Source organism: Cervus canadensis, chromosome X, assembly GCF_019320065.1.
Source record: "Cervus canadensis isolate Bull #8, Minnesota chromosome X, ASM1932006v1, whole genome shotgun sequence".
Classification (NCBI taxonomy): Eukaryota; Metazoa; Chordata; class Mammalia; order Artiodactyla; family Cervidae; genus Cervus; species Cervus canadensis.
Window position 1 is genome coordinate 34,864,831 of NC_057419.1, and position 63,784 is coordinate 34,928,614.

The 63,784-nt window shown below is 35.6% G+C and overlaps 1 protein-coding gene across 1 annotated transcript; it reads left to right on the plus strand.

Annotated features, from left to right (window-relative positions):
• Positions 1 to 8,859: 8,859 nt before the first annotated feature.
• ABCB7 (ATP binding cassette subfamily B member 7) lies at positions 8,860 to 56,383 on the plus strand (the record flags this gene model as incomplete). The annotated part of the gene is made up of 14 exons (XM_043459715.1): positions 8,860 to 8,946; positions 10,976 to 11,062; positions 21,945 to 22,064; positions 36,790 to 36,922; positions 37,997 to 38,265; positions 38,833 to 38,921; positions 39,014 to 39,101; positions 39,945 to 40,119; positions 41,040 to 41,197; positions 41,759 to 41,922; positions 42,077 to 42,206; positions 45,022 to 45,193; positions 47,324 to 47,427; positions 56,215 to 56,383. Coding segments are annotated over 14 exons (1,917 nt in total), but the record flags the coding sequence as incomplete, so codon positions are not given.
• Between the last annotated feature and the right edge of the window lie 7,401 nt (positions 56,384 to 63,784).

Consider the following 63,784-nt stretch of genomic DNA (forward strand, 5'->3'; position numbering starts at 1 on the left):
GACACCATGAACTGCAGCACGCCAGGCTTCCCTGTCCATCACCAACTCCCGGAGCTTACTCAAACTCATGTCCAGTGAGTCAGTGGTGCTATCCAACCATCTCATCCTGTGTCGTCCCCTTCTCTTCCTGCCTTTGGTCTTTCCCAGCCTCAGGGTCTTTTCCAGTGAGTCAGTTTTTTGCATCAGGTGGCCAAAGTATTGGAGCTTCAGCTTCTGCGTCCATCCTTTCAATGAATATTCAGGACTGATTTCCTTTAGGATGGTCTGGTTGAATCTCCTTGCAGTCCAAGGTACTCTCAAGAGTCTTCTCCAACACCACAGTTCAAAAGCATCAGTTCTTCAGCTCTCAGCTTTCTTTATAGTCCAACTCTCACATCCATACATGACTACTGGAAAAACCATAGCTTTGACCAGACAGACCTTTGTCAGGAAAGTAATATGTCTGCTTTTTAATATGCTGTCTAGGTTGGTCATAACTTTTCTTCCAAGGAGTAAGTGTCTTTTAATTTCATGACTGCAATCACCATCTGCAGTGATTTTGGAGCCCAAGTAAATAAAGTCTGTCATTGTTTCCATTGTTTCCCCATCTATTTGCCATGAAGTGATGGGACTGAATGCCATGATCTTTGTTTTTTGAATGTTGAGTTTTAAGCCAGCTTTTTCACACTCCTCTTTCACTTTCTTCAAGAGGCTCTTTAGTTCTTCCTCATTTTCTGCCATAAGGCTGGTGGTTATTGATATCTCTCCCGGCAGTCTTGATTCCAGCTTGTGCTTCATCCAGCCTGGCATTTCACATGATGTACTCTTCATATAAGTTAAATATGCAGGGTGACAATATATAGCCTTGATGTACTCCTTTCCCAGTTTGAAACCATTCTGTAGTTCCATGTTCAGTTCTAACTGTTGCTTCTTGACCTGCGTACAGATTTGTCAGGATGCAGGTAAGATGGTCTGGTATGTCCATCTATCTAAGAATTTCCCACAGTTTGTTGTGATTCACACAGACTTTGGTGTAGTCAATAAAGTAAAAGTAGTTTACAATTCTAGCTTTTCTGGAATTATCTTGCTTTTTCAATGATCTAAAGTAAACTCACTAGATCCAATGACAATGTTGATAATTGTTAGTATTGATAATGTTAGAAATGTCCATCTCCATTCCACCACTTACTAGCTATATGAATTTGAGCATGGTAGTCTTTCAGAGCCTCAGTGTCTAGTTTGTATAATGGGAATAGTAATAATAGTAGATACCCTGTAGGATTATAGTGAAAATTAAATGAGATAATGTAGTATTAGACAAAAGGCCAGCCAAATAATGATTGTTTAGTGAATGGTAGCTGCTGTGGTTCTTATTAAAAATTATTATAGTAAAGCTGCTTCTCCCGTCCAAGTACTATCCAGGCAGACCCTGCTTAGCTTCCAATATCAGACAAGATCAGGTGCTGTCAGGGTGGTATGTCTGTAGATAGTATAGCTGCTTCTAATCCATGTTGCTTCATAATGAAAAAGTATCTCAGCAAACAAATCCAAATTAAAATACAAAAATAGGATAAAATGCTAACTACTCTGGCCTTCAGCTAATCTGTTGTTCTGTTCTGGCTAAGGATCTCAAGGAATGAACTAAAATTTAAGGGTATTTTTGGGTGGATGATGGTGGAAGGGTGATCAAGATATATTCTACCTTTGCATTGGTCTTTCTGTGATATTTTTGCCCATATCTGTTAGCTTTAGCTTATAAACTTTGAAAACATAATGAACACTTATTTAAATTTGTTGTGTACAGTGTGTAAGATAAAAACCTTTTTGTATTGCAACTGTGTATCCAATTTAAAAACGTTAATATGGCAATTTGCAGCAAGGTTTGTTTACTCTTGAAACAGTTTTAGAATGACTTTAAGGCTCTAGGTTGCTTCTCTTGAAGACATTTGGAAAAATATGCAGCTCATAAAATACTTGTAAGAGAGCTGTTAGTTTTCTTCCTGACATTGTATGAAAATAAGTGTTCTAGCCGTTGTATGAATTATGGTCACCTTATGAATTTTCAAAGTGCAATTGAGAAGAAGAATGGATAGTTTTAGAAAAAAAACTCTTAACAGTTTTCAGGGCTCAAAGAGAGAAATGAAAGACAGAAAAATTAAGAAATTTTTGTGTATATATTTTTGAAGGGGTGCAGTATCTTTTGAAAAGGTTCCTTTTTTTTTTTCTTTTGTGAAAGTAAGTCAGTTGTTTTGGACAATAATTGTGTTATGAGAAATATTACAGTTGTGTTCTCCATCTTGTCTGTGTTAAATAAGACCATGAGGAGATAACGGAGTAGAGGCTGGCAACCTTCTCAGGTTTGAGTGCGATGAGAAGAACTAAACTAACAGTTAAAAAAATAAGCAGATAAAAAAAATAGGCAGATAGAAGAGAAAGAAAAATCTACTAGCACATTATTAGAGAGAAAAAGGAGGTAGCAAAACGATAAAGAGGAGACACCCATGTTGAAGAGAATAGCAGATTGCTGTCAGCTCTAACTGTGCATGTTTACCAACCTCTATAAAAGAACTTAACTTTTAGCATGCTGGAAAGAAACTAAATATGAATAAGTCTAAAGGGATTTAAAATTCACGAAACCAAATACCTTCCTTAAAATGCCTTTTTCATCTAATGCTCATCTGAAGCCTTTTAGGTATCATTTATAAGTCCTGGAGTTGGTTTTATGTTTATATCAATATTTTAAATCTTTACCTATGTTATAAGTGAAGATTATGTCTTTTCTACCAAAGGACTGCCTGTTATTAGATTTTGTTGGAATGCATATAAAGAAAACAAAAGTATTTTGGATACGACCTGCATAAGTGAGCCTTGCAGAGTGACGCAAGTAAATGAAAACCCTATCCTGTATGAGTTTAGGGTAGTTATCCCAGGTAATTTGCTCACCAGTGGCAATCTGATATATCAGTAAAAAGCAGCAAACATAATGAGAGCATTTATAGAAAAATATTACTAAACAAAAGTGTCAGATTTGCTACTGATTCAGATTGTCCACAATGAAACTTAGAGTTAAGAAATGTACTTCAGAATTTTCTCCAAAGTCCATATTAATAAATATACAAAATGGAAGTTGAAACTGTAAAGTAGCAAAAAATAGGTCCAATTCTACTTTCTCAACTTCTTTCATATTATCTCAGCATTCCAACTGCACTCTGTATAGTAATGTCTCCATTCTGTGCACAAACACAATAGGGCTAGGAATCTTAGAAGCACAGAGATTTATACCAGTTTCCTAAAGTTCTTGGAAGTCAGCCCAGAGAAATAATCCACTAATTAAATGTCTCTAAAATATGCCCTTGGTGAATTACTTTTAATATGATGAGGTTCTCTTCATGTATTTTCTCCCTAATTTCATAATTTAAAATGAACTGGTTCTGAAGTTTTGTGTGTTTTTTTTTTGTTTGTTTGTTTGTTTACCTTTTAACATTGAGTCATTAGTTTTTATTGCCCTGAATTTGGCAAATGCCTTGTAATTCTTTATTACTTTATTAGCAAACAGCATGGAATTTCCCAACACTTAGATGAAACATATGAAACAGTTAACAGGTTTCATGATGACAAAAATGTGATGACAAAGAGTTTCTTATATGAATGGGAAATGAAGTCTAAACTTTCTTCACAGAAGTTGCCTAAACAAACATATGAAGAGTTTTTGTGCAAACTACTAAATAGGCCTGCTGCTGATGTTATGCCCTCAGAGATGTAAAAATTGATAGATAAAAAGGAAAATTGGTTGAGGAAAAGGGGAATTCTGTGGATAATTTTTGTTCGTGAGTTTATTTTTTGTGATAGTGATTTTTTTTTGTGGAAGTGTTTTGTTTTGCTGTGTCATTATGAGAATCCTTAGAAGCTGCAGGGATTTTAGAAATCATCCAGAGCAGGAGGCAGCTGAAGGGAATTTTAGAAATCATCAAGAGCAGGTTACCAGCAGTTACTGGCCATTGGGCCAACTCCAGTATGCCATCTATGTTTGCAGGGCCTCTGTGCTAAGAAATTTTTTTAACATTTGTTAGTGGTTGGGAAAACAATTTGGATGCATGAGACAAGTGCTCGGGGCTTGTGCACTGAGATGACCCAGAGGGATGGGATGGGGAGGGAGGTGGGAGGAGGGTTCAGGATGGGGAACACATGTAAATCCATGGCTGATTCATGTCAATGTATGGCAAAAACCACTACAATATTGTAAAGTAATTGGCCTCCAACTAATAAAAATAAATGAAATAAAGAATTTTTTTGACAGATGACAATGATTTGAAATTCACATTTCAGTGTTCATAAGTAAAGTCTTATTTGAACATAGCCACACGTTTATTTGTGTATTATCTGTGGCTGTCTTTATGCTACAGTGACAGAGTTGAGTAGTTGTGACACAGGTGGTATGCCTGCAAACCCCAAAATATTTGCTCTCTGACCCTTGAGAGAGAAAAAAAATATTTGATAACCCCTATTCTAGAGTCATCAAATTTTATGGTGATGTAGTTCGATGATTTTGTGGTTTAATGAATGAATACTTAGGTGATGTGAGCTGCCCATGATCCTTGAGCTATGTTGCCATTTATTCATTCATTTAACACACGTTTATTGAATATCTAACATAATGAAGGAAATTCTTTATCCGTCAACTTACAATTGAGAAATACAATTACAAAATCTAAAAAGTCACATTTTCTTTCCTCTTCTTCTTCCATTCTTACCCCTCAAGTCCTCCACCCACCTCTCTTACTTCCTTCTCTCCTTTTCTTCATCCACCCCTGCCCCCTGCCACTCCCAACTAGTTTTGAAGAAATTGGGAAGAAAATCAAGTTCAAAAAGCATTTATCTCAGACTTTTAAACTTTTAAAGTGAGATAAATGTAATTTTAAATATGATAGTTTCTCCTTAAAATACATTGAGAGCTTAATTTTAAATGTTTGATGTTTTTTAATGATCAAATGATAACAGTATTCATGCATGACTATTTGATATTGTTAAGCAGTACATGCATCATGGATGGATAGTTGTAAACTTAGTTTTGTTTCCAATTGACAATTTATATATTGCTCTCTAACCTATTATTAGGTATTTCTTCAGGTGTCATAAACACTGAACATAACTTGTATTATGAAAAATAACTATTCTAAAAAGGATACATTTGGGCTTCCCTGGGGACTCATTGGTAAAGAATCCGCCTGTCAATGCAGGAGACATAGGTATGATCCCTGATTGGGATAGATATCGCCTGTTGTGGAGCAACTTAGCCTGTGCACCACAACTATTGAACCTGTGCTCTAGAACTCATGAGCCACAACTGCTGAGCCTATATTCTGCAGCTACTGAAGCCTGAGCACTCTAGAGCCCATGCTCTGCAACAAAAAAAGCCACTGTAACTAAAGACTGTGCAGCAAATGAATAAAAAGGATACAGTCATATTTAATAATCACTAAAGCATTATATAATAGGATTATTTTTAAATTGAATTAGTTTATTTTTTCACTGTGGTGGGTCTCCATTGCTGCACTGGCTTTTCTCTAGTTGCAGTGAGCAGGGGATACTCTCTAGTTGTGGTGCGCAAGCTTCTCATTGAAGTGGCTTTTCTCGTGCACAGCTTGGCTTGGTCTCTAGGGCGAGTGGGTTTCAGTAGTTGTGGCACGATGACCTCTAGAGCAGGGGCTCAGTAGTTGTGGCTCCCAGGCTCTAGAGCACAGGCTCAGTAGTTGTGGAGCATGGGCTTAGATGCTCCACTGCTGTGGTATCTTTCCAGATCAGGGATTGAACCTGCGTCTCCTGCATTGGTAGGGGAATTCTTTACCACTGAGCCACCAGGGAAGCCCAATGGATTATTTTTTAGTAAAATGTAGTTTTTATCTTAAAGGAAAAATGTAATTGGGATAGGTTTGCTTGCTTGAGTCTTAGTCTCATTACGTGGAGTAGTTCTGTCTGCTAGATTGATGGTTTTAGTGTTGATAATATTTTTGTAAGTAATAATTGAATGTCTACACATAGTAAAATATTGTGCCTATGCAACTGTCTATCAAAGATTAATATTTATATTAATTAGTGGACAGATGTTGCTGATCAGAATGAGAGCATACATTATTATGCTTGGATGCCACAGAATCTTTGACTTTTAGGCTCTGCTAGAATTTCTTCTTTTTAGGTAAAATAAACATGACTCTCCAGTGTTTTAATCTGTCTCCCTCTTCAAACAGACTGGCAGATTGTTACTTCCAGTATATTCCATTTGTATAGTAGCTGTGTACATTGGTTGTGCCTATTATTTTCAATAATATATGGTTTACTTCTGTGTGTGTCTTTTGAGGGGTGGGGTTATTAACAAAATCAGATGCTAGATTTGTTGAAGAAAGAAGTATAATCCAAGTTAAGAGTTTTAAAATCCAGTTAATAACTGCAGCATTATCATTTTATTCCATAAAAATCACAGAATTTTAGAGTTAAAAGGGACCTTAGAGCATCTAGTTCAACCCTCTTAATTTTCTAATCAAATTTTAAAGGATTAATCATCTTGTTTTCTCTTGTTGCCCTCCTTCATTTTTTGACTTTTTAAAAAATTTATTTATTTTTTAATTGAAGGATAATTGCTTTACAGAATTGTGTTGGTTTCTGCCAAACATCAACCTGAATCAGACATAGGTATATATATATATATCCCCTCTCTCGCCTTCTCCATTTTTAAGTAATTTTTTTTTTTTGCTATAAACTCCTTCCTCCAGCGTTTTAATAGTAGAGGTAATCCCTAACTTACAAATACATTGTGTTTCAGAAGTGTTTGTAAGTCTGTTGTTTAGAAGTCAGAGCATTTTTTTGGTAGAAATTATATTTTAAGTAGTGATGGGACTAGCCCTCAAAAGGAGTTAACACATTATGTGACTGTCGTTTTTGCTTTTGCAATGAAAGATGTTTTAAATGATTTTCTCTGGGGATCAGGAAAGAGATGACATTGTAGAGGAGCATGTCAAGGTCTTTCTTTTTATGTGTTATTTCTTAGGTGGGGTAGTGAATACATATTGTATTCATTATTTTCTGACCTTTTTATATGCCTGAAACAGCTCATAATTGTACAATGCTATCTTAGTATGAAGTTCTTTGTGAATATGAATATTTTAAAATTATTTACATTGAATCCTGATGCATAAGGGAAATATGGTTTGATTAGAGAAGGATAAAGAGATAGCTAGAAAATTGAAGGGATTTTATGGGTACTTTCAGGGGCTTACTTAGATTTTATGGTAAATTTTCTTTATTTTGACTAATGTCACTTTAAAAAGTATGTTTTTGTTGTTAATTTGAGTGTATCACCAACATTTATCTTTTACCTATTGGCAGTATAGAGGCAGTGTTTTGAGAGAGAATAAAGAAGATAGATAGTCATCATGAGATAACGGGGCAAATTTTGAAAGGCAAAGAAGATTAAATTGTATATGCATGTGTAAACATGTGCGATATCTTACTTGATTTATAGTTACTTGAACTAGGGGGTTATGAAAAATAGGAAAATGAGGGAGTAAAGTTTGTTCGAGGTCTTAGCATGGTGAAAAGCTCTAAGGAGAACAATTGACATAAGCACCAGAAAGGCATCATTGACAATAGAAGTCTTGTAGAGATTTGAGGGTACATCACATGTTGTAGGAGCTTGGGCTTGGCAAGACAGTGCAAATAGCTATTAGTATTTTTGAATTTTTTGTAATTTAGGGAATGCCTATATATTGAGAAGTATGTGCTCAGTTGTGTCCAGCTCTTTTCGACCCCCTGGACTGTAGACTGCCAGGCTGCTCTGTCTGGAATTTTCCAGGCAAGAATACTGGAGTGGGTAGCCATGCCCTCCTCCAGGGGATCTTCCTGACCCAGGGGTTGAACCTTTTCTCTTGCATCTCCTGCATTGGCAGGCAGATTCTTTACCACTGCACCACCTGGGAAGCCCCTGTTTACAAGTATACATAAACAGAAACTGCTCCCACTGGTTACATTCTAGAAAGCAACTGAGTTAATTTTCTCAATAATTTGGTTAGCTTTTTTGTGTGTATATGGAGATTGTTTTCTTGGTTGGTTTAATGTTTGCTCTTTTGCAGTGTACAGCATTGACTTTTATATGAAAACATGAATCATTTCTACAACTCATTTGTAGCTTAGGGAAAGCCCACGTATTACCTGCTTTTTGGGAGACTCTTAACCTAATATGCAAATTTTTCTTCACTAATATGATGGTGCATTTTAGAAGGATGTATGTCCATTTTAGAGATGTCTATTTTTTTCTTCTTTCTTTCAACTCCATTTTTGGAATATTATCAACACAATAGATTAGCCCAAGAGTCCATCACCTGGTTATAAACCTTGACAAAACTGATCTTATGACCATTATCTAAATTTAGCATTCAGAATTAAGACTAAAGAAGGAGCGCATAATAAAGTGCAGTAAAGGGAGGAGTGTTTGAAAAGAGCAGAGAAACCATTTAAGAAAGAAATGGATTTGAAGACTTCAGAGGCTTTCAGAAACAAAGAGAATCCTAGGGAGAAAGAGGGTAAATGGAAAGTGCAATTTGATACTTCTAATGGGCAATATAATTTATTTTATATCTGGACCACACATTTTTTGCCATTTTAGATATGTGTTAGAAGCATCTTTCTCATATTGGCTATGGTTTTAGCTTATGCATGTTCATGAACAGTAATCCTCATGGACAGAGGAGCCTGGTAGGCTACAGTCCTTGGGGTCGTAAAGAGTTGGACATGACTGAGCGACTAAGCACAGCACAGCACCTGGACTACAAAAGAAATATTTGAATATTAACTGTCCACTCTGAAATTTCTGACCTCTTTTTTTATTCTCTTCTGCAGATCTCAGAGTTATTAAGACATACTACATGGCAGAGACTAGGAAAAGGCAATTCAAGAGAGTTATTAGATGCTACAAGGGTAAGATGAAGCATATATTTCTTCTGCATATAGCTAGGAAAAATGTGTTAGCCCTTTGAGCATTTTCTAATTTATATTACATATTTTCCAAATAGTTTTAATTTTTATTTTTTTCTAAATACTGGCAAGATGAATAACAAGATATATTTCTGCTACTGGAAATGGAGAAAGAAATCTTGATGTTTTTCTACACCTGGAGAGATATATTTGAATCTTTTGAGATCAATGCCAACAAGAGTAATGCTTTTAGAAAACTTTTATAAATGTAATGGCAGCTTGTTGATGCTTAAATTTATCCTGTAATTTGTATGTGATGTATGGAATACTGTACATTTTTTAAGTGAGTAAAGTTTCTTTTTACCTTAGAAGATGTTCACATAGCAGAATATCAAGGGACTCTAAGCTTATTAGAGTCCATGGAGTAGGTAATGCTGAGTTTACCTATTAATGAGGGTTGATTTTCATTGCTAATGTAAGTGAAAGACACCTTTAAAAATTCTCAGTGCTTTAAAAGAAACAAATAAATCTCTTAAGATAGAAAGACAAGAAAATTAGAAGACAGTCTAGCTCCTGAGTAGTAAGTACTTCCTTTATTTTTTCTTTCTGTTTAACAGTTATTTCCCATTAAGGTACAAGGCACTGTTCTAATTTATGCAGAAGCTGTAGAAACGAATTAGGTTTTCCATTATTAAAGTTTTAAGGGAGAATGTGCTCCATCTTCTCATTATTTATGACACCACTGTTTATGTATATTTTATAAATATATAAAATATTTTGCTTTGTTGATGACCTCATTATCTTGTGAGTTATTTACCAGACCCTTTGATATAACTTATCAGTTTTTTAAAGGGAAAAAAATGTCACAAAATGACATTGTCACAGTAAATATTACTTTTTGATATTTTTTCCTTTAACAGTGCTTTACGATTGTTGATCCAAAAATCAATGACCCATTTATGGCAATTACTTTTTGGGTCTCAACTGATGAGAACAAGAAGGTACTTTTGATTTCTGTAGTTCCACTTTCATAGCTTGACCCTGAGCTGATACTCTTAGGATTCAGTATTGATACACAGTTGTGATTGTAAAGAACTATGCCCTTGTTCACTAATTATTATTATGGCTACTGGAGAAGCATTATTATATCCATGTACTTTATTAAGTATTTTTTTGAGGAGACACTTTCAAATTAGCAAGACTAAAATTTTAAAAAGCTTAATCTTTACTATCTTTTCAACTATTATATATTTTCCAAAAGATTTAATTTTTGTTTTTTTAAACTGATCAGTAATATAGGGCCTTTTAAAAAATTATAAAAGGCAAGATGTTTGGATATTTTCAAGACTAGTTGAGAAATTTGTAGATAGCTTTGTTTTATAAACTAATTCAACAAGCCCATCTGCAAGACACGGTGGTATGGGCCATAGGAGATACAAGGATTTGAGAGACTGTCCCTAATCTTAAGAAATTTACCATGTAGGAGTAAAAACAAAAGATTTATACAAATTGCTGTAGCATAAGATAGACTGTGATGTAGTTAAAGATACTTTGTTTCTATATATATATGCAAGTCAGAATAATAAGAATGAGTTATATAAAATCAACTATATTGAATTATAAAACAAGAATGTTATACACATGGAAAGCAAGTGGGATACAGTTAATTAACTGTATTATATATTTGCCAGTAATAAGAGTTAAGGATTACACAGTACTTAGTAGCAAATGACAATAAGAAAGCTGGTATAAATCAAATAGAAGTACATTACAAGTTAAATCTTTTAAATACTAATTTCGAAAACTAGAGGAAGTAACTTCTGTATGAGTAATTTGTTATATCTCAATATTCTTTGTATAAGTGTATCTGTAAGCTTATTATGAAGGTATTTTACTTAGCTACGCTAGGCTCAAAGCTATGCCTCTGAATTTGTTGGGGCGACATTCATCAGATTAGACTGCCTAAGTCAAATTTTTAAAGATCTGAGATTCTTTAATAGCTAATGGATGGCTTGGTATTATCTTCAACTAGGCTCTCCAGGCATGGCCACTGATAGAAAAGAGGACATGTTGGCATGGTCATGCAGGAGGAGGACTCCACACAGACCCGAAAGAAGGGGTAAGAGACAATAACAAGTACCTGAAAATTCTTATAGCTGATTGGAAGATAGCTATAATTATATATGTGTGTGTATATATATATATATAGTTATTATATTCCAGAATATTTTGATTGACTCATGTAACTGCAGATTTTCTAATACAAAACCATCTGGTTATGTAGATGAGTTTTTCTCAGGCTTAAGACAAAAAATGTCATGATTGACTAAAAAATAAAAAAGTAAGTTGCCGACCTAAACATTATTTTAAGTAGTATTTGTTGAGGTTATGTGTTATTATCATCTATCCTTATGAGATAAATTACATATTACATTTAGCTCTTACAAGTAGTGTGTGTGTGTGTGTGTGTGTGTTAATGATAACATTTTCCCTTCTATATTCTTGGTTTAGAAAGATTCTAGAATGTCCCCTAGCTTCATGGTAAATACTCCATTTACCAGATCCATTTATTTAATTATCCATATTCTTTATCATCATCATTATACAGACAAGATTAAACATTATACAGACAAGATTAAACAGTAGGGTCACTGAAATCAAAAGATTGAAATTGCACTACACTTTTTTCTAAGTGAGTGGAACTGTCATTGGAATACTGTTATACAATTCTCCATCTGGCCCTGTTTCTCTAAGTTTGCCTTTATTTTCTTCCTCTAACTTCACCCAACCAGTATATACATGGTATCTCTAAGTAGAAATGATATTTTCAGGGTTAGTGGCAAGTGAACAAATTTTATGTAAAAGCACTCTCTAAATTTCAGAGAGGTAAATAAATTTACTATTTTATTGGTGGGAGGTGATTGCTAAGAAAACCTTTCCAGTGCTTTTCTCCCTGTTTCTTTAATCCCCCATGTAACTTCTCTCACAGAATTTAAAACACATCACATTCATGTTTCTGTCCCATTTTTGCATATTAACATTTGTCCTGGTTGTCTTTAGAAACAGTGCATTATAAAATAGAATTTTAAAAAATAATATAAATACTGACATTTATCATATATTATTGATATATGGATATGGCATGACACCATGTTGTTTGCATCAGTCTGTCAGCTTTCAGGATTGTCAGCAAGGCCTCTTAAGGATAGTTTATAAGTAATGCTCTAAACATATCAAAAATATGTTGAATAATGCAGGAAAAGCAGTCATGTCTCTTAGACTCAAGCAATGTAGACTTTAAGATAGATTCTTTATTCTCCAATAAAATAAAAGCAAAGCAAAACTCATTGTAAATCTTTATATTTGGTCTCTTTTTCCTTTGTTCCCTGCCATCTTTGTGTTACTTTAGCCTCATTAGCTAAAAGTAATCATAGAACAATAAAGCATGAAGGCACACCAGAAAAGAGGCAGTGTTATTGTTGTTGATCAGTCACTAGGTTGTGTCTGATTCTTTGCAACCCCATAGACTGCAGCTTGCCAGGCTCCCCTGTCCTTCACTATCTCCCAGAGCTTGTTCAGACTCATTTCAGAAGAGGTGGTATGGAGTTTTACTTAAGAGCTTGAGCTGTGGAGACTGACTGCCTAGATTTGAATCTTGGTTCCATCACTTGCTACTGGAAAGACTTTGAGCAAGTTACTTAACCTCTGTATGTATCAGTTTCTTCATCTTTAAAATGGGGATGATAAACACAGCAAAGGGAATTTGAATGATTCACCCCATTCAAAGCTTGAATAGTGCCTGTCACAGGAAATGTTCAGTAAATATCTGCTGTTACTACTATGTGAGATTATTATAAGTCCTATACTCTACTATGATCCATTCATTTTAGATGTATGTATTATTGAATACCTGCCTTGTACAAAACTATGTTAAGTAACTGGAGATACAATAATGAACAAGCCATAGTCCCTGCTATTGAGAAACTTAACAGTTTATTTTTTAATTTATTATTTATTTATTTTTGGCTGTGCTGGGTCTTCATTGTGGTGCATGGGCTCTTCGTTGCTGCTTGCTGGCTTTCTCTGGTTCCAGTGAGCGGTGGCTACTTTCTAGTTGTGCATAGGCTTCTCATTGCAATGGCTTCTCTTGTTGTGGAGCATGGGCTGTAGGGTGTGTGGGCTTCAGTAGTTGCTGCACACGGGCTCAGTTACGCCATAGCATGTGGAGCCAGGGATTGAACCTGTATCTCCTGCATTGGCAGATGGATTCTTAACCACTGGACCACCAGGGAAGTCCCCAGAAACTTAACAGTTTAGATGGCAGAATATCTACAGTACCATATAGAAATGTTATCACTCTACAAACTATAGATTTTAACTTATAACCAACTGAAATTCTTATCGCTTTACTTTCTGTGCATTTGTACTTGTATGTTCCAAACTTTTAATAAGCATTAATATTTCTGCTCAGAAGGCATATAAATCATTCCTTTACCCATTGTGGCTATAGTAAAGGGGTTGTGAAAAAAAGAGTGGCAGTTTCACCATTTGGAAGTTCCTCTTTTTGAAATAGATGAATTAAAGAATTGCTTGTTTTATAATAGAATCTTCAAATTTTTGAAGGATTTTGGGACTTTATCTCTGCATTTAAACTTTTTTATGTCCTGCTTTTAACAAAGCATCTTTTAGTATATTTAGATAAACTTATTAGTATATTTAGATAATTAGTATATTTAGGTAGTATTTAGATAATATTAGTATATTTAGATAATCCTATACTGATGTAGGGGCTTCCCTCATAGCTCAGTTGGTAAAGAATCTGCCTGCAATGCAGGAGACCTGGGTTCAATTGCTGGGTCGGGAAGATTCCCTGGAGAAGGAAATGGCAATCCACTCTAGTATTCTTGCCTGGAAAATCCCATGGACAGAGGATCCTGGTGAGCTACAGTCCATGGGGTCTTAAGAGTTGGACACGACTTAGCAACTAAACCACCATACTAATTTAAATACCTAAATTAGTATATTTTGATAGATACTAGATATTAGTATATTTAGATAAAGAAGCATCTATTAGTATATTTATTTTTATAATCTTGTACATGCATGCTCAGTCATGTACTACTCTTTGTGACCCTGTGGACCATAACTAGTAAAGTAATGCTCAAAATTCTCCAAGCCAGGCTTCAGCAATATGTGAACTGTGAACTTGCAGATGTTCAAGCTGTATTTAGAAAAGGCAGAGGAACCAGAGATCAAATTGCCAACATCTGCTGGATCATCGAAAAAGCAAGAGAGTTCCAGAAAAACATCTATTTCTGCTTTATTGACTTATGCCAAAGCCTTTGACTGTGTAGATCACAATAAACTATGGAAAATTCTGAAAGAGATGGGATTACCAGACCACCTGACCTGCCTCTTAAGAAACCTGTATGCCAGTCAGGAACGAACAGTTAGAGCTAGATGTGGAACAACAGACTGGTTCCAAATAGGTAAAGGAGTACACCAAGGCTGTACATTGTCACCCTGCTTATTTAAATTACATGCAGAGTACATCATGAGAAAGTGTGGGCTGGATGAAGCACAAGCTGGAATCAAGATTGCCAGGAGAAATATCAATAATCTCAGATATGCAGATGACACCACTCTTATGGCAGAAAGTGAAGAAGAACTAAAGAGCTTCTTGATGAAAGTAAAAGAGGAGAGTGAAAAAGTTGGCTTAAAACTCAACATTCAGAAAATTAAGATCATGGCATCCGGCCACTTCATGGCAAATAGATGGGGAAACAGTGGAAACACTGGCTGACTTCTTTTTTGGGGCTCCAAAATCACTGCAGATGGTGATTGCAGCCATGAAATTAAAAGACGCTTACTCCTTGCAAGGAAAGTTATGACCAACCTAGATTGCATTTTAAAAAGCAGAGAGATTTCTTTGCCAACAAAGGTCATCTATTCAAGGCTATGGTTTTTCCAGTGGTCATGTATTGATGTGACAGTTGGACTATAAAAAAAGCTGAGCGTCAAAGAATTGATGCTTTTGAGCTGTGGTGTTGGAGAAGACTCTTGAGAGTTCCTTGGACTGCAAGGAGATCCAACCAGTTCATCCTAAAGGGGATCAGTGCTGGGTGTTCATTGGAAGGACTGATGTTGAAGCTGAAACTCCAATACTTTGGCCACCTAATGCGAAGAGCTGACTCATTTGAAAAGACCCTGATGCCGGAAAAGATTGAGGGCAGGAGGAGACGGGGACAACAGAGGATGAGATGGTTGGATGGCATCACCAGCTCAATGGACGTGAGTCTGACTGGATTCTGGGAATTGGTGATGGACAGGGAGGCCTGGCATGCTGCGGTTCATGGGGTCACAAAGGTCGGACACAACTGATCAACTAAACTGAACTGAACTGAATAAATACATGAATAATGCAGAACTTAATATAAGGACTACTTCCCAGATTTTCCTTGACATTTTATCCCCAATAATGTGGGGAAAGTCTTCCAATTACTTTGTAAATTTTTCCATTAGATATCTACTCAGCTTTTTCTTATCTTTTGACCTAGCTTTTTATCAAGCTACTGTTATCCCTAACAGTGAAAGCATTAGCTCATTTTTAAGTGTAAAGATATCTTCATTGATTGAATGCTGTCAGAAGCTAGTAGTATTAAAAGAGAGATGAGCATTTACTAGAGCAGTCAGAGTCTTTGATATAAATATTGGCATAATCAAGTGAAGTAGCAACTTAGGATATTAAAAATTTGGAGATTGGGGAGAGAATGGAATAGTAAGCCCTCAAACTTGTTAAAATGAGTTGACACACAGACCAGTGTACAGGAATACCTGGATGACATGGAGAGGCTGTTTTGCAGCTCTGATAACATCCATCATCAAGCAGCCTTGTGATCTTTATTTGATTTCTCAAATTTACCTCCTTTGGGATAGAGTTTTCACTTACTGGCCATTGCGAATATAATTCAACTTCCTAGTTTTTTTTTTAAATTATAACTATTAAATTGACTTGGGTACAACTCCATCTCATAGAATAAGCCATTTTTTTCCTAGGGCCTTTTCACTGCCAGATGAGTTCTTCATTGCAGCTTCAGACCAACAGAGCCTAGAAAACAAACCTTGAGGTATAGAGAAAGTAACAGTAATTGCAAAGCTTTTCCTGACAATTAATATATCTTTCCCCCTCTACCTGTAAATTCATTATACTTATATCTCCAATAATGTGGGGAAAGTTTTCCATGTACTTTCTAGATTTTTCTGTTAAATATCTACTCAAGTTTCTTATCTTTTGCCTGGCTTTTATCAAGCTACTGTTATCCCTGAGATTATTGAAGTAGTGGTTAAAATTATTCCTTTAATTGCAGTTAGTTATCTTTAGCTTGGATTGAAAAGACAGTTCTTTGGACAGTTTGCTTCTCCTCAAAATTGTGGGCATTTCCAAATTCTCTGCTTAATTAGTTTTTAGGGAGAAAACATTCAGCCTATGACCCACATTTATACAAAACAAGTAGCATCCAAAAATTTTTGGTATATTTTTCTTCCTTTCCATACGTTTTACCCTAACTCGTTTCCTTCTAAACAAATTCCCTTGATTATGTAAGAACATTTCTTGCTATTGAAATTTAAGAATGTCTCTAAAACTAGAATTCATATATAAATTCATCAACTAAAGAAAAAGTGATTCTGTTGTCTTTATCAACAGATCATTTTCTCTTTTCTTACTCTTTCATTTTCCTATCAGAGACTAGATTGCTCTGCTCCCTTTAAACAAATGGACTTTTGGTAGAAAAAAAATGCTCTTGCTTCAGTGCTGGACAGCCTTTTCTGGTGAGAAATAAGAAGTTACTGACTTGAGAAGCAAAATGTGTTCAATTTATCAATATACGGTTATCTTTAATATCTGAAATTCTACCAGGTGAGCTACTCCAGGTGTGTTTTAATTTTTTTTAATTGTCCTTTTTGTGTTCTGTCTACATGGGTGTTAGCTGTAGGTATTCACTTACAAGAGCTTCCCTGATAGCCCAGTTGGTAAAGAATCCGCCTGCAATACAGGAGACCCCGGTTCAGTTCCTGGGTCAGGAAGATCTGCTGGAGAAGGGATAGTCTACCCACTGTAGTATTCTTGGGCTTCCCTTGTGGCTCAGGTGGTAAAGAATCTTCCTGCAATGCAGGAGACCTGGGTTTGATCCCTGGGTTGGGAAGATTCCCTAGAGAAGGGAAAGGCTACCCACTCCAGTATTCTGGCCTGGAGATTTCCATGGACTGTGTAGTCCATGGAGTCGCAAAGAGTTGGACACTACTGAGCGACTTTCACACATAAACATTCACTGACAACACTTATGACTGTGAGCAACTGTATCTTTCCCTCAGGTCATCCTGTTGAATTGAGCACTGCTGCATATAAGCAGTACAATTTGTGGCTTTCTAGTTATACCCTATTGGGTCAGGTGCTTCCGATGTTTCGTTCATGTTTGTTTTTGGCATACTGTGCTACGATTGCAGTTTCAGCTCCCCCTGTACAAGTAGATATTCCTTTTATTATTTTTCTTATCTGCCCAGACTCATAAAGCTTATTAAACTGTATATTAATACCAAATAAGTAAATATTTATAAATCTGTGCAAAGTTGTGATAACTTAATAAATCAAGCATTTATGTATTCAGAATTTTCAGATATTAAAGATAACTGTATATTGGTAAATTGAATACATTTAGGTATTCTTCTTGGAACTTGTCCTTATGTGTCTAAGAACAGTTAATTCATTAGTTAAATAAATATTTATGGACATTGTGTCTGTTATGAATTAAGCTTCTTTCTCTGACACCTGCTGTTTTGTTTTTGTCCACCTTGTTTTCACTTACTTTCATCTTTTCTTTGACAGCTTTTTGATGTCTCCAACCTTTTCTTCCAAAAATGCTTTCTAGGGAAAAAGAATAGGTACAATTTTGTTACCATTCCAAGATCTTACTGAGCCAGTTTGAGTTCTTTCTTTTGTTACTCTTGTGGTTTTATTCTGAATCTAATTGTTTCTCTCTATTATGGCTAGCTAATGCCAGTATATAGTTGAGACCTTTCTGAAAACTTTTATTCCTCATACTAATATAGTAGTAGTTTTCTAGTTTAATGGGGCTTAAAATATCAGGTTTGTGTTTTAAATTTGAGGCTATCTAGCTATGGCAGGAAGGCCACATTGCATATGTTAGCAGGGTAGGAAAGCAGATTGACTGCTACTTTTACAGGCCTTTTTAATGGTATTTCTATAGCATTCATTTTAGAGAATTTTGTTGTCATGATACATAATTATCATGGTTATTTTTTTAAATGACTTTTAAATTGTATTTATTGTAAAAATTATAAACAGAAAAGTTAAAGAATTTCATAACTAAACAAGGTTTAAAGAAAAACTACATTGATTACTTCAGGAATTTTGACCCTTGAGAAAGAATTTTCTTTTCTTAAGAAAATTGGAGTTTTTCCCCCATACTGTAATTACTCCTCACATGGTGTGTTTTCAGATAATTCAATTTCTTATCATTCTTCTTGACCATTTCCTACATTTTCACCTTTCTTTAATAATATGATCTTAAAATGGTGTATATGCTATTTGTGTTGCTCAGTCTGAAATGAAAAGTTTAGTTGATGTGAAGATTATATCTGATTCAGTCTCTAAGCTGTGACTAGTCTTTTTTTAGCTTAGATAATCTTTTGTCTTTCAAGATTACCATTGGGTGTCCAGTATGAATTAACTGTGGTAATTTTGAACGGTGGTGTATTTCAGGATCCATATTGAAGCCTTCAGTTTTATTTTACTCTTGTGCAGCAGTAATAAGTTGGTTTAAAATACTTTAAAATATGCCTCAGCCTCTGAAATGGTTGTTTGAATTGGCCTGTCCTTAAAAAAAGACATTATTTTCCAAACTTTATAGTTGATTATCTACACTGCAACTGAAAGGCATGTACTTATAGCCTAATGGACTCATAATGCATGATGACACAACTTCAGAACCCATTTTGTTGAATGAAGTGGTGACATTTTATGCACTATTAAGCCAATTAGGATAATTTTCTTGCTCTTGGCCATAACTTCTCTGTGTCCTTATTGAAGAAATTTTTGGGTGTGTTGTAGACGGTTTTTGACAGGAAAGAGTGTTTCTAAAGATATATGGAAACAAGGCCTTTTTTCCATTATTCCACCAAGAAAAATACGACAGATGAAACTTATGAAATGGGAGAGTGATTGAAATGTCCCAGTTTGTGCTATAACACATTAAATTATTTTTATTTAGTAGTAGTTCAATTAGAAACATGAATTTTGAAATTACAGCCTTATTCCATTTTTAAAAATACCCTACCAGTTATGAAAGCTCATATGTGTGATTATATATGTGTATAAAATAAAGCATTAATAATTATACTCTCAGCATTTCCTGTCTTTGTAACACAGTTTATTTAAACCAGCTTAAGAAGGTAGTCTTGTTTTCAATAAATATGGACAGTTTTGCTTCTTTTACTATTTACTCCATAAACTGAATAAAAGAGACTAGAAAAATAGTATACTGAGCCTTGGATAAAATAACTATAATATAAAAACTGCCCTGTATAATATGTTGTCCTGGGTTTATGTTGACAGTTTCCCCTGATTCTTTGCTGTGCAGATCTACTTGAAATTATCTAACTCTTCACTCTCAAAATGAATTACATTTTCTTCTTATTGTATGTGAACTACAGAAAATAAGAAAGCAAAAAGGAATATAAAAAATCATCAATGATTCCATCTACTCAAGCTTCTAATGTTAACACTTTAAGGGTATTGCTTTCCAGACCCACTTGTATGCATGTGTAAAACTCATACACATATAACATTTTTTCCACTGAACATACATTTCATACTACGTTTTTTCACTTAACATGTTTCTATTTCACTGTATATATTTCTGAATGGCTATATTTTGCTGTATGCATTCACTGTGACTTATTTACATAATTCCCCATTGTGCTCATTTAGTTTAAACCCAGTTTTTTCCCTATCAAAGCAGCATGCAAATAAACATCCTTATAGCTAAATTTTCATGTCTTTGTTCAATAAATATTCACTGACTGCCTACTGTGTGTCAGCCATTGTATATAGTATTGAGTTACAACACTGAGCAGGAGGAGAAGAGGGTGACAGATGATGAGATGGTTGGGTGGCATCATCGAGTCAATGGACATGAGTATGAGCAAACTCTGGGAGATAGTGAAGGACAGGGAAGCCTGGTATGCTGCAGTCCATGGGGTCACAAAAAGTCGGACCCAACTGAGTGACTGAACAACAACAGTGAGCACAAAACACAAAGTTACTACCCATGTGGAATTTACATTCTAGCAGGAGAGCAGTTAATCAGGTAATCACATTGCTGTATATATAGTTTATAACTGAAATGGATTCTCTGAAAGAAAAGGAATACTGTTCTGTGAGAGAATAGAGCCAAGGATCCTGACTGGGATTAAGGAAGAAGACCTCTGAGGAAGTGCTGCGTGAGCTGGCAGTTTTAACTAGTTGGAAGGAGTTGAGGGCGAGTTGGTATTACAAAGAGAGAGAGATTATTCCAGACAAAGTGAAAGGTATTGTGCAAAGGCCCCATGGCAGGACAGATTATAGTCTATTTTGGGAGCTTGAAGAAAGGTATAATGTGGCATGAACAATGATATCAGTTGTATAAGATATGACTAAAGAGGTAGCTAGGGGCCGGGCCAAGCAGAGCCTTATAAGCCATGTTATGGACTTTGATCTTAATCCTAAGATTGATAGGATGCCATTGAAGAGTTTTAAACTGAGAACAATATTTCTTTGCAGGCTGAACTAATTGGACAAGGAGCAGAGTGGATGGGAGGAGATCAGTTAGGAGATTGTTGCAGTGGTTTGTGTGAGAAATGGTGATAGATTACATTTGTGGTGGAAATAGAAAGAACAAGACAAATTCAAGAGATTTTCAGGAAGTAAGATTGATTCAACTTGGAGAATATTCGTATGTTTTTAAAGCATTAAGTTCCCAGAAGTGGAATTCTTGACATAAAGGGCAGAATTATTTTCAAAGCTTAATGGCAGATATCAAATTACTTTGCAGAAAGATTATTTCAGTGCACTCTCCCATTAACAGTTATTAGAGTACCTATTTCTGTACACTTTCACCAACAATGAACATTAACTTACTTTTCTTTTTTAATATGTTTTCAAGAAATTGAGTAGATACTTCAAGTTTTAAAATGGGGATTATTTCATCAACTAAAATAATATAGTAGTTTGAGAGTGTACACACACTGATCTTATTTTGGCTTTGAAAAGTGTGATTTTGATTCTTAATATTCTGTTTCCAAATGCTGAAACTAAAATAAAAAGATTTATTAATGGGAATGTTGCCTTGGGAACTTGGGAAAAAGAAAAATGTACAGTAGATTTAAGTCAGATTAAGTATGACTTGAAACATATGGTTTTGTTGAATTTTTTAAATAATCCTAACCCAACTTCTGTTCTATATAGTCAATCCCAAGACTCGTACTTTACTAAACACTGTATTGTAACTTTGCTCTATCATGAGTTTGGACTTGGGGTTCCAAAATATTTTATATAAACATACAGATAAAGAGTGTGTGTATGTATGTATGTGTGTGTGTGTATAAGATTTTGACCACGAAGATGAAAATATAGAAATGTTTCTTAAATTTTATATATTTTGATAGCTTAGTAGATAAGAAGTAAATGTATAGTACATGAATAACTTTTTGGCAATATGAGGATGGCTATAGCTGAAAGTAAGAAATAAAGAGAAATAAGTAACTTTTGAAAATCTGTTGAATTAGTTTCAGTTTAAAGGATATTGACCTTAGATTCAGAATAAAAGTTATGTTTGTGATGTTTTTTGTATTTTCCTCAAATATTTATATAATTCTACATTACTAAACTATACTTATATTTGAATGACATGTTATACTCTCTGCTTTGTTCTCTCTTCCAACAGTTAAAAGATGTTGATACTCGGAAAATCATAAAAGCAATGCTGTCTTATGTATGGCCCAAAGACAGACCAGATCTACGAGCTAGAGTTGCCATTTCCTTGGGATTTTTAGGTGGAGCAAAGGTAAGAATAAGAAGAATTATGTTTTGTTTATTGCTATAGCTATGAAATACCATGACATTTTCTAATAATGAAGCTCAGACTGAATAAGCCACATTTGGAGTAGTATTTTCAACATTTAGGACCCTAATTTATGTAACTCTTCTGTGCAGTCAGCAGAAAATTATATGCTAATGTCTGATTTATCTGTGGATCAGACTTGTAACAGCCTCATTTTAATGGAATTCACTCCTGAAACCACTGTAATATGCAAGATCATTGGATGTAACAAAGCAAAAGAAACTATAAAAGAAGCTCATCAGAGTCCTTTGGCTCTTATTGATACATATTTCTGGTAAGCTTAGTTCTCAGTTCCTAGTAAATTGAGAAGAGGATGAAGACATTTTAGGTACATTGATAGTCATAAGTGATAAACAGCAGTGTGACATGAAGGGGGGAAAAGGAAAAAAATAGAAAAACTTTAAAAAAAAGGCCAAAAAGCCGGGCATTTTGGTACAAGACCTTGATGCAAGGAATGATCGAGGGCAGGAGGAGAAGGGGAAAATAGGATGAGATGGTTGCATGGCATCACCAACTCAGTGGACATAAGTTTGAGCAAACTCCAGGAGATGTTGAAGGACAGGGAAGCCTGGCATGCTACAGTCCATGGGGTCACAAAGAGTTGGACAAGACTTAGCGAATAAACAACAAAAAGACACCTCAATTCATCACTGTGCAGTAACACATTTTAATAAGGCAAAGTTAAGATAATGACTGGGTTTTTAAGAAAAACTCTCAATTAATTCAGATTTTAAACTCAGTGAAGTCTATTATCTTTAGGTACAATAATAGTCATTTGTTGTTCAGTCTCTGATTCATATCTGAGTCTTTATGACCCCATAACTGCAGCATGCCAGGCTTCCACGTCCTTCCACTGAGTCGGTGATGCCATCCAACCATCTCATCCTCTGTGGTCCCCTTCTCCTCCTGCCTTCAATCTTTTCCAACTTCAGGGTCTTTTCTAATGAGTCAGCTCTTCGCAGCAGATGGTCAAAGTATTGGAGCTTCAGCATCAGTTCTTTCAATGAATATTCAAGGTTCATTTCCTTTAGGATAGACTGGTTTGATCTCCCTGCAGTCCATGGAATCCAAGTCTTCTCTAGCACAATAGTTTAAAAGCATCAGTTCTTTGGCCTCCGGCCTTCTTTATGGTTCAGCTCTCACAACCATACATGACTACTGGAAAAACCATAGCTTTGACTAGACGGACCTATGTCAGCGAAGTAATGTCTCTGCTATTTAATACGCTGTCTAGGTTTCTCATAGCTTTTCTTCCAGGGAGCAAGTGTCTTTTAATTTCATGGCTGCAGTCACCATCTGCAGTGATTTTGGATCCCCCCCAAAATAAAGTGTCTCACTGTTTCCATTGTTTCCCCATCTATTTGCCATGAAGTGGTAGGACCAGAGGCCGTAATCTTAGTTGTTGTTTTTTTTTTTTTATAATGTTAGTTTTTTGAGTGTTGAGTTTTAAGCCAACTTCTTCACTCTCCTCTATTACTTTTATCAAGAGGCTCTTTAGTTCTTCTTCACTTTCTGCCATAAGGGTGGTGTCATCTGCATTTCTGAAGTTATTGATATTTCTCTCAGCAATCTTGATTCCAGCTTGTGCTTCATCCAGCCTGGCATTTTGCATGATGTGCTCTGCATATAAGTTAAATAAGCAGGGTGACAATATACAGCCTTGACGTACCCCTTTCCCAATTTTGAACCAGTCTGTTGTTCCAGGTCTGGTTCTAACTGTTGCATCTTGACCTGCATACCAGTTTCTCAGGAGGCAGTTAAGGTGGTCTGGTATTCCCATCTCTTTAAGAATTTTCCACCATTTGTTCTGATCCACAGAGTCAAAGGCTTTAGTGTAGTCAGTGAAGCAGAAGTAGATGTTTTTCTAGAATTCCCCTGCTTTTTCTATAATCCAGTGGATGTTGGCAATTTGAACTCTGGTTCCTCTGCCGTTTATAAATCTACCTTGAACATATGGGAGTTCTCGGTTCAGGTACTGTTGAAGCCTCACTTGGAGAGTTTTGAGCATTACTTTGCTAGCATGTGAAATTACTGCAGTTGTGTGGTAGTTTGAACATTCTTTGACATTGCCTCTCTTTGGGATTGGGATGAATACTGACTTCTTCTAGTCCTATGGCTGCTGCTGCTGCATTTTCCAGATTTGCTGGCGTATTGAGTGTAGCACTTTCACAGCATCATCTGGATTTTGGATTTTAAATAGCTCAGCTTGAATTCCATCACCTCCACTAGCTTTGTTCATAGTGATGCTTCCTAAGGCCCACTTGATTTTGTACTCCAGGATATCTGGCTCTAGGTGAGTGATCACACCATCATGGTTATCTGGGTCAACAAGATCTTTTTTGTATAGTTCTTCTATGTAATCTTGCCACCTCTTAATATCTTCTGCTTCTGTTAGGTTCATACTATTTCTGTCCTTTATTGTGCCCATCTTTGCATGAAATGTTCTCTTGGTATCTCTAATTTTCTTGAAGAGATCTCTAGTCTTTCCCATTCTATTGTTTTCCTCTATTTCTTTGCATTGATCACTTAAGAAGACTTTCTCATTCCTCCTTGCTATTCTTTGGAAGTCTGCATTCAGATGGGTATATCTTTCCTTTCTCCTTTGCCTTTTGCTTGTCTTCTTTTCTCAGCTATTTTGTAGGGCCTCCTCAGACAACCATTTTGCCTATTTGCATTTTTTTTCTTGGGAATGGTTTTGATAAGCGCCTCCTGTGCAATGCCATGAATCTCCATCCATAGTTCTTCAGGCACTCCGAATATCAGATCTAATCCCTTGAATCTATTTGTCACTTCTACTATATAATTGTAAGGGATTTGATTTAGGTCATACCTGAATGGCCTGGTGGTTTTCCCTACTTTCTTCAATTTAGGTCTGAATTTGGCAATAAGGAGTTCATGATCTGAGCCACAGTCAGCTCTTGGTCTTGTTTTTGCTGACTGTATAGAGCTTCTCCATCTTTGGCTGCAAAGAATATAATCAATCTGATTTTGGTATTCACCATCTGATGATGCCCATGTGTAGAGTCGTCTCTTGTGTTGTTAGAAGAGGTTGTTTGCAGTGACCAGTGCGTTCTCTTGGCAAAACTCTGTTAGCTTTTGCCCTGCTTCGTTTTGTACTCCAAGGCCAAGTTTGCCTGTTACTCCAGGTATCTCTTGACTTCCTGCTTTTGCATTCCAGTCCCCTATGATGAAAAGGACATCTTTTTTGGGTGTTAGTTCTAGAAAGTCTTGTAGGTCTTCATAGAACTGTTCAAGTTCAGCTTCTTCGGCATTAGTAGTTTGGGCATAGACTTGAATTACCGTGATATTGAATGGTTTTCCTTGAAAATGAACAGAGATCATTCTGTCATCTTTGACATTGCACCTTTGACCATTGTTTATGGTGATTTTACTTTTTCCTTAACTTTGTTCTTCCATGTCCCAAATTGTACCTTTGGATGTTAAAATTAAATGATTTCAATTCCCTAATGATATACAAGTCTCTGTGAAAATTCAGGAGTTAAACAGATTATTTATATATATAACTTCAAGTTTTTCATCTAGTTAAGAAAAAAGTTTTGTGAGAATAAGTTCCTTTATTTCTCTTGAACTTAAATTCATGGATACTTTGTGGTTATTTCATATTCATTTGTCATATGGTTATAATTTAGTAAAAATAACTAGTTTCTTAATATGAAAGTTCATATTGAGTCACTTTTTATGAAATACAATATCATCTAGCTTTATTTTTAGATAATTCCAGCCCCTAAGGGAGCTGGATGTAGTGTGACCTGTGATACTGGCTTTATTTTTAGTATACATGCAATAAAATATACTCTGTTTGATTTATAGATCTATGGTTTTTACCAGGTATATATTTGTATAATTACTGTCACAGCATGGCCCAGAAAAGTGTTATCATTCCAAAAATTCTCCTTTTTGCAACCCATTTGTAGATATATCCTCTTTAGACCCCTAACTGCCAGTTATCACTCATTTGTTCTCTATCACTGTAGTTTTGTCATTTTGAGAATACCATATAAATAGAAAGATAAAATATATAAGCTTTTGAGTTGGCTTCTCTAATTCAATGTAATGTCTTTGTCATTCATGCAAGTTGCTGATTCTATCACTAGTTTATTCTCTTTTATTAATGAACAGTATCCCATAGTTTGGATATACTTGAGTTTATTGATCCATTTACCTGCTGACGGACATTTTGTTTCTTTCCACACTCTTGGCAATTATAACTAGAATTGCTGTAAACACTCAAGTACAGGTGTTTGTGTGAATCTGAGTTTTCATTTCTCCAGTATAAATACTTAGGAGTGGAATTGCTGGGTTATGGTAAGTGTATTTTTAACTCTATAAGAAACTGCCAGGTTAATTTCTAAAGTGGCTGTTTGTCTTTCCATTAGCAATATATGAGAGTTTCAGTTGCTTCACTTCTTTTTATTGTGCATGCATGCTAAGTTGCTTCAGTCGTGTTCGACTCTTTGCAACCCTTTGGACTGTAGCCCCCCAGGCTGTTCTGTCCCTTGGGTTCTCTAAGCAAGAAAACTGGATTTGGTTGCCATGCCCTCCTCCAGGGCATCCTCCAGACCCAGGGATTGAAAGACTCATGTCTCCTGCATTGGCAGGGGGTTTGTTACCACTGGCACCACCTGGGATGTTGTTCCTTAGGTTGGTGCAAAAGTAACTGTGGTTTTTGCATTGTTGAAATTTACCTTTGATATTGGAATACATTCTTAAATAAATGTGGTTATGTTATACATCATATTAATGCACATCTCTCACTTTATGTTTTTTGCTGATAACTTATTACTTGCTGTTTATTTTATATTTACTTTAAACTATGGAAATGATGTTAGACAAAAATCAAATTCAAGTGATTTTCTTATTCAAGTTCAAAATGGGTTGTAAAGCAGTGGAGAGAACTCAAAACATCAGCAATGCATTTGGCCCAGGAACACCTAATGAATGTACAGTACAGTGGTGGTTCAAGATGTTTTTGCAAAGGAAACAAGAGCCTTGAAGATGAGGAGCATAGTGGCCGGCCATTGAAAATTGACAGTGACCAGTTGAAAGCAGTCATTGAAGCTGATCCTCTTACAACTACATGAGAAGTTGCTGAAGAACTCAGTGTCAACCATTCTGCGGTCGTTTGGCATTTGAAGCAAATTGGAAAGGTGAAAAAGCTCAATAAGTGGATGCTTCATGAGCTGATCAAAAAAAAAAAGTTGTCATTTTGCGTGTCGTATTCTCTTATTCTGTGTAACAACAATGAACCATATCTTGATCAGATTGTGACACGTGATGAAAAGTGAATTTTATATGACAACTGATGATGACCAGCTCAGCGGTTGAACCAAGAAACAGCTCCAAAGCATTTCCCAATGCCAAACTTGCACCAAAATGAGGTCATGGACATTGTTTGGTGTTCTGCTGCTAGTCTGATCCACTACAGCTTTCTGAATTCTGACAAAACTATTACATCTGAGAAGTATGCTCAGCAAATCAGTGAGATGCACCAAAAACTGCAATGCCTGCAGCCAGCATTGGTCAACAGAAAGAGCCCAGGTCTTCTCCATGACAATGTCTGGCTGCACGTTGCACAACCAGTGCTTCAGAGTTTGAATGAATTTGGTTATGAAGTTTTGCCTCATCCATCATATTCACCTGACCTCTCATCAACTGATTACCACTTTTTCAAGTATCTTGACACCATTTTTGCAGGGAAAATGATTCCACAACCAGCAGGCGCAGAAAATACTTTCCAAAAAGTTTGTTGAAACCTGAAGCACAGATTTTTATGGTATAAGAATAAACAAACTAACTCCTCATTGGCAAAAATGTATTGATTGTAATGGTTCTTATTTTGATTAATAAAGATGTATTTGAGCCTAGTTATAATGATTTAAAGTTCATGGTCTAAAACCACAATTACGTTTGCACAAACCTAGTACTACCCTTTGTATCATCAGGCATAGTGCTTTCTTGTGGCTTTAATATACATTTCCCTAATGGCTAATGATGTTGAATATCTTTGCTTGTGCTTTGTTGCCATCCATATGTCCACTTTGATGAAGTGTCTGTGCAAATGTTTTGTCCATTTTTATTTGGACTGTTGTTTCTACTGTTGAGTTTAGTGAATTATTTATATATTCTGTATGAGACCTTTCTCAGATATATAATTTGCAAATATTTTCTCCCAGTGTATAGCTTGTTTTTCAGTTCCCTTAATAGTATCTTATATAGAATAAATGTTTTAAATTTTAATAGGTTTCAGTTCATCATTTTTTTCTTTATGGATTATGCTTTGGTGGTTATGTCTAAGAACTATTTGCCTAACTTAAGGTCATTAAGATTTTTCCCTGTGTTTTCATCTAAAAGTTATATTTACATTTAGATCTATGTTCCATTTTGCATTAATTATTGTTTTGCTTTTAAATGAAGTTTCATGGTTTTGTCTGGTTGTTCCTACATGAAGGCTCTCCTCTCCCCACTGAATTTTCTTTGTTTCCTATTGCTGCTATAACAACTTTTCAAAAATTTAATACTTAGACAACACAAATTTATTGTCTTATGTTTCTAAAGGTCAGGAGTCCAAAATTAGATTTCACTGGATCAAAATAAAGACATTTAGCAGGATTGTGCTCCCTCCGAGTCTCTTGGGAGAGGATCAGTTTCCTTGCCTTTTCCAGCTTCTGGGCTTCCCTGATAGCTCAGTTGGTAAAGAATCCACCTGCAATGCAGAAGACCCCCATTCAATTCCTGGGTTGGGAAGATCTGCTGGAGAAGGAATAAGCTACCCACTTGAGTATTCTTGGGGCTTCCTTGTGGCTCAGCTGGTAAAGAATCTGCTGCAGTGTGGGAGACCTGGTTTTGATCCCTGGGTTGGGAAGATCCCCTGGAGAAGGGAAAGGCTATCCACTCCAGTATTCTGACCTGGAGAATTCCTTGAACTGTATAGTCCATGGTGTCCCAGAATTGGACATGACTGAGCGACTTTCACTTTCACTTCCAGCATCTAGAAGTCACCTGCATCGTTTGGCTTGAGGCCCCTTCCTCCATCTTAAAGCTAGCAGCATCTTCAGTCTTCTTGACTCTTAACTCTTGGATTCTATAGTCATATCGTTTTTTTCTTTACTTTGGCCCTCCTACTTCCCACTTGTAAGGACCTTTTTGATTATATTTGGCCCACCTAGATAATCCAGAATACTCTCCCCAGCTCATATTCTTTAGTTTAATCACATCTGCAAAGTCCATTTTACCATGTAAGGTAGCATCTTCTAGTTTCTGGATATTAGTACATGGAGATATTTAGGGAGCCATTATTCTTTCTCAGATAGATAGATAGTTGTATGTCATCATTTTCTGAATTCTGTTTCTTTGATCTATGTGTCTCTCCATTCATCACCACCACAATGCCTTCCATATTGTAGTTTTATAGTTCATCTTAAAGAGAGGTAGTATGGTTCTTCTGATTTTTTCCCCAAAATTATTTTGACTTTTCTAGTTTCTTTTCTTCAATCATTGCTACAAACAAGCTGGATGGGACTTTTAAATGGATTTTTAATAAATCTCTAGAGCAATTGGGGAAAATTGATGCCCCCTACTATGTTGATTCTTACAGTTGATGAACACAGTATGTCTCCCCATTTATTTAGATCTTCTGTAATTTATTTCATATGCATTTGTAGCTTTCAACATATAGATACTGTACATATTTTAATAGATCAGTGGTTCCAATTGGGGTGATTTTGTCCTTCAGGGTACATTTGGCAGTATCTAGGGCTTCCCTGGTAGCTCAGACAATAAAGAATCTGCCTGCAGTGCAGGAGACCCAGGTTCAGTCCTGGGTCAGGAAGATCCCCTGGAGAAGGGAATGGCAACCCACACCAGTGTTCTTGCCTGGAGAATTCCATGAACAGAGGGGCCTGGCAGGCTACAGTCCATGGGTCACAAAGAGTTGGACACAATGACTGAAACTTTAACACTTTAGAGGCATTTTATTGGTCACATTTGCACAGTGCTGGGGAGTGCTACTAGCTTGTGGTCAGTAGAGGTTAGACACTAAACATCCTGAAGTACACAGAACAGCCCCTCCCATAAGAAAAAATTATCTATCGAAACATCCCACCCTCGGCTTCTCCCACAGAGTCCAAAAGTCTGTTCTGTACATCTGTGTCTCTTTTTCTGTTTTGCATATAGGGTTATCATTATTATCTTTCTAAAGTATGACAAAACCCACTACAATATTATAAAGTAATTAGCCTCCAACTAATAAAAATAAATGAAAAAAAATAAAAACCAAAAAAAAAAAAAAGAAAAAATTATCTAAATGTCAGTAGTGCTGAAGGTTGAGAACCCCTGGGTTTATACTTAAGAATTTGTTTTTGTGGCGGGGGGTGTTGTAAATTTTTAAAAATTTTGGTTTCCAGTTGTTCATTGCTTGTTTATTGATACATTGATAATTGTTCATTTATATTGCCTATTATAATGTTGATTGTATTGGTAATTACTGATGTATTCAGAGTTTGGGCTACCATTTTATTTTTGAGAGCTGACCTGAGTTGAGTTTGTTTATCTTAATTTATTTATTTTTAATTGGAGAATAATTGCTTTACAATATTAAGTTGGTTTCTGCCATATATCAACATGAATCAACTATAGGCGTATGTATGTCCCCTTCCTCTTAAACCTCCCTCCCATACCCCACTCCATCCTCCCTCCACCCGCCCCCCCCAAGTAGTCAGAGAGCCCCAGATTTGAACTGCTTCCTTGGGAACAGGGAATTCCCTCCAGCTATCTGTTTTACATGTGGTAATACATATGTTTCAATGCTGCTCTCTCTATTTGTCTCACCCTCTCCTTCCCCCACTGTGTCCACAAATCTTTTCTCTATGTCTGCATCTCTGTTACTCCCCTGCAAATAGGTTCATCAGTACCATTTTTCTAGATTCTATATATATGTATTAATACATGATATTTGTTTTTCTCTTTCTGAATTACTTCACTCAGTAAAATAGGCTCTAGGTTCATCCACCTTATTAGGACTGACTCAAATGTGTTCCTTTTTGTGGCTTAGTAATATTCCATTGCATATATGTACCATGACTTCTTTATCCATTCATCTGTCGATGAACAACTAGGTTCCTTCCATGTCCTAGCTATTGAAAATAGTGGTCTTCCATTTTATTATTTGTTTTCTGCTAGTTGTCTCTTTATTTTGTTGCTTTGTTTCACCTTTCCTACCATATTTTGCATTATTTGAACAGGTTTTACTATCCCATTTTATCTATTGTGCCTTTTGGTCTATCTCTTTGTATAAGTTTTTAGTAGTTGCTCTAGGAATTATAATATACTTTTCACAATCTACTTAGAATCAGTACATTATCGCTTCAAGTGAAATGTAAAAAACCTTACCACCCTCTAAGACCCCCTTTATGTTTACAAATCATTTTATGTGTTACATCTGCATACATTGAAAACCCTATCAGTCAGTGTTTTAATTTTTGCTTTAAACCATCAAATGTATTTTATAGAACTTAAGAATATGCTACTATATTTGCTTAGATATTTACCATTCCTGTTACTTCTCCTTCAATCCTAATGTTCTGGGATTCATACTGCTTCTATTAGCATTTCCCATGAGTATGAAGTCTGCTGTTAATGAATTCTTATTTGTTTTCTTTGCTCTGAGAATGTGTTGCTATTCCCTTCATTTCTGAAGGCTAATTTGTGGTGATAGGATTTTGGTTGACAGTTCTTTTACCACTTGAAAAATGCCACTTCCTGCTAGCTTCCCTGGAAATCTTCTGTCTTCAAATTGTTTTTCTCTTATACTTAATGTATTATTTGTGTCTAGCTCTTTTAGTAGTTTTTTGTCTTTAACTTTTAGAAGTTTAATGTTGATGTGTCTAATTGTGGATTTCTTTGGATTTATCCCTATTTGTGGTTGCTCAGCTTCTTGAATTCTTGGGTTTGTTTTTGCCAAATTAGAGGAGTTTTTGTTTCTTTGAATACATTTTCCAGTTTCACAATTTTTCTCTTATTCTTCTGGCACTCTGAAAAGGAATGCTAGATCTTTTCTTATGGCCCCTTAGGTTTCTGGGTCTTGTTTACTGGCTTTTTTTAAAGTCTATTTTCTCTCGGTTGTTCATATTTGGTAATTTCTATTGTTCTATCTTCAAGTTTACATATTCTTTCCTTTGTTCTCATCATTCTGCCATGGATCCCATCCATTCAGGTTTTTTTACTTCAGTTATATTTTTCAGTTTCAGATTTTTCATTTGTTTCTTTTATCTCTATTTGCTGAGACATTCTATTTTTGTTGATTTAAGCATGTTTATAAATGTTCCTTGAAGTACTTTTATGATAGCTACTTTGAAATTCTAGTCAGGTAGTTCTAATATTTCTGTCTATTGCATTTTCTTATTCAAGTTGCTATCTTAGGCATTCTTGGGATGATGAGTGATTTTTTTATTGAAACCTAGGCATTTGGGGTACTATGAGACTGAATCTCATTTAAATCTTTCTGTTTAGCAGGCCTCTCATGACACTGCTCTGCAAATGGGTTTGAAAGTCCTGGTTCTTACCTTGGCCTCCATTGTTTCCTAGGGAAAGGGACTCCTCATGACTCTAGGTGGGATAGGAATTCAGGTGCCTCAGTAGGATGAAAGACAAACTATGTACGGGAAGAAAATATTTATAAATCACATAACCAACAGAGGGCTATATCTAGAATATAAAGAATTCCTAAAATTCAGTAGCAAAAAACAATCCGAATATAGAATGTACAAAAGACACAAACATATTTTATCAGAGAGGATATATGAATCGCAGAGAGTACACGCAAAGATGTTCAACATCTTTGCTGTTACGGAAACGCAAATTAAAACCATAATGAAATATCACTATACACCTATTAAAATAGTTTCAAAATTTAAAAAAAAAAACTGTGATGATACCAAATGTTGGTGAGGATGCACAGGATTTGGATCATTCATACTTTAAAGGTAGTAATATAAACAGCCACTTTGAAAGAGTATGGCAGTGTGTTAAAAAGTTCAGTGTAGGCTTACTGTATGACTTAGCAATTACCCACTTGGGCATTTATCACAGAGAAATGAAAACATATGACCACCTGTATGAAAATGTTCATAACATCTTTATTTATAATAGCCCCAAACTAGAAGCAACCATAATATCCTTAAGATATGAGTGAGTGGTTGAATAAATTCTGCTACATCCATGGACTAGTACTCAGCAGTAAAAAGAGATGAGCTATTGATAGATGCATCATCTTTGATGAAGGAATATAAATAAGTAGCATAAGGAAGTTCTTTTGTGGTGATGGTACAGTTCTGTGTCTTTATTGTTGTGATGATTACATGGATCTGAACATGGGACAAAATTGCATAGAACCATATAGATAACACATACAAACCACACATACACTAATACACATTTTAAGATGATGAAAACTGAATGAGTTCTATAGCCTAGTTAACAGTAATGTGCCAATGTACATTGTTGGTTTTGATATTGAACTACAGCTATATAATAGATGCCATCATTAGGAGATGCTGGGTGAAGGGTTATGAGTCTCTGTACTACTTCTTCAACTTCCTGTCAGCCTATAATTATTTCAAAATGAAAAGTTAAAAAATCACAGTTGTCTGAGATGATTTAAGTCTAGTTCTGCTGAAGGCAGAATATTAGGGGGAAATCAATATTTGCCACCACCACCACCCCCAGTCCCAGAATCCACCTGCCAAAGAAGGAGACCTGAGAAACGTGGATTTGATCCCTGGGTCAGGAAAACCCCCAGAGTAGGAAATGGCAATCCACTCCAGTATTCCTGCCTGGAAAATTCCATGGACAGAGGAGCCTGGCAGGCTACAGCCCATGGGGCCACAAAGAGTCAGATATGACAGAGCAACTGAACACATCCTCAAAATATCACATTATTAGTGGAAACCACATGTAATGGTATACTAATGGTCTACATGTAGATAACATCCACATGTAATCTTTTTCATTTCTTTGGTGTTTTTCCTTTTCTTTTAAAAATTGCTTTTATTAGGAAGCTGACAGTAATCAATAGTTATCATTACAGGTAGTGTATGTTCTTAGCACTGTGCTAACTGCAGACAGATGACATTCAAATTCTTTATATGCTTATAAGGATGCTCCCAATTTGACCAAAAGCAAATATGTTTTCAAAAAAATAAAATTGCACAATTTTCTTGGTGATACATTAGTTTCAGTGATGATTTACTCTAAGTATGGCAAAGATATAATGGGCTATGCATTGTGAGAATTGCATGCTAGCTGTAACTATCACTTTTTCTTGCACTCAAAAGTGTGGTGGTGTTTTAGTTGCTAAGTCATGACTGATTCTTACAACTCCATGAACTTTAGCCTGCCAGGCTCCTCTGTCCATTTGATTTCTCTGGCAAGAATGCTGGAGTAGGTTGCCATTTTCTTCTCCAGGGGAAGTTCCTGACCCAGAGATTGAACCGTGTCTCCTGCATTGCAGGCAGATTCTTTATCATTGAGCCACCAAAGAGTCCCTGGTATACTGGAATGCAAGTGAGGGGATTTAGCCTTATTATACAGAAAACCTGGAATCTGTTCAAATTTATTTAAATTACTTGTGCAGATTTATTTAAATACTTTTCATCTGTTACCAGCTGTAACTGGTTTAAGCATTACACTTAAGAAGAGTATCCATTTAGGGTGGTGGTGGTGGTGGTTTAGTCATTAAGTCATATCCGACTCTTGCGACCCCATGGACTGTAGCCTGCCAGGCTCCTCTGTCCGTGGGATTCTCCAGGCAAGAATACTGGAGTAGGTTGCCATTTCCTTCTCCATTCATTTTAGGGTACAAAAGTAATTAAATACTATTGGCCCTGCTGTATAAGCTGCTGATATGCTTATGGTATACTGCAAAAAATTCTAAATTTCAGAGTGGACCTGGATTTTAATTCCAGCCCCGCTGCTTACTAAGCAAGTCATTAAAAATCATAGAACCTGAGTTTTCTCAATTTTAGAGGTAATACCCATTTCATTCAGCTCTCACCTTTGTGATAGGTACCTAGGCACCATTGCTGACTTGTATAGCTATTTTTACAAAATGTTTGTTGCAAAAGGTTTCCACTGAGTTATCCATACACATGCACCTGGAGATAAAGTGAGTGATAAATATATGATAAAAATTATAAATGCTGTGCTTTAAACTATAAAAAAAGAAAGGTCAGAAAATAGAAAGTGCCAAAAGGGCTGAAGATTTTAGAAAAGGTGTCATGATGGGAATGAGATTCAAAGTGGATTTTAAAGAACAAAGTGGAGAGGTAAATTGAGCAGGGAGACCATTTCAAGTAGAAGCAAAATGCCTAAGAATATATGATTATATGGGAATCAGAATTTAGAAATTTTTATGTTACTTGAAACCAACTGTTTATTAAATTATATTTGGGAAGTTATAAATCTTAAAGTTTTAAGCAATTTTTTCCATAGCATTGAATTTTAAAAATATTCCAACATCTGCTGTCTATTTTAATGATATTAAATGTTACAGTACCTACTTGGTTGCTAAGACACTTTTATACATTTGAAATCTTGATTGGTAAGGTTTATGTAGTTCTTGTCAGTTGTAGCTAATCTTAGGTTTATTGACCATATTCTTTCTGTTTATCAAAGATGAATGATATAATAATGGAACTAACGAGAACTGGGATTTCATTGTTTTTGTTAAGTCTTATAAAATTGTTTTCACATTATTAATGTATATGAATTTAATTTCTTCAAAGAAAACGGCCAGCTTTACCAACTTCCTTTTTCTAAATGACGGTTAGTGTTTTTAACAGTTTATAACTTTATAGAAAATTTGAAATATGAGTGATTGACTAACTTATCTTGAATATATGAAAGCATTGTACCCCTAATTTTTTTTTTTTGGTGTATTCTCATGGAGAAATAGGTTGGTGTTTGAAAATTTAGTTTGGTATTCATTGGGTTTTGTTTTATATGGTATTGGAGCGAAGGGATTTTTTCTGGGGCAAATATATCTATCAGTGTTGTTTCTTTTTCCCCTGCCAGTGGTGAATGAATCAGCCACAGATACTTATAATTTATCTGCTTTTGAGATCCTTTTTGCTGTGTAATTTCAGTTTTACCATTGTTTTGGTGAATAAATAATTTTACACATATTTATTGAATACCTTCTACCTACAAAGCATTGTACTCAATGTAAGTGGGACAGAAAGAGGAATATGATATAGACTGTCAAGAATCTGGTAGAAAAGAAAAATATATACACAAATAACTATAACATAAGGCAATTTGCTGTATGTGCCATGAGCTCTGTAGGATTTTAGATAACAAAGAAAGCATTTTTGAGTGGATGATCAGGGGTGATTTCATGGAGGTGGGAGCATTTGACTAATGCACATAGCTTGTAAACGAATATTAACATGACAGTCAGTGTGAGGTAGGAATCCTGAAATGACGGCTCTCCCACTGCCAAAGATTTTATCTTTATAAACTGGGAAAAATGATTCCATGGTAAATGTTTAATATCTAAACATTCCCATAAATGCTAGTTTAAGGTAAAATATTTGTACTTTTGTAAAAAATATAATTTGTATATGATGGATAATTGCTACTTTTATGTTTTTAGGCCATGAATATTGTGGTTCCCTTCATGTTTAAATATGCTGTAGACAGCCTCAACCAGATGTCGGGAAACATGCTGAACCTGAGTGATGCACCAAATACAGTTGCAACCATGGCAACAGCAGTTCTGATTGGCTGTATGTGTGGTTCTTTAATCTGTCTACAGGTGTTGACTTTCTTCAAGAGGGTTTCATCATACTTGAGCATATGACCTTTTACCACAAACACAACTTAGCATTTTGGATATTTGTGTTATGTGCAAGTTTTTTTTGATAGGTGATTTTGAAATGTTCTTTGTATGATATACTTTCCAAAAATTATATAATAAAAGTTTCCAAGTTCTAGAAAGCAATAACATGAAATAAGACATTAAATTCATAACAACCACTTCTAATAGACTCCCTATAAGATATCTTTTTAGTAAGACTATAGTTATATTCTTGCTGCTGTTGTTAGCTTTTAAACAGGAAATGGCTAAATAATGATATATGTGTATTAATATGTTTTTAAATTATATTCAGTAGCCATGACACAGATCTGCAATTTATAAAGAATATAATGCTTTGTGTCCCCATGCCATAGAAAGGATACTCTGTGAGATTCAGACCTGAGTTGGGGCATGCTTAGTCAAAGCACTTGGATTTTTCAGGATATCAGTTTTATCATTTGTTTCTTGGGGGAATTGAATTAGATCTTAAAACCTCAACAGATACTGTGCATTTATCTATAATAAGACCTTATGGGATCAGTTCAGTTGAGTTCAGTTGCTCAGTCATGTCCGACTCTTTGCTACCCTGTGGACTGCAGCACACCAGGCCTCCCTGTCCATCACCAACTCCCAGAACCTACTCAAACTCATGTCCATTGAGTCGGTGATGCCATCCAACCATCTCATCCTCTGTCGTCCCTTTCTCCTCCTTCCTTCAATCTTTCCCAGTATCAGGATCTTTGGGGTTGCTATTTAGTAAAAGTATTTACTTGGAAAAAATCTTTCAACATCTGGAACCTTATGGGGGTAAATAACAATGAAAGATTTTCATAGTGGTGGAAATTAATACTCACTAAGCTAGATGTTTTCTAGGTTTCTTTTAGTGTAAGTATTCTGTGATATGCTCATTCATTGTAAAAACATTTTCTGAGCCCTTGCCATTTTTTGCACTGCAACAATTCTAATGTTTTTGCACCCCATTCTTTCTTGAATGTATTGTTAGATGGTGTATCAAGAGCGGGAGCTGCCTTTTTTAATGAAGTTCGAAATGCAGTATTTGGCAAGGTAGCCCAAAATTCAATCCGAAGAATCGCCAAAAATGTCTTTCTCCATCTTCACAACCTGGATCTGGCTTTCCACCTGAGCAGACAGACAGGAGCTTTATCAAAGGCTATTGACAGAGGGACAAGGGGTATTAGTTTTGTCCTGAGTGCTTTAGTATTTAATCTTCTTCCCATCATGTTTGAGGTGACTCTTGTCAGTGGTGTTTTGGTAAGTAAAACATTTTTCATGACAACCTTTTATCATGCATTCTTGTTAGTAGATGTTTAGTACCTGAAGCTTTTGTACTGTTGCATGCTGATGATTTTAAAGCAAAATTCCATGATGCCTGAAGGATTATGCAGTTTAATTATTTTGCCATAAGCTTCACGGGACTGTATCTAAAGTCTTTTATCATGTTGTTATTGTAAAGAGTTGTTCAGTTCTACACATAGATCAGTCATTTAGCTAATGCTTGCAGTTTTTTTGTTGTTAGCAGACATTATGGTATATGAATTTGGACTGGTATGCTCAGGTTATCTAGGTTTCTTGCTATTCACCATTCATAACATTTTAGGCATAATGATTCACCATTTCATATTTTATAATAAAAGTATGTGTATAACTTAAAGTTGGTTTTCTAAGGTATTTGTTTTCTTACTTAGTTTTCCATATATACAACTTTATACCAACATATTTTTAATTAGAATCTTTGAGGTTTGTTATTATATATTATAAACTATTTGACAGGAATAATGACTAAGCTCATTTCTTTTTTTTTTTTTTTGCCTTTTCCAGTATTATAGATGTGGTGCCCAGTTTGCATTGGTGACCCTTGGGACACTTGGTGCATACACAGCATTCACAGTTGCCATCACACAGTGGAGGTAAGGTATTCCCCAGAGGTCAGTCAAGGTGAAGAAATTAGTTATGCTTCTATAGAAGACATTCCATACCTATGCACATCTTTGTCTTACAGAACTAAATTTAGAATAGAAATGAACAAAGCAGATAATGATGCAGGCAATGCTGCCATAGACTCGCTGCTGAATTATGAAACTGTGAAGGTAATATGTTTAATTTGACTTTTTCTTCCTTTCACACTGCACTAAGATTTGTTCTGCCATTTAATATTATAGGTGCTGTAAGTTAGAGCTGCAGATTAGGATAGGATCTCTTGGTATGATGAAATAATAGTACTTTATTGTTTTTCTTTTATTTAGGAATTCCCCTTTCTTTCTACTTCATTTTTTTGTGTGGCACCATCAGAACTTTACCTTCTAAATTAATTTATAAGTGGTATAAATAATTTATAAGTGATAGTATAGTTAGCATTTGATTCAGAATGCACACTGAGATTTGACTCTCTATCCTTCATAGTGCCTAGCATAGTGCTTTTCACTAATTCTTTCATTTATTTGTTCATTTTTCCATTTAACAAACATTACTGAATGCCTCTTGTATGCAAAGCACTATGCTGTCTTGTAATGAGGAGGGCAGTAAAATCAATGATTGCTGTTTAATTCTTGCCCTCCCAGAATTTGCTAAGCATTGGGAGAGTTAAAGTATGCAAGTGATGACACAAAAAGGCATAATGTGGTGGGGGCAATGAAATTGTGAATTCAGAGAGTCTCAGGGGATCAAGGGAAGACTTTGTGAAGGAAGTCCCTTGACAGCTTTTATAGATCTGGATTTAAATTAACTAGGCATTCTTTAAATATTTCGGGGATGAATTTTATGGACTTTTAAAATACTGTCCATTGTGGAAAACTGCAGGCATAGGCATACCATAGTCCAATGTAGTGAAAGTCAGTTTTTAAAATTTCCTGTGCAATACAAAATTGTATCCATAAATGAAGTCTGATTCCAATTATACTTGTATATAATTGCTATTTTTATGTATTTTGTAGTATTTTAATAATGAAAATTATGAAGCACAAAGATATGATGGATTTTTGAAGACATATGAAGCTGCTTCATTGAAAAGTACCTCTACTCTGGCTATGCTGAACTTTGGTCAAAGTGCTATTTTCAGTGTTGGCTTAACAGCCATAATGGTGCTCGCCAGTCAGGGAATTGTGGCAGGTAATAGATCTGTGGTTTTCATGTTTGTCAGTGTTTTACTTCACCTTTATAAATAAATATTAGTGAAAGGAATATGTATTTTAGTCTTAAATATAAAGCATATTTAATACAGTACTATAACATCCTTGGAGTACTTTCATTTTTGTATCACAATATGTTTTCTTGATGGTATGTTGTTTTCTTTTGTTTAATGCTACAAATTTAGCACTGATTTTCTCATTGATTGGGATTGCTGTTTGTGGGGCTTCAATCTGATTCTTTTAGGAGTAATATACTTTTTAGTATCTAATATTTCTAATTTCTCTTGTGGACCTGGAAAGAAGTGTAATTAGTGTTTAGTCCAAAGGACTAAAGTGTGAAAAGTCTTATAAAAAAATTACTAGTAACGCTTTTATCTATTGGCTGTTCATTTGTAAAACATTTCAAAAATAAATAATATCCCTGCCTCTTTTCTGTAACTTGCCTGCTCAGTTAGGATTCTTTCATTCACTATGACCTTAATATATGATTGATCATTCCCAATCATGATATCCATTTGCTCCAATGTTTTAATTTATACTTTTAAAAAATCCTACTTTATATTATGCTAGTATCTTAGGAAGAATGGAAGGATTTTCAGCCTTCCATTTCAGTCTGCATTTTTAAACCATTCTTTCTGTTTTTTTTAAACCATTCTTTTTTCTTATATATCATATGTAGTGTATGGGTAGGCTTTTCCCATTCCACTTAGCACATATTTAGTTCCCTATATTCCTAAATCATGGGTTAAAATGCTTTGGAATTAGAGTAAGCCTTACCATTACTGATTATGTATGTTTTGAACTGTATTCCACAGTAATAAACTGTAAACTTCTTTATCTTAAACTGGAAAGTTCATGACATCTAAAGTATTTTTTTTTCTCTACCAACTGCATATTAAGGTACCCTTACTGTTGGAGATTTAGTAATGGTGAATGGACTGCTTTTTCAGCTTTCATTACCCCTTAACTTTCTGGGAACTGTATACAGAGAGACTAGACAAGCACTTATAGATATGAACACCTTGTTTACTCTACTCAAGGTAGACACCCGAATTAAAGTAAGTAATGTATTTAATACCTTTTTTAAAGCATATAAGCATCATCCCATAATGGTATTATTCTGGGATAACAGTCTTATATCACCATGTTAGCAAACTAACTTATCTTTTGCAGGAATTGGGACTATAATGTGTATTAAAAGGCTGTTACAGCTTTTACTTCTATGTTTAGAAACCTTACAACATTAGCAAAGAATTTTATACCTAGACACTAAACTTTGTTAACTTCAATTATTTGTATTTGCACTTGATTTACTTTTGCTAATAATGATACAAAATGTTATTGCCTCTCCTTATAGTCTCAACCTCCTTTCTCCCCTGCCCACCATCTCTCTTCCTCCCCAAAACAAATTGATCAGAAATCAGAGCATTCAGGATTTTTGCCTTAGCAGTGAGGGAAAAAACAGATCTTTAAAAGCATGCATAGAAGTGGTCTAACTCCACTTATAAACTTTCTCCTTTCCCATTATTTTCCTTTTTATCTCTGTGAATTAGAAAATTATCTGCATAGCAATACTCTAGGCGGTGTATAAAGTGGCTTTTTTTTTTCTTCCCTGCTAGGACAAAGCGATGGCATCTCCCCTTCAGATCACACCACAGACAGCTACGGTGGCCTTTGATAATGTGCATTTTGAATACATTGAGGGGCAGAAAGTCCTTAATGGAATATCTTTTGAAGTCCCTGCAGGAAAGAAAGTGGCTATTGTAGGAGGTAGTGGGTCAGGGTGGGTAATTTAGTTGTTTATAAAATTTTGCATCATTGATGATTCCCAATGTAATATTTTTTCTTTGTCATAATAAAATGATTACTGTAGTTTAAAATAGGGGTTCCTTAATGCCAGTTGGAGCTATATAACCTTTCCTTGTTTTCCATTTCAGGAAAAGCACAATAGTGAGGCTATTGTTTCGCTTCTATGAGCCTCAAAAGGGTAACATTTACCTTGCTGGTCAAAATATACAAGATGTGAGCCTGGAAAGCCTTCGGAGGGCAGTGGGAGTGGTACCTCAGGTATTTAAAAAAAGGAAAAAAACCTATTTGGGGGAAAATTTGTTGGGTTGCTGGATCTTTTACTAGAATAATTTGGATCCAAGGAGTCAGTATATGTTAATTTAAGTTGGAAGCGTTAGGCCCTACAGGCCATATTCTGTTACCAAAAAACATGAATTTAAAAATCTTCATGATGGGAAGATTTTTTTTAAGCCTTAGGAAGAAAACTAAGGAAAGAACTCAGACTGGAGTCAGAACTGGATTCTAAGCCCAGCTTTAACCCTTATATGTTGTATAGTTGTGGGCCTCAGTTTCCTCATCTGTAAAATAAAGATATCATTTTTCTTATAGGACAGAATTAATATGGATTAGAGATATATGTGTAAAGCACCAAGTACAATGTCCCTCACATAACTGTTCAGTAAATGAAAACTATTATTTGAGCAGTTTTTGACATAGTAAATCTATAAAAATTATAAAACAATTTGGCTGCCAACTTCAAGTTGGTATGCCTTGTCCCCAAGTACCAAGCACAGTGCCTGACCCATAGTGAGCATTTAACAAGTATTTGCTGAGTGACTGTAGCGGGAAACAAGTTCAGAGTAAGCTCTGAGAAGATAAGGAGATAGCCTATAGGTTGTAAGCTTTTCTGATGCTGAAAGCCAATAGAAAGACCTGGGACTTAGTTGTAGCATAGGTGGTTAAGTTGCTAAGTCATGTTCAACTCTTTGCGACCCCATGGACTGTAGCCTGCCAGGCTTCTTTGTCCATATTATGTAGCTAGTAAAAGGTCCTCAAGTGATCTGACGCATGCCACTCTGCCCTGTCCTCCCTTTCACTGAGAATCCCAAATTTGGAGTGCATGAGTCACCTAGGGAGATTATTGAAATTCCAACTCCCTTTCTCACACTGTTTATGAGGGCAGTGTGAGCTTCAGAAACCTGCATTTGCGAATATGCCTCCTAGGTGATTTTGATTTAGGTGATTTGTAGACTATATGTTGAATTATTTTGAAATATAAAGCATTTTATTCACTAAGGAAAAATATACATGGTCAATAAATGAAAGAAAAGATGCTCATCCTCATTAGAAATCTTAGTAATTAAATCAGCAGTGGTATACCACTTTTCACCTATCAGACCGTTAAAGATTTAAAAATTCATGATGTCTAGTTTGGGTAAGGCTATGTGAAATGGCCAGTCTCTTGCTGGAGGAAGCATACAGCTTTCCTGATGAGCAAATTGGCAGTATATAACAAGAGTCTGAAAAATATTTAGTCTTTATTACAGTAATTCTGTCTCTAGGAAGTTTTAGTAAGGAAATAAACAGAGAAGTGAACAGATTTTTATATGCTAAGCTGTTCATTATAGTTTGTTTATAATAGCAGAAATTAGGAACAATATAAATATCATGTTTGTAAAGAGTATTGAGTATCATGGAAAAATACTCAGATACAAAGTTTGTTGAAAAAGAATTTCCAAACAAGATGTAATATCTCCATTTTATAATATTAAATAAATACGTGTAACAGAAAAAAATTGGAGAAAATACACCAACATGTTAATAGTAGTTATTGCTGGTTGGTGGGATTATATACTGTTTAATTAACTTTTATTTTACCATACATTTTGTATTTTTAACATTTCCAGTTAGCATTTTTTTTCTAAATAGAGAATATTTAAAAATAAGTATTTTCTCTTTGCAGAACTTTAAACTCATTGGATTGAACTACCACCTCCATACAAGAAAAGTTTATATTAGTAGTAGGTGTAAAAGTTATTAAAATATGATTTGAAATAATATATGTAACTCTAGGGCTGATTATGATATTAAAGAAGATCTTAATTGAGTGTATTGGTTAAAGTTAATCAATAGAATCATTTTGTTTCATCTTACTAACTGTTGCCTTACAACCATTGGATACTTAAAGAAAAGTGGGAGGTAGATACTCGCATTAAGTAAATTAGCTTTAGTGTGCCATGTCAGAATAAATTGAAATATCAAATGAATGCTTGCAGTGAACTTTCTCCCCCCAAATATCTATAATGCATAAATTCTTTGCTTTCTGTGCTTTAAATCCAATTGAAAAGCTTCTGAGATATTAATATATGAAAATATATTCAATTCCATTAGTAATAAGAGAAATGCCAATTTAAACAAAAACCACATTTTACCCATAAAAGTAGCAACAATGAAAACTTAATATCCAGGGTTGTTGAGGATATGGGGACCTGGCACCCTCATACATTGTTGGTTGGAGTATATGCTGTTGGAGCGTTTTTGGAAGACAGTTGGGCCATACTATCCAAGGGTAAATGTATGCTTGTAACCCATCAGTCTGCTTCTAGGAATCCTTCTTATAGAAATGCATGGGTATGTATAAGTCATTATACAATGATATTTTATTTCAATATTGTTTATAGTAGCAAAAGTTTTAACTAATATCCATCAGTATAGGAATGGATAAGATAAATATGATACATCCTTAGTATCACAGAACTGTTAAAAAGAATGAGGTATGTTTCTGTTATTGACATGAACAATCCCCAGAATGTGTTAAGTGAAAAAAACAACTTATACAGTATGGCCCCACTTTTGTTGGGGGAAAAAAGGTGTATGTTTAAGCATATAAATGTATCAGAAAAATTTGGAATGATACACAACAAATGGTTCATGGTGATTAGCTCTGGGAAGGGAAGTGGAGCGGGCATGAGGGATGATATTAATAAAAGACCCCTTTTATCACATTTTTACTCTTTATGTCTTTACTATTATTTGAATTTTAAAAATATGAAACATGCGTATCTATGTGTGTATATATATAAATCTGGTCCAGGATGCTGTCCTCTTCCATAATACCATTTACTACAACCTCTTATATGGAAACATCAGTGCTTCACCCGAGGAAGTATATGCAGTGGCAAAATTAGCTGGACTCCATGATGCAATTCTTCGGATGCCACATGGATATGACACTCAAGTAGGGGAACGAGGACTCAAGCTTTCAGGTAATCAAAGATTTTAGACCTGGCCCCCACTTATATTCACCCTTCAAACTTTAATTTGTCAGAACCATTTACTAGAAAATGTAATGACAGAGTACAAACCTAATGCTTATCTAGTCTCTTTTGGCAAGGTTCCCAGTTTCCTGTCTATCACTGTAAATAAACAGTTCAACATGCTAGAAGTAACTGTTACAAAATCATGCAGGTCTCTTTTTTTTTCACTCACAGCTGCAAACACTGTAAGTGCTTAATAGTAAGTTACTGATACATGGTGAGATCAGTGTTAACTTATTATCTTAAAGGAAAGCCAAGATCATTATTCACATTGGAAAGAAGAGTAGAGACAAGTAATTTGATAGTAAATAGTGTATCTTCTCATAGCTCAGCTGGTAAAGAATCTTCCTGCAATGCAGGAGACCCCAGTTCAATTCCTTGCCCACTCCAGTGTTCATGGGCTTCCCTGGTGGCTAAGATGGTAAAGAATCCACCTGCAATGTGGGAGACCTGGATTTGATCCCTGAGTTGGGAAGATCATGGAGGAGGGCATGGCAACCCACTCCAGTATTCTTGCAAGGAGAACCCCCATGGACAGAGGAGCCTGGCATGCTACAGCCCATGGGGTTGCAAAGAGTCGGACACAACTGAGCAACTAAGCATAGCACAGTGTATCTCCTCATAATTTCTTAGATTATTATGGGATATTTTTGATACTTTAGACTTCCTTATACTTGGTATCCTTCCTTATAGCCAGCTTCATTTTCCTGTCTTTGTTGGTTCAGTGACCAAGTAAATTTTAGGGCTTCTTCATTTTAAGTGTTTAATTATGAGATGATTATTAAGTTTTATAATGGATTATCCTAAAATGAATTTTCTTGAGGATTCATAAAAATGTTTCTTTGCCCTGAATTATTTGAATTCTGAAAGTATGATAATATCTAGTGCCTGAAAGTATTAATGTAACTCATATAAACATGCTACACTCTTTGCATTTACTCTTCATTCTAGCTTAGTTTCGGGGAGGGGCTTTATAGATTAGGGATGAGGGTAAGAAAAAGAGAATGAAAAATATCCACATAAATTTTAATGAATCTTATTTCTCATGATAAACTGGCATCACAACATTGACTAGGTACATTCTGTGTGCAAGCAGCTTGCAAGAATACTGGAGTGGGCAGCCATTCACTTCTCCAGGGGATCTTCTGACTCAGGGATCGAACCCTGGTCTCCTGCATTGCAGGCAAATTCTTTACTGTCTGAGCCACCAGGGAATCTTTTATACTTCCAACCAAAGTTTTATGTAAGACTGATGGCCTTAGACCTATGAGAGTCCCAATGAAGAAAGAAATGTTTCTTTATTTTCTTTAGAGTATATTTAGGAGTAATTGTGGGTTCGTACATTGTGAAAGAAAAAGCATTGGACTGGGAATTAGTCGAGTCTTGTTCAGATTCTGCCAGAACTTGCTCTGTGACCTCGAGCAAATCACTTAACTTTTCTGGGCCTCTGTATTCTTTCTGTTTTAAAATTCTGCTGTGCTAGAGCCCTATAGCAAAGAACTAAGGTGAAATAAGAGGTCCTAGGATACAGCCTTAACATTGAAAGAGTGCTGTGAAAATAATAGCTTTCTGTAAAAAAAAAAAAGTCTTTCAGAATACTGGATGAATGGTACTTTGTTATATTAAGAATTAAATTTAGATATTCATAGTTTCATGTCTTCAGGTTTCCAGACTTCATATATTGAATTTGTTTTTGGCTTTGTGGATTCTGTCATATTGGAATTTTTCTATCTGAAGTCACTGTTCATTGGGAAGTAATATAAAGTACATATAAAATAATGTATGTCATGAGCATATTTTTGGTGAGAGAAGTAATTCTAGAATCGAAATTGTCACCTCCCCTCTTTGTTCTTTTTGCCTGCCATGAAGTCAGAATCCAGAATTACATTAATGTTCCAGGGAATATAGTTTGTCAAGGGATATTATATATGAACATAGACTCTTAAAAATGAGTAAAATGAATAATCAAGAGTAAAAGTAAATATTGAAGGTATTACTTGGTGGTTATGATTAATGGAAAAATACTAGAAATATAAAATATGTCTTTATGTTATACTCTGTTAAAATTTTCTTTACCAGGAGGAGAAAAGCAAAGAGTAGCAATTGCAAGAGCCATTTTGAAGAACCCCCCAGTCATTCTGTATGATGAAGCTACTTCATCATTAGATTCAATTACTGAAGAGGTAAATGATGGTGAAAACATAAAACTCTTCAATTCTCATTGCTTAACTTTTTTCCAGGGAAATTTCAGTAAGTAGCTACATTCTTTCGCTTTTTGAATGAGCTTCAAAAGGAGGTGCTTAGCCCTTTTCTCTGATAAAGGAAGTGTTGATAGTAAGAATGCCAGATTATCACATATTTTAAGTCTGTTTGCAAATACATCTCCTTTTGAAACTATGTGGCACCTTTTGTTCTTATTGTATAATGCTTGCATCTTGCAAAGCTCTGGGAATCACCTAATCTGCCACATATCACACATTGAAACAAGTCATGTAAATGGTTCTGACACAGTACATACCAGAAAAACTTTCACTTATCATGGAGCAGCTCACTAAGGTGCAAACTTGGCACACACAGGCTACAGTGCTGATATCAATTTATGTTCATTTTACAACAAGTATTGTGCTACAGTGCTGGTATCAATTTATGTTCATTTTACAACAAGTATTGTGAAGCTCTAAGATGTTATGAAATTGATGTCATGGTACTACCCAGAAACCACGGTAGACTTCATGACATTTTTGTATTAAACTAAAGACTTGACGGCAGTCATAATATCATAAATGAATCCCCTTAATCTAGAACTGAAGATTGTGTCCATGGGATTTCCCAGGGAAGAATACTGGAGAGGGTTGCCATTTCCTTCTCCAAGCACTGAAGATAAGAGTGATGTAATTTGTCAGTTGCCTCCATTCACCTACATTTTACTTGAATATATAGTAAAACCATGTTGTTGAAGGATAGGGCTGAATTCAGCTTCACAACATGTATGACATATATTGATATTTGCATATGGAGTTAAGGTTCGGGGGATACTAGTTGTTCTACCATATGTTTAAAACAACTTAGTTTCCAGGTCAGTTGTTTAGCACGAGGATTTGTTCTATTTATTTATTTTAAAAATTTGAAATCTTATTTATATATTTTTTAATGGAATGACTTTTCTAAAAATTATTTTTGGTTGCACTGGGTCTTTGTTGTGATGTGCAGGCTTTCACTAGTTGTGGCAAGCAGGGGCTGCTCTTCAGTGTGGTGCTTGGGCTTCTCTTATTGTGGAGCATAGGCTCTAGACACATGGGCTCGGTAATTGCGGCTCACAGGCCCTAGAGCTCAGTACTTGTGGCATGCAGGCTCAGTAGTTGTAGTGCACAGGCTTAGTTGCTCCATGGCATGTGAAATCTTCCTGGACCAGGGATCAAACCAATGTCTCCTGCATTGGCAGGCAAATTCCTATCTACTGTACCACCAGGGACATCTGACATTTTATTTTAAATATAGCATTGTGTACATGTCAATCCCAAACTCCCAATCTAACCCTACCCCCATTCTGCATATAAATATCATATGATGTTTATCTTTTTCTGACTTACTTCACTTAGTATGATAATCTTCAGGTTCATCCACGTTGCTGAAAATGGCATTATTTCATTCTTTTTAGGGGCTGAATGATATTCCATTATGTACATATACCATATCTTCTTTATCCATTCATCTGTCAATAGACATTTAGGCTGCTTCAGGCCATGACTGTTGTGTAAGCAGTGCCATAATGAACACTGGGGTGCATATATCCTTTTGAACCATTTTATTTTCCAGATTATAGGACGGAGTGAGATGGCTGGATCATATTGTAGCTCTGTTTTTAGGCTTTGAGGGAACCTCTATACTGTTAACCATAGTGGCTGTACCATTTTACATTCCTACCAGCAGTGTAGGAAAATTCTCCTTTCATCACACCCTCTCCAGCATTTATTGTTTGTAGACTTTTTGATGATGGCCATTCTAACTATTGTGAGGTGATACCTCATTGTAGTTTTGATTTGCATAATTAGTGATGTCAAGCATCTTTTCATGTGCCTCTTGGCCATCAGTGTGTCTCCTTTGTAGAAATTTCTCTATGTCTTCTGTCCATTTTTTGATTCAGTTGTTTGTTTTTGATATTGAGCTTCATGAGCTGTTTGTAAATTTTGGAGACTAATTCCTTGTCAGTAATATCATTTGCAAATATTTTCTCTCTTCTGTGGGTTGTCTTTTCATTTTGTTTATGGTTTCCTTTGTTGTGCAAAAGCTTTTGTGTTTAGTCAGGTTTCATTTACTTTTGTTTTTATTTGTATTACTCTGTGAGATGGATCAAAAGAGAGATTGCTGCAATTTGTGTAAGCATGTTCTGCTTATGTTTTCCTGTAAGAGTTTTATAGTATCTGATCTTAAATTTGGGTCTTTAATCCATTTTGAGTTTATTTTTATGTGTGGTGTTAAAGAATGTTCTAATTTCATTTTTTTTACATATAGCTGTCCAATTTTCCCAGCACCACTTAATGAAGAGGCTATCTTTGCTCCATTGTATATTCTTGCCTCCTTTGTCAAAAATAAGGTACCCATAGATGCATGGGTTTATCTATGGGTTCTCTGTCTTATTCCATTGGTCTATATTTCTGTTTTTGTGCCAGTACCATAACTGTTTTGATGACTGTAGCTTTGTAGTATAGTCTGAAGCCAGGGAGCCCAGTTCCTCCACCTCCGTTTTTCTTTATCAAGTTAGCTTAGTCTATTCAGGGTTTTTTGTGGCTCCATACAAATTTTAAGATTTTTTTTGTCTAATTCTATGAAAAATGCCATTGATAATTTCATAGGGCTTGCACTGAATCTCTAGATTTCCTTGGGTAGTATAATCATTTTGAAAATATTCTTTCAATCCAAGAACTTGATATCTCTCCATCTGTTTTTGTCATCTTTGATTTCCTTCATCATTATAGTTTTCTGCATATAGGTCTTTTGCCTTCTTAGGTATGTTTATTCCTAGGTATTCTTTTTTTTGCAGTGGTAAATGGGATTGTCACCTTAATTTCTTTTTCTGATCTTTCGTTGTTAGTATATGGGAATGCAAGAGATTTCTGTATCCTGCAACTTGACTAAATTCATTGATTAGCTCTAGTAGTTTTCTGATTGCATCTTTAGGATTTTCAATGTATAGAATCATGTTATCTGCAAACAGTGACAGTTTTACTTCTTTTCCCATTTGGATTCCTTTTATTTTTCTTCTCTGATTGCCATGGTTTGGACTTCCAAATAATGGAATAATTCAGTAATTATTGAATAATAATGGTGAATGTGGGCACCTTTGTCTTGTTTCTAATCTTAACAGAAATGCTTTCAGTTTTTCACCATTGAGAATGATGTTTGCTCTGGGTTTGTCATATTTATTGTGTTGAGGTTTTGTTCCCTTTATGCTCATTTTCTGGAGAGTTTTTTTTTAATCATAAATGGGTGTTGAATTTTGTGAAAATCTTTATCTGCATCTATTGAGATGACCATATGGTTTTTATTCTTCAGTTGGTTAATATGGCTTATCACAGTGATTGATTTGCATATATTGAAGAATCCTTAAATCACTGAGATAAATTCAACTTGATCATGTTATATGAGTCTTTCAATATGTTGTTGGATTAGGTTTGCTAGTATTTTGTTGGGAATTTATGGATGTATTTTCATCAGTTATATTGGCCTGTAATTTTCTTTTTTTGTGATGTGTTTGTCTGGTTTTGGTATCAGGATGATGGTGCCTTGTAGAATGAGCTTGGGGGTATTCCTCCCTCTGCAATTTTTTGAAAGATTTTGAAAAGGATTGACATTAGGTTTTCTCTAAATATTTGATAGAATTCGCCTGTGAAGCTATCTGGCCCTGGGCTTTTGTTTGTTGGAATATTTAATCACAGTTTAAATTTCAGTGCTTGTGATTGGTCTTTTCATATTTTCTATTTTTCCTGGTTCAGTCTTGGAAGGTTATACTTTTCTAAGAATTTGTCCATTTCTTCCATGTTGTCCATTTTATTGGCATATAGTTGCTTGTAGTAGTTTCTTATGATCCTTTGTGTTTCTGTAGTGTTGTAACTTCTTTTTCATTTCTAATGTTATTGATTCTAATCTTCTCCTTTTTTTCCTGATGAGTCTGGCTAAAGGTTTATCAATTTTGTTGATCTACTCAAAGAGCTAACTTTTGGTTTCATTGATCTTTGTTACTGTTTTCTTCATTTCTATTTCATTTATTTCTGCTCTGATCTTTATGATTTCTTTCCTTCTACTACTTAAGAGTTTTTTGTTCTTCTTTCTCTAGTTGCTTTAGGTATAAGGTTAGGTTGTTTATTTGATATTTTTCTTGTGTCTTGAGGTAGGATTGAATTGCTGTGTAAACTTCTCTCTCTGAACTGCTTTTGCTGTATCCCAAAGGTTTTGGGTCATCATGTCTTCATTGTCATTTGTTTCTAGATATTGTTTGGTTTCCTTTTTGATTTCTTCAGTGACATCTTGGTTATTTAGTAACATATATTTTAGCCTCTGGGTGTTTTTTACAGTTTTTTTTTTTCTTTTTGTAATTGATTTCTAATCTCGTAGTGTGACCAGAAAAGATGCTTGATATGATTTCAGTTTTCTTAAATTTACTGAGGCTTGATTTGTGGCACAAAATGTGATCTATCCTGAAGAATGTTCCTTGTGCACTTAAGAAGAAAGTATTTGCTGCTGCTTTCAGATAGAATGTCATGTAAATCTCAGTTAAGTCTGTCTTGAAGCTTGTATTTTCTTATTAATTTTCTGTCTGGATGTTCTGTCCACTGAAGAGAGTGGGGTGTTAAAGTCCCCCCACTATTATTGTGTTACTGTTGATTTGTCCTTTTTATGGCTCTTAGTGTTTGCCTTATGTATTGTGGTGCTCCTATATTGGATGCATATACATTTATTATAATTATATATTCTTCTTGGATTGATTCCTTAATCACTATGTAGTGTCCTTCTTTGTCTCTTGTAACAGTCTTTATTTTACAGTCTGCTTCTTCTCATAGGAGTATGGCTACTCCATCTTTTGATTTTTATTTGCGTGGAATACCTTTTTCCATCCCCTCACTTTCAGTCCATATGTGTTCCTAGGTCTAAAATTGGTCTCTCATAAACAGCATATAGAGTGGTCTTATTTTTGTGTCTATTCAGCCAGTCTATGTCTTTTGGTTGGAGCATTTAATCCATTCATATTTGAGGTAATTATCAATGTGTATATATATATATATATATATATATATATATATATATATATATCCTTATTGCCATTTGTTCACTGTTTTGATTGTTTCGTATTTTTTTTTGTAGGTCATTTTTTCTCTTCTTCCTCTTTTGTTCTCTTGTGAATTGATGACTAACTTTAGTGTTGTGTTTGGATTCCTTTTTTTTTGTATGTGTATCTGTTAATATTTTAGATTTGTGGTATGCAGTTACCATGAGGTTTTGGTATGTGTCATGCTCAGTTACTTCAGTCATATCCAACTTTTTGTGATCCCATGGACCATTGCCCACTAGACTCCTCTGTCCATGGGATTCTCCAGGCAGAAATACTGGAGTGGGTTGCCATTTCCTTCTCTAGGGGATCTTTGCAACCCAGGGATTGAGCCCGAGTCTCTTGTGTCTCCTGCATTGCAGATGGATTCTTTATTGCTGCGCCACCAGGGAAGCCCAGTTTTGATAAAGCAGTCTTTATATTAGCAAGATTGTTTTTTAAGTTGCGGGTCTTTTATTTTCTCATTTGTTCCCAATACCCTGCATTTGTGCTCTCCTCTCCTCACAGTTGCTGGCTTTGATATCATATTTTTGTGTAGATTGTTTCCTTCCTTTAATGTATATTTGCCTTTACCAGTGAGTTTTTCCATTCATAATTTTCCTGTTTCTATTTGTGGCCATTTCTTTCCTGCTTAGAGAAGTAACAAGTAATTGTTGCAAAGTCAGTCTAGTGATATTGAATTCTCTTAGCTTTAACTTTTCTGCAAAGCTTTTGATTTCTCCATCAAATGTGAATGAGAACCTTGCTGGGTAGAGTATTCTTGGTTGTAGGTTATTCCCTTTCATTGCTTTAAATATATTGTGCCAATCCCTTCTGACCTGCAGAGTTTCTGTTGAGAAATAAGCTGATAACCTTAAAGAGTTCCCTTGTGTGTTATTTGTTGTTTTTCCTTTGTTGCTTTTAGTATTTTTTTGTCTTTAATTTTTGTCAAGTTGAATACTATGTGTCTTGGTATATCCCTCCTTGGTTTATCCTGCCTGGGACTCCCTGTGCTTCCTGGACATGGATGACTGTTTCCTTTCCCATGTCAGGGAAGTTCTCAGCTATTGTCTCTTCAGAATGTTTTCTCGCGTCCTTTTTCTCTCTTGTCCTTCTGGGACTCCTATAATGTGAATGTTGTTATGTTTAATATTGGCCCAGAAGTCTGTTAGACTGACTTCTTTTCTTTCTTTCTTTTTTTTTCTTTATTCTGTGATTTCTACCATTCTGTCTTTCTGGTCACTTATCTCTTCTTCTGCCTCAGTTATTCTGCTGTTGATTCTTTCCAATGTATTTTTCATTTTAGTTATTGTATTATCCATCTCTGTTCTTTAGTTCCTTTAGGTCTCTATTAAACCTTTCTTGCATTTTCTCGATCTTTGGTCTTTTTTCTTCTCAGGATCTTGGATCATCTTCACTATCATTTCTGAGTTATTTTTCTAATAGGTGTCTATCTCCACTTAGTTTTCTTCTGGGGTTTTATCTTGTTCTCTCATCTAGGACATATTCCTCTGCCATCTCATTTTATCCAACTTTCTGTGATTATAGTTTCTATTCTGCCAGCTGCAGGATTGTAGTTCATCTTGCTTCTGCTGTCTGCTCTCTGGTGGATGCGGCTGTCTAAGGAGTTTGTGTAGGCTTCCTGATGGGAGGGACTGGTTCCTGCTCTGTGGTGAGTGGATCTGGGTCTTGTCCTTCTGGTGGGCAGGGCCATGCTCGTGGAGACTTGAAGCCACTTGTCTGTGGTGGGGTGGGGTTAATGGTGGCTTCCTGGTAGCCTCACATCAATGAGTACTCCACAGATACGCCACTGCCAGTGTCTTTATCCCCATAGTGAACCACAGCTGCCACCTGCCTCTGCAGGAGACCCTCTAGTATTAGCAGATAGGTCTTGCATAGTATCTTATGAAGTCACTGCTTTTTTATCCTGGGTCCTGGTGCACACACAACCTTGTGTCTGTCCTCCAAGAGTGGCATTTCTGCTTTCCCCATCTCTTTGGAACTAGGCTGGGAAGCCTGATGTGAAACTTAGGACTTTCACTCCTGTGGAAGAACTTCTGTGGTATAATTTTTATCATGTTGTGCCCCTCCTACCATCTTGTTGTGTCTTCTTTGCCTTTGGATGTAGGGTATCTTTTTTGCTAGGTTCAAGCTTTTTTTTTTTTTTTTTTTTGCCTTTGGTTGTTCAGTAGTTGGTTGTGATTTTGGTGTTTATGTAAGAGTGAGCTCATGTCTTTCTACTCTGCCATCTTAAGCTAATCTGACAATTTGTTATATTTAAAGAGAACCTTAAGCTGCATTAGACCCCATTCACAAGCAGACTAGGAATCTGCTTACAAGAACTTTAAATCTAAAAATGTGTCATCCACATGTATTGCAAATTTGGAGTCCCCACAACAGTCATTATTTGAGGCACATACCTTTACTATCTCAAGGAGCATAATCCATTAATTGCCAGCAGAAAAGAGTCCCCTGCTGAGGGAATGAGTTATCAGAAGATTTAGTAAGTCTGAATTGACCTTTTAAAAAGGTCCAGACTATCATTAGGATGGCAGTTTAAGTTTTTGAGTGTAAGATATGATGCCTCAAGCATCATAGTTTTTCTTAGATTTTCAGTCTGCACTTGATTTTCAGTCTGCCATAGTAAAGTTTAAGGTCTTCTTTTCCTGGGTAACCATCTACTCAGGTATTTTTATTCCTTTAATAAATACAGTGATTAGATATACCTATAGGAAGACATTGGTCCTATCCCCATCCCCCACATTGCTATTTCCATCTAGCTAATTGTACTTAGACCCAGGTTTCCAAGTATAGCTGAATATATATACAGCTGCCTTACTTTTTTGTTATTTTTGTTTAGTGGCTAAGTCATGTCTCTTTTGTGACCCCATGGACTATAGCCCACTAGGCTGTTCTGTCCAAGGAATTTCCCAGGCAAGAATTCTGGAGTGGGTTACAATTTACTTCTCCAAGGAATTGTGCCAACCCAGGTGTCAAACCTGCGTCTCCTACCTTGCAGGTGGATTCTTTACCACTGAGCCACCAGGGAAGCCCTCTCTTATATTTTATAGACAGTAAGCAAAAAAAGTGTATTTTCCAGAATACCTCAAGAAGTCAGAATACTTCTGAAAAAGAAGTTTCTTCAAGTTAAACGTGAACAGTTGTCCTTGTCAATCTTTCTGTCCTCTGAGTTAGAACTAAGGAAAAGCAAACGCTCCTGTGCTCTTTGTGTCTTCTATCTTTTCTTGATTTTTTTTAATTTCTCTGCATCATATCATTTGGTTGCCTACTTATTTTGTTTTTGCTCTCTTTGGCCAGATAAACATCATACCTAGCTATTCTCCTGCCATCAGTGGATTCATTTTATTTGTTTGTTTTTAAGTATGGGAAATATCCACCTTAAAGCTAATTTAAAGAAGTGGTTGCCTATCTTAAAGCTAGCTTCTTCCATGATAATGTGGTCGTGTTTGCCTTCTCTCTTTGATTGATTTGTTCTCTTGTTCATAACTATTAGATTGGGTACAATATTTGGTAGTGGTATAAAGTTTATATAACAAAATTAACTGGCATTTTATATGTTCTTTTAAGAAATATATGGTTATTTTAATTTACATTTACCTAATAGATAAATCTCCCCCCCTTACTGTTCTTGTTGTCAAACTTGCAGACTATTCTTGGTGCCATGAGGGATGCAGTGAAACATAGAACTTCTATTTTCATTGCACACAGATTGTCAACAGTGGTTGATGCAGATGAAATTATTGTCTTGAACCAGGTAAGACATTTAACTTTAAAGTTTAATGTTTGAAGTATATTAGAAATTGTTGCAAACACAAGCAACTTACATTGTTTCTAAAGAAATTTTTAGAATTTGTGTTCTTTGAATAAGATTGTATCCTGATAGGATTCCATCTTTATCTCCATTGATAGGAACAACCTGTGCCACTTACAAAAATGAATAAAATGTATTAATTCACTCTTTTTTTTTTTTTGCTGAGACATGCAGAGAATTTTTATTTATCACATTTGTTAATACTTAAGTTTTACTTGCAGAACAGAGTCACCAATAGAAGAGCAGGCTGTTAGTAGGTATTAGTAGGGTTCAGTCAGGGATCTAGTATAGCATCTAGGAAGCACACAAGAGGTGGTTCAATAGGGAGGTGGTTCAATAGAGAAGGGTCATAGCTCTCAAATGCCAACTTTTGGTACAGTAAGCTGTCAATCACTGTTTATTTAGATGCTTTGGTTGATTGATACACTACATATTTTTCAGTTAGGGATTACTTTTGTTGTTGTTTTTTGTTTGTTTTTAAAAAATTTTCAGTTATCTTTAGAGGTTATGTGTTGGGGCCCATCCCCCAACAACAGAATAGTATTCTTATTAGAAGTTCCTAAAAAGGACTGATGCTGAAGCTGAAACTCCAGTACTTTGGCCACTTCATTCCAGGAGTTGACTCACTGGAAAAAACCCTGATGCTGGGAGGGATTGGGGGCAGGAGGAGAAGGGGACGACAGAGGATGAGATGGCTGGATGGCATCACCGATTCAATGCACATGAGTTTGAGTAAACTCCTGGAGTTGGTGATGGACAGGGAGGCCTGGTGTGCTACAATTCACAAGGTCGCAAAGAGTCAGACACGACTGAGCGACTGAACTGAACTGAACTGAACACTGGCAATTCCAGCATGTGAAGTGTGATAGGACATAGCCAGGAAGATGAGAAATTGAAGCCATCATCTAGGGGTTATATAGTCCATCCCTGTTGCTCCTTGCATCCTGCGGGTCCTCTTTGCTACCCTCTCCATTAAACCCATTAGCATGCAGGATCCTCATTTGCTTCACAATGGTGCTTTTACCAGGTTCACCAGCAGCAGCAGATGGTGCATGGTCCGGTAGACCTGCTTGTCCTTCTGCAGCTGCTTCTTGATCTTCTTGTTGGCCTCACGCTGCTCCTTCTCCTTGTTGTGCTGGTCCTCAGTCTTTTCTGTTTTCAAGACAGCCCGTGGCAGCGGGGCCGGGCATGGGCAGCCTCACGCGGCCTGAGGGCCGGGGCAGCGCCGGGCGGACAGGCTGGCCCGGCGCAAACTCGGCTTCTCGGGGAGGAGCACCAAGGGAGGGCGGTGTCGCTGTGGCCGAGAGGAGAGAATGGCTCCCAGCCCATCGAGCTGGAGTGCAGGGCGTCTAATGGCTGCTGCGGAGTGAGATGGACCTGAGCTGGAGCTGCGGACGCTACTGCCACCGCCGGCCACCACTCTTATTGGCAGAGCTCCTCAGCGGGTGCAGGGAGGTGGAGGCGGAGGCTGCAAAGGGGGTGGAAGGAGGAGGAGGAGGAGGGATGAGGAGCTTAATTCACACTTTATTAACATTTTAAGAGCAAAGTTAGATGAGGAAAGCATTAAATCCTAATATGTTAGAAACAGTTTTAAAGGTTTTGTATTTAAAACAATTTTTCTGCATTCATTTTTGCTCTGTACAGAATATTTGCTTAATGTCTTCAGTGTATTTCATATTTTCATTTTCCTAATACCTGCACACACCCTTGATGTTTAAAAGAAAATTACCATAAAATAAAGTGGTCATTTTCAAACATGGCCATTTTTATTTTGTATTTTTCCTCATGAGGAAAGTAAGAAAAATGACAGCCTACTTTATTTCTCTGAGGGAATTACTGTAAGAGTGTACTCTCTAAATATTCTGAACAGATCAGAGTGCCACTATTGCAATTGGTAGATTTGAAAATTGTAATAGTTTTACTTTTCTCCTCTCTGTAGGGATATTTTGTCTCCACCCACCTTTGTACTTGATTATTTCTAATGATGTTCTCCATGTTTATTTTTACCATCTAACAAGTAAACCTTCAATTCTTTATCATTTTGAAAGCAAAAGTACTGGGAGTTGAGAGCAGAAGCATTCTCCTCTACATTCTGTACTGAGAGAGAATTTTTTGCATCACTAAAATTTCTTATAGAATGTTTACTTCCGTGATACGGATATTATTTCTTTTTTATGTTACCACTTGCTCAAAAATGCTAATATTCACTAAAGAGTAAACTGATTTTTTTCAGTATAATTGTCCAGAATGTCTAAAATGGGAAGTTTTATAAATATACTTTATTATTTCATTGATGTTTAAGTATCTGAAGTAAAATCTGCTCTTGTGCTTTTTACTGAACTTTTCAATTGTATGCCATCATGTACATAGAGCCTTTTCTTATAAATATAAAACATTAAAAGTACCTTAACAAGTATAAGCCATAGGACTGGAAAATGTCAGTTTTCATTCCAGTCCCAAAGAAGGACAGTGCCAAAGATTGTAAACTACTGTACAGTTGAGCTTATTTCACGTGCTAGTAAGGTTATACTCAACATCTTTCAAACTAGGTCTCAGCAGTGTGTGAACCGAGAACTTCCAGATGTACAAGCTTCATTTAGAAAAGGCAGAGGAACCAGAGATCAAATTGCCAACATTCACTGAATCATGCAGAAAGCAAGGGAGTTACAGGAAAACATCAACCTCTGCTTCATTAACTACACTAAAGTCTTTGACTATGTGGATCACAGCAAACTGGAAAATTCTTAAAGTGATAGGAATACCAGACCACCTTACCTGTCTCCTGAGAAACCTGTATGTGGGTCAAGAAGCATACAAGACATGGAACAACTGGTCAAAATTGGGAAAGGAGTATGACAGTCTGTATATTGTCACCCTGTTTATTTAACTTATATACAGAGTATATCATGTGAAATGACAGGCTGGATGAAACACAAGCTGGAATCAAGACTGCCAGGAAATATATCAACACCCTCAGATATGCATATGATACCTCTAATGGCAGAAAGTGAAGAGGGACTAAAGAGCCTCTTGATGAAGGTGAAACAGGAGAGTGAAAAAAACTAAATTTAAAAAAATATATGAATTTAAAGCAAACGGAAAAAAATAAAACTGTCTGCATAAAGAATTGATAACATAACCATGAAGAAGAAAAATAGCATGCAGAACCAACCCAAGTAATAACTTTTGAACACATTACTCTTATTTTTTAGCCTTAGTAGAATGTAAGGATAAATATAACTCAGATTTGAACTTAGTAAGTTTGTTGTTGGTAGTATGGGAGTATCTATTTTGAAACTATTTTCTGTATATCATATGACTGAGCATATGAGTTAATATATTGATGTTGTTGAGAAATAAAGGTCTTACCTGGGAGAAGAAAGATACAGATATGGAATAGGAGAACGGGAGGAAGAACCTTGTGATGTTATATTGGAACAGAATTATCAATATTAGTTTATGATTAAAAGTTCCTAACTCTGTTCAGGGAAAAGGTCTAGAAGCAATGAAATCCCAGTAGTACTGAGTATAACTAGCACCTAGATCTTACACAAAATGCTATTCCTCAACAAAAAGAATCAAGGAGCATTTTGAGTGGATTCCCACTGGCCAAATGTGGGATAATTTGATCATTAAAAAATGATACTTATAAATTACAACACACTGAATAAAAAGTAAATGTATAATTCTATAGTAATGCTTAGGGAAAGCTCTTCTTTAAAAATAAAATCTTGCCACTTACAGCAACATTAATGGACCTGGAGGGTATTATGCCAAGCCAAATAAAAATACATCAGAGAAAAATATATACCATATGATTTTACTCATATGTGGAGTCTAAAAAAACTGAGCAAATAAACAAACAACAGAAACAGACCATAGATACAGAGAACACACTGGTGATTGCCAGAGGGGAGAGAGTGAAGAGATAGATGTAATAGGTGAAGGGTATTAAGAGGTACAAACTAAGTCATAGGGATGTAATTTACACATAAAGAATATAGTCAATAATATAATAACTTTGTATGGTGACAGATGGTAACTGAACTTAGGTAATCATTTCATAATATATAAAAACAATCACTGTGTTATACATCTGAAACTTATATTGTATGCTTTCTTTTGTTTTAATCAGGGTGTAGTTGCTTTACAAAGTTGTACAACAAAGTGAATTAGCTGTATGTATACATATATCCTCTCCTTCATGGCCCTCCATCCCACCCAATATTGTATGGTAATTGTAACTCAATAAAAAAAAAGAATGTTAACACACATATAAGGAATGATACATTTAGAAAATCATTTTACAGCCACCATTGTAGTAAAAGATTTAGATAAATATCATCATTTGCTAAAACCATATGGTGAAAAACTATTGGGGAATAGAATAGTCACTTAACCCATAGATTACTTTACTTTTACAAAGAAAAAATACCTTTAAAATAGAGAAATCTGGTAGACACTGCCTTAACCAAATGATCAAACTTAATATCATTAATTATGGAGGAAACTGACATCATATATCTCCTAATATGATACACTGAGGATGTATCATCACCTACATTGTATTTCAGCAAAAATGTTTAGCCTAGATCTAAGAATCAGGAAAAACTAGAGAAATACAACTTGAAGTTCATTCTTTAGAAAATAAGCCTGGATATTTTAGAAATGTTATTGTCATATTCACACAGACTAGAAAACTTATAAATTCAACATGTTGATCCTGATTGGATCCTGGATGGAAAATATATATATATGTGTGTGTGTGTGTGTGTGTATTATTGGGATCATTGGTAAAATCTGAATATGGACTATAAATTAGATGAATTTCTTAGGTGTGATATAGTTGTATTCCAGTCATATAGGAGAATGTCCTTGTTTTCAGGTGTGTGTGTGTACATGCTCAGTCATGTCCAACTCTTTGTGACCCCATGGACTCTAGCCCACCAGGCTTCTCTGTCCGTGGAATTTTCCAGGCAAGAATACTGGAGCAGTTTGCCATTTCCTTCTTCAGGGGATCTTCCCGACCCAAGGATCAAACCTTTCATCTCCTGCATTGGCAGGTGGATTCTTTACCACTAGTGCCCCCGGGAAGCCCTTTCAGAAGACACATGCTAATGAACTACTGAGGGGTGAAATGTTATGATGTCCACAATTCACTCTTAAATAATTTAGCAAAAAGTAATATAAATTTAGAGATAGGATCAAGTGAGAGAAGGCAAATGTGGAAAAAGTAACAGTTGCTAACCCAGGAGAAGCATATATAGGTGTTCATTTTTACCATTCTTGCATCATTTCAAATTTGAAATGGGATGGTAAATAAATAAGGAACAATTGGAGAACAAGAGATTTTGGAAATCAAAACTGTCATTGCTGAAATAAAGTCAAGGATATCTCTAAAGAGTAAAACAAAAAGAGAGAAAATAGAGGAAAGATTTGAAAACAAGAAAATTAGTCTAAGAGGTCCAACATTTGACTAACATTCTAGAAAAAGGGAGTCAGACAAAGGAAGGATATAACCAAAGACTAATATCCCCCAAATGTCCAGAACTTCAGAGCATGAGTTTCCAGATTGAAAGGGCCTAGCAAATAGTCACCACAATAAACGGAGGGAGGAAAAAGAATACACAAATTATCATAAAATTTCAGAATTGAGAATAAGGAAAACAGCTTAAAAGCTGTAAGAGAAATATCTTCTGGTGGGGGGGTGGTGCTAAATAATAGATTACATAACATAGTTGATAATGAGAAAAACACTGTTCAGACAAGCTTAAAGTTTAGAGTGGATTACCAATAGTGACATAGAAAACTAAGCAAATGAAAAAATAAGGCAATTACTAAGTCCAGGAAGAATAAGAAATTAAGAGAAAGTATATATAAAGTCCTAGTACCTGACAACAGATAATACTTTACATAGTTATGATAAAGCAAACATTGTATATTAAATAACATTTATGATATAACCAATGTTATTAGGAGAGTGAATTTGAGGCATGGGAAAGTGGAATAGTTGAAAGTGCTGGATCTCATTAATATGTATCTGTGTGTGTAAATGCTAGAATAAATAGCTACAAATTGGGGGATAAGAAGGAGGTATTCAAGGGTAGAGAAGGAGGAAACAAAAGAATGTACTTTTTATCAGCTTTGTAATTACTTTTAAGCTATGTACATTTATGCTTTAATACAAGTAAAATAATTTAAACTACACATTTTTACTACAGGATAAATTTTTATAATTTATTTCATTACTTTTCTGCAAAAATAGTTCCATTCTTTCTAATATTTTTTGATGCAGCTTTCATAGAAGATTTTTTTTAATTAATGTATAATTGATGTATAATTGATGTACAATGTTGTGTTAGTGATTCAGGTTTTTTTTTCAGATTATATTCCATTGTAAGTTACTATAAGATATTGAATACAATTCCCTGTGAGTGAAAGGAAAGTGTTAGTTGCTCAATCATGTCTGACTCTTTGCGATGCCATGGAATGTAGCCTGCCAGGCTCCTCTGTCCATGGAATTCTCCAGGCAAGAATACTGGAGTGGGTAGCCATTCCATTCTCCAGGGGATCCTCCCAACCCAGGGATTGAACCTGGGTCTCATGCACTACTGACGGATTCTTTACCGTCTGAGCCACCAGGAAAGTCCCTGTGCTATTGAGTAAATCCTTTTTGCTTATCTATTTTATATATAGTAGTTTGTATCTATTAACTCCATACTCGACTGTCCTTTTCCCCTCCATGTCCTCTTTAGTGACCATAAATTTGTTTTCTGTATCTGTGCATTGAGAATTTTATTTTGTTTTTTTACAGTGGTAAATAAAAAAGTATAAAATATGTAACCTTGGGGACTTTTATGCCAATGAAGTTGTCCACACACCTTGGGGTTGAGGACTACATGCAGGATCCAGAGGAATTCAATTAGCAGAGCAAAATAATTCTCAGACTCTCCAGCCAGGAATCAAGGAGATGCTTAAATTAACCACTCAGAAGTGGGCACATACAAATTTCAGTTATTTAGCTTAAGGTTATATTTTTAAAGGTCGTATCACCAGGAGCACCACTGAAAGTGACAAAATTACTTTTGTCTTCCAGTATGTTTAACAGTAGCTCTCAAGAGACAAATTAATTGCAGATATAAGAGTTTGGCATCAATACCAAATCTGTGCAATGTTAAGTTTAATAGCTATTGTTAAGAAAAATAGCTACTGGAAGAAATAAACATCATGGAGGAATCTTGTTTATTTCAAAGTACACATAGGGTTTTGGCATATTATTTTTAAATCCTTTAAATCTCTGTATAACTGTGCTTTTGATTTAAATATGATTTACTGATTACAGAAAATACCACCTTTAGAAAATCTTCACCTTCCTTTTCTGCTCTTCAAAATGAAAAAAAAAAAA